This window comes from Theobroma cacao, chromosome 7, assembly GCF_000208745.1.
Source record: "Theobroma cacao cultivar B97-61/B2 chromosome 7, Criollo_cocoa_genome_V2, whole genome shotgun sequence".
Taxonomy (NCBI): Eukaryota; Viridiplantae; Streptophyta; class Magnoliopsida; order Malvales; family Malvaceae; genus Theobroma; species Theobroma cacao.
The window spans coordinates 5,471,711-5,543,799 of NC_030856.1; the positions used below are offsets into that span (position 1 = coordinate 5,471,711).

General features: G+C 34.4%; 3 protein-coding genes and 2 pseudogenes across 6 annotated transcripts; 2 read left to right on the top strand and 3 right to left on the bottom strand.

Moving 5' to 3' along the window:
* LOC108662732 lies at window positions 17,774-25,770 on the top strand (annotated as a pseudogene).
* Window positions 32,991-35,531, top strand: LOC18594020 (indole-3-acetic acid-amido synthetase GH3.17). The gene is made up of 4 exons (XM_018125271.1): window positions 32,991-33,354; window positions 33,457-33,558; window positions 33,669-34,519; window positions 34,629-35,531. Exons 1-4 carry the CDS (start codon window positions 33,065-33,067, stop codon window positions 35,183-35,185), a joined length of 1,800 nt encoding a protein of 599 aa, XP_017980760.1. The 5' UTR covers window positions 32,991-33,064; the 3' UTR covers window positions 35,186-35,531.
* LOC18594021 (protein DETOXIFICATION 19) lies at window positions 35,679-39,873 on the bottom strand. Its single transcript, XM_007021462.2, has 7 exons — window positions 39,241-39,873; window positions 37,362-37,906; window positions 36,927-37,013; window positions 36,788-36,844; window positions 36,465-36,703; window positions 36,237-36,355; window positions 35,679-36,114 (listed from the first exon to the last, which is right to left on the bottom strand). The coding sequence occupies exons 1-7, from the start codon at window positions 39,511-39,513 to the stop codon at window positions 35,983-35,985; spliced, it is 1,452 nt and encodes a 483-aa protein (XP_007021524.2). The 5' UTR covers window positions 39,514-39,873; the 3' UTR covers window positions 35,679-35,982.
* On the bottom strand, window positions 40,644-46,315 carry LOC18594022 (protein DETOXIFICATION 18). 4 transcript variants are annotated; one of them, XM_018125084.1, is made up of 7 exons: window positions 45,776-46,309; window positions 42,107-42,651; window positions 41,908-41,994; window positions 41,747-41,803; window positions 41,404-41,642; window positions 40,988-41,106; window positions 40,644-40,882 (listed from the first exon to the last, which is right to left on the bottom strand). In XM_018125084.1, exons 1-7 carry the CDS (start codon window positions 46,049-46,051, stop codon window positions 40,751-40,753), a joined length of 1,455 nt encoding a protein of 484 aa, XP_017980573.1. In that variant the 5' UTR covers window positions 46,052-46,309; the 3' UTR covers window positions 40,644-40,750. The 4 variants fall into 4 exon arrangements, 3 of the variants coding, with proteins under 3 accessions (XP_017980573.1, XP_017980575.1, XP_017980574.1); XM_018125086.1 differs by lacking the exon at window positions 45,776-46,309 and adding an exon at window positions 43,021-43,324; XM_018125085.1 differs by lacking the exon at window positions 45,776-46,309 and adding an exon at window positions 43,021-43,134 and having other exon boundaries at window positions 42,107-42,647.
* The window catches only part of LOC18594023, a 2,668-nt pseudogene continuing 125 nt past the window's right edge, over window positions 69,547-72,089 (bottom strand).

Genomic DNA, 72,089 nt, shown 5'->3' on the forward strand with positions numbered 1-72,089 from the left:
GGGTATAGAGAAGGAAGGACAATGGCATGGGGAAGAGGGGATGTTGCAGGTGACAGAGCTTGAGACAGCCTCCAATAGCAGAGAGTTGTCCCTAGCAAAAAGGAGAATGGGTGAAGGGGAGATGGACTATGAAAAAAAAAAGAAGATGAAAAGGAGATGGGTTGTGAAAAACATGGAGTTGGAAGGAAAGGCCTGCAACAAAAAGGGTCGAATAAAAATGAGAGAAATAAGAAAGTGGGTCAAGATGAAGAAGGACGGAGGCCTAAGAAAAGGGAATAAGCGAAAGGAGACTAACAAATAAAGGGCTAGAAGGAAAGAAACAGAGAGAAATAAAGGAGTCTGGACCGAGTGAAGAAACAAGTGAAAGGTAGGGAATTATAGCCCAATTGATAAAAATCATCATAAAAGAAAAGTAGTGTTGGATAAGGAATGTCGAGGAATGAGAGAAAGCAAAGCATGCATTAGGAGAGAGAGAACACAATAAGAAAGGGAGATCTGAAAAAGTAGAAACCATGGGTGAAATAGGAAGATTGGTAAAGGAGAGGTGTAGTGGTAGGGAAGAAAAAATGGGTAATTGGAAAAAGTTACCTTTTTCATGAAAATTGAAAAACAGGAAATCTAGGCTTATCAACGAAATTGAAAGTAAGTTGGGTGGTAGAAGGAAGAAAACAAACAAAGGGAAGAAGAAATAAACAAAAACTGACGATAAGAAGGGGGAATCATAAACAATTCCTTGTCTGACAATGATGTTTAAAATAGAAATAGAATTACAAGGAGGGAGATTATGGAGCTATGGGAGTTCTATAAGAATTTAGGTTTGAAAGCGATAGAAGATGAGGAAGAAGTATTAGAAAGAATGGGGGAAATGGGAGGAATTAAGTAGAGGTCAAGGATGCTCACCGAATTGATCATTCATACTGCATTGCTTCTTCTTCGAAGACTGCTAATTTTGTTTCTGAATTGAGTTTTTGATTTTTAGGTCTTGCTTAGGTTTATAGGATTTGGTTCATTTGATAATTTTTGTTTCAAGTATGTGTTGAGATGCATGTTTATTGGGGAGAGGGATAAGGGCGGAGATATAATGGTTATTTTTTTAACTCTAGGGTGTGTGAATCTATCATGCAGAGCTGATGGCAATTAAAGTGGCTTTTGAAATGTTTTACAACTCAGAGTGGGCAGGTGTGAAGCTTTTCTAGCAAATGAAAGGTTTCGATGGTGGAATCCGACTCGAGTGTGGCTGTGAGTTGTATGGCAATCCTTAAAACCGACCATGGAAATGGTGGAAGCTTTTCTAGCAAATGGTTGAGATGATTGAGCTGATTGGGTGTGTGCGCTTTGTCTATCCTTTACAAGGAAGCTTGCAGGTATGCTAGTACCCTTGTCAAACGAGGTGGGGAAAAAGACAACTTCTTAAAGGCGTGGAATCCGAGCAAAGTTGAATGGTAAAGGAACATAGGGGATAGCTGAATGATTCTATGGGCATAGGCTCTGGTTTGGATTTGTGTTTGATGAGGAAATGGTAGAATGCATTTCCGATTGATGATGTATGTTTTGGCATCAACTTTAGAATTAGTTAGTAATTGGATTAAGATTAGTGGTTTTTGATGAATGGGATTAGACTCTATTTGCTCACAGGCTCGATTTCCTCTTGATAATGCTTTTGTATTTTGAAGTTGTTAAGTTCTTTTGTACGTGTATTACTCTTTTTCTCTTCATAGTTTGACTTCTTATATCACTAAAAGTCTTTTATCTATAAAATTTAAGACTTGTAATGGCATGCAAGTTTTTGAAATTAATAAACTTTTTACTTTTAAAAAAAAAACATCACATTATTTTACGAGCTAAAAAACATATCTTCCTTTGCAAATTTACATGAAACAAACGTATTAGTATGAGATCTACGATAATAAGTGTTAGAACACAAGACTGAAAAATAAAAAAAATATTAAGAAATGGTTTTAACATTTGTATCAATGTTACTGCCTTTAAGGTTTTATTTGTTTTCACTGATAATGTGTAAAGAGAAATAGATGATTTATTATGACAAAATTATCAAATTCCTATAGAGGTTTTTTTTTTGCAACAAAATAATATAGCAATAATCTAAGAAGAATTTGAAAAAGGAGGAGATAGTAAATGCAATTTTTTTTTGTTATCCATATTTAGAAAATTAAAGTCTTATTTATAGATAAAGATATGATTTTCTGTTAAACACAACTATTTGAACAATCTTTTTTTTTTTGGAAAGTTGATATGTTATTCATGAAACAAAAAGTGCAGATATCAAAAAGGATACCAAACCTGCACAAAAAAATAAGACCAGGATAGGGCTTGATAGAGCAAGCCCCTGCCATAGCTAAGAGCAGAAATGAATCTATCGCAAGAAATCCCCTGTATCTCGCCAGTAGAAAATCCACATCCCCAGAATACGTACATAACAAAAGTGAAATCCATCCAAGGCACACAAAGATACCACACCTGGCAAGCAAAACATCAAAACAGCAACTAGCCCTCATTGCATAATCCCTTATCTCCCATATGAAAACCACTGATCTATGCATCCCCCTGCACATCACCAGCCAAAAAATTAAATCAACAATACCAAGCAGAACAAAACTGAAATCCAGCCAACACAGGAGCACACAAGGATATCGGATCAGGCAAACAAAGCACCAAACCAGCATCTAAGACTCATTTACATCATCATAAATCACCCAAATAAGGTCTTTTGATCTTTGCACCCTTGATTTGGCCAAGGAGTCATCAGTATCATTGGCTGATCTTGGAATTGTGACAATGTCCCATTCTTTAAGCCTTGATTTAAAGAAGTCATTTTGGATCACGATGGACCTTAATTTCTAGGGAGCAGCAGATGGATCCAACACCCATTTTACAACATTCTCAGAGTTGCTTTCAACAATAATCTTGTGAGAAGCCTATCTTGATGCAGCGAATATTTGCAGAGCTTTCCATATTGCTTTGGCTTCAGCTGTGTTCGTGTCAGTAACACCCGCAATCAAGGAGAACAAAATCGGTATACGACCATTCCCATCCTTTAAAATTTCCCCGATTCCAACCTTTTCTCGAGTGCTACTCGAAGCTTCGTCAAAATTGAATTAAGGGTCCCATTTGTGGGAACCTGTCAAGTAATTACCAACACAATTAGTTTTGTTTGTGAGACTGCTTTTTTGATAGTATTTATTTATTAGATAAATAAGTACTACATCAATTATTAATTTCATATATATTATATTTTAATAGATATTTTTTATTTATTTATGACATATATAATATAATCATAAATTATTTGATAACATTGTAGAAAAACTATACTAATAATTGATGAAGTATTAAACAGAGAGTTATAGTTCTTAAGTTCCTTGTTTGTCAAAATTGTTTTAGGTTAAATGTAACAAAATGTTAAAAGCCTACACTCATTATACTTTTATAAAAAAGATAGAATGTTTTAACTCCACCATTGTGGTAGTGACCTTATAGCAAACAAGTGAGTGTAGTGTATGATAAACATACAGTGAACATGATCTAAGTAAATAGCACCATATAATTTTATCACTGTTAATAATTAAAATGAGCTTTATTACAATTTATTGATTGTCTTTATACTTAAGAGGTCAATATAATTTATTTAGGCTTTAATGTTGTCAATAGCTGATGTTGAATTTAAAGGCTATACCTTCGTATGTTGGGTTATGTAAATGCTAAATAAATTATATTCGATGCTCAATAAAAGATTCACCATTCTCTATTAAGAAAAATATTCAACCGATTTTCATAAGATTGTTGGACTCAAGAAATCTAATTGGTGTGTTTTCTCAAAGGTGTTTTAGAATTCTATTATTCATATTAATATTATACATAAGTGTTTTTGTGGAAAAATATTTTTCCAAAATCCAACAAGAATGAAATCAGAAATTGGTATTACATGAGTTGAATGTGATAGTGAAAATTATTTATCTATAAAGCCCATAAGGAATATGGTATGGTGAAAGGACAAATTAGTAAAGATTATGATGAAAGGGACTACATTGATAATTCTTTTCCCTGCATAGGTTAATTGCAATGTGTTAATGGACATTATTGTAATTAATGGGTAAATAAGATTTCTTAACTAATTTAAGAAATTAAATACTAATGTTAGATTAAATGAAATTCTAAGTAATATATTAGTCATGAGATTACATGGACTTGGGCCCATGGTTATAGAGAAAGATCCTCAAGAATTTCGTGCATATTCTTTTTTTGGATTTTATATATAACTCCTATTAGATTATGGATTAGGTGTAGTGAATCAAAGTTCGTTAGTAGATCCATATAGGTAAAGATTACTACTTAATTGGTTGACCATAAGAATTAATTAGCAACAATTTTTTAAAAAAACAAAAAGCCTAAAAAAGAAGAAGGCTAAATATCTTTGGAGGCGAAGAACTTGTATTGTTTTCGACGTAACTGCATCTTGATTTATAAGTTTCTTGTGGTAGGTCTTTGGCTTTTAAATTAAGTAATAATTGTTGTTGTTGTATCAAAAATTAAAATTTCACATTTAACTTAGAGAAACTAACAACCACAACACCCAACTTTGGCTTGAATAGTCACTTAACTTAGTCACAGAAACAACTTAATAACCTTAAAGGTTTAAAATTAAATATTCAAATGAGGCATTTTTTATTAAAATTAAAAAAAAAAATTATTCTTCTAGCTTTTTGAGATGTAAACAACAGATAAGGTTCACGACTTTATGAAAATATGCACATAATAGATTTCTTGTGTATTCTTTGAAGGAAATTGAAGTTAAGAAAGGAGCAAAAGAGGAAACAAGAATTCGAAAGTGGATATTATAAATTAAAAAAAAATTCATTTTATATATAGGAGGGTAACACAAAAAAGCATGTGTGTGAAGAGTGGCTAGCTTTAGTAGTTTATTTGCCCAAAGGTGGTAAGTTACAAAGTTATGTTATATTCTCATTATCGTTTTTGTGACATGTTATGCATTCAGCCCACAGGTGTTTACATGATGATGTGCCTAGACCTTTTAGATATACTCATTTATGGTTTTGGAGTATTTTGATTAGCTTATTTACTATAGTTAAGTTGCATTGTTTAAATTTTTAAGACAACTCTGGAAATGATAAGAAAGCCTTTGAGGCATGGGAGATATCCAATAAATATTGTCTACTTGTTGTTAAGAGGTCGATCCTTGTACACCTATTAAGTGGATTTCCTAATATTACTAAAATAAAGAAGTTCTTAACTATAGTAGCATTGAGGTATAGGGTGTCATCAAATGTTGAAATTGGCACTTTTTTGGAAGGAAGGGTTTTATTCCATAAGTTATGATGGGATTGGAAGAGCAACGAAGTACATCATTAAGATGGTTACTAAATTTAATACTCCTAAAAGCTTCAAGATAAAAGAAAGAATTTGGTCAATTTGTCAGTGTAAGGAGTCTTAAAGTTGTCTTCAAGAAGGAACAAAAATATTTATTTTGCAAGAAAAAAGACTTAAGAAACAAGATTGTCTTTCATATAAGACTTGGTTAGAAAAGCATAAACTTAAAGAGATCCATAAGTAAGAGAAAGCCAAATAAGGATAAGTCTAGAGTCATGATTAAAAACAAAGTAAAGGTGGAAATAGTGTAAGTCCACACAAGGATTTTACTAGAAGATCTAACAATCTCCCACTTGGACTACATTACTTAAATTTAAATTAAAAAAAATTTCTTGAAATCGACTCATTGGCTAAGACAATCAAAAACTTTATGGGCCCAATTGTAAAAAAAAATTGGTCTTAAGACTACTTAAAGTACTGTTTTGTCCAATAAATTTTTGTGATATAGAAAAATAACAATAATTACGTCTACAAAGATATAGCACCAACTATAATCACATATACCACTTAATCTTATCGACATGAACTCAATGTGGCAGTGTAGCAATGAATAACAACACTTCTTTAATGATCTACATTCATGTGTTGTATTCTTTTGTTAGTCATTTTATTCTCTACTTTATGCAACTCATACTTGCAAGAGAAATACTTTTTGGTTTACTTAGTAAACTTGTATGTCTACCTTACTTATCTCGAGTTATACTTTATGTGTCAAAGACACAGTGCTGGCTCTTGGGTGAAGCCACCCAAGTAAGCGCTTTAGGCCTCCAATTTGGGGAGGCCTCAATTTTAGGAAAGATTTTTAATTTTATAATATAATTAATTATATTAAAAATATATAAAATTTAAAAAATATAAAGTAAAAAATAATTAATAAAATTATTTTTTCATTTTTTTAATTATGTGCCTAATAAATCTCAATTTTCTATTACTTTCTTATTTCTAGAATGCCATTAATTCTCAACTATATTCTCTTATTTTTAATCAACTAACAGTCATATGTATTTAATAATCTCTAACAGCTATTTTTTTCTCATTTATTTTTCTTATTTGCAATCAATGCATTTAATGATTTCCAACAGCTATTTTTTCCCCTATATATAAAACCAATTATCTTTTTCAATGTATAATATCTANTAAAAATAATGAATAAGAAATTATTAATAAATGTCCCTTAAACGAACAAGTTAATAATCTCAAAGAGTTAGATGATGATGAAATACTAGAACAAGAAGTTAACGAAAAGATTCAAAATGATCATAGAAATCATGAAGAGATTCAAAATGATCATAGAAATTATGATGAAGAGGATCAACCTATTAATTTAAATAATAGCTTTCTTGAAAATATTTATGATCCAAGTCAATGGACGAATATTGATACAAATTTAAGAGATTTATTAGCAAAGAAAGGTCCAATTAAATTTAATGATTTAGATTTTCCCAAAGATGAGTTTTCAAAACATTTTTCTGTTACATACTATATTCAAAAGTTGGCAAATGGGGAGACACATGAAAGAAGATGGCTAGTTTATTCGAAAGACTTAGATAGAGTATTTTGCTTTTGTTGTAAATTGTTTAATTTGGCTTCTAGTACAAGTAAATTAGCTAATGTTGGCACCAAAGATTGGAGAAACCTTAGTGCTAAGCTTAAGAGTCATGAAATGAGTAATGAGCATTTTACTAATATGAGTTCTTGGATTGATTTAGAAATGAGATTATTGAAAATAAAACAATTGATGAAAGTGTTCAAGAACAAATGAAAAGAGATGAAGAACATTGGAAAAAAGTATTAACAAGAATTCTTGCTATAATAAAAACTCTTGGTAAAAATAATTTAGCTTTTCGTGGGAAAAATGAAAAGATCTATCAAGAAAGTAATGGAAATTTTTTAAGTCTAATTGAAATGATTGCAGAATTTGATCCAGTGATGCAAGAACATATTCGACGCATTAAAGACAATAAAATTCATACTCATTACCTTGGACATAAAATACAAAATGAATTGATAAATTTGTTAACAAGTGAAATTAGAAATGAAATTATTAAAAACCTCATAGAAGCAAAATATTTTTCGATAATACTTGATTGCACTTTAGATGTAAGTCATCAAGAGCAAATGTCTTTTATATTATGATGTGTTAATATTTCATCAAGTCCAATTAAAGTTATGGAGTACTTTTTTGAATTCTTAAAAGTAGATGATACAACTGGAAAAGGTCTCTTTGATGCCATTGTGGATGAAATAAAAAATATTAGGCTTGATATTAATAATTTAAAAGGACAAGGATACGATAATGGATCTAATATGAAGGGCAAGCAACAAGGAGTGCAAAAAAGAATTTTAGACTTAAATCCTAGATCCTTTTATACACCATGTGGTTGTCATAATCTAAATTTAGTACTTTGTGACATGGCAAATTCTTGCACTAAAGCTATATCATTTTTTGGAGTGGTACAACGAATATATTCACTATTTTCTTCTTCTACCAAACGATGGAAAATTTTACAAGACAATATACTTAGTCTAACTCTTAAATCATTGTCACAAACATGTTGGGAAAGGCGTGTTGAAAGTATTAAAGCAATAAAATTCCAAGCTCCACAAATAAGAGATGCTTTATTAAAATTAGCAGAAGTTAGTGAAGATCCTAAAACTAAAAGTGAAGCTAATTGCTTAGCAACATATGAGCTTGAAAATTTTGAGTTTTTGTTGGGCATGACTATTTGGTATGATATATTGTTTGCTGTTAACTCTGTTAGCAAAAATTTGCAATCAAAAGATATGTGTATTGATGTTGCTATAGAACAATTAAAAGGTCTTCTTCTTTCTTTTTTGAAAAATATAGAGAAAATGGATTTGCATCTGTTATGATTTTTTTTAAAGAAATTGCATCTGAAATGAACATAGAACCTAAATTCCGTGATACACATATTATTCGTAGAAAAAAATAATTTGATGAGAATGTTGATAATGAAATAACTACATCTCTTGAAGAATCATTTAGAATTGATTACTTCTTGTATATATTAGATCAAGCAATTTTTTCACTTCAAAGTAGATTTGAACAATTTAAGATGTATGAAAATATTTTTAGTTTTTTATTTAGTGGTAAAAAGTTAAAGTCATTAGATGATAATAGTTTAAAAGAATATTGCCTTAATCTTGAATGTTCCTTAAAATATAACAACTATTCTAATATTGATGGTTTAGATTTATTTTCAGTATTAAAAATTTTAAAAGAAATTACACAGGAAAAAAACAGTCAAATTGACATACTTAATCATATAAAAAGACTCAATTCTTTTCCAAATGCATATATTGCTTTTAGAATAATATTAACAATTCCAATAAGTGTTGCTTCAGGAGAAAAAAGTTTTTCAAAACTAAAATTAATAAAATCTTATTTAAGATCAACAATGTTTCAAGAAAGATTAAATGGATTGGCTATATTATCAATTGAAAAAGAAATATTAGAAGAACTTGATTATAAAAGTTTAATTAAAAATTTTGCATCTCAAAAAGCTAGAAAAATAAAATTTTAATAATTTTTTTTAATTTCAATAAAAAAAAGCCTCATTTGAATATTTCGCTTTAAGCCTTTGAACTTATTGGGCCGTCCCTGCAAAGACATACATTTAAAGTTGTAAATTTATGTCTCAACTTATGCTTAAGACTGACACATGTCTTAAGTTTTCATATATGTAAATATAAATGTACATACGCAAAATCTTTATGATTGAATATAATTGAATAATCATTATTCATAATAAATCCATCTACATCATCAAGGATGTGTTCCAAACAATTGTGCACAAAGTATAAAACAATGTCAAATCCTCCCACTAACCAAGTACATTAATAGACTCTTTAATGCTTAGGTCAAAATATGTTTCTTAATATTGACAGGGTGCAATCCCTTGGTAAAAAGATCAACAATAATATCGTCAGTATAAATATACTTTATTGAAATATCACCCTTTTTGATAAATTCTATAACTATCAAATATTTTATCTCTATGTGCTTTGCCTTTGTGATGCTTTTATTATTGACAAAACCAATGCAGTGTTATAACAATATAACTATATGGGTCTAACAATAGAGTCAACCACCAATAATTTTTTAATGAGATTTCTTAACTAGAAAGCTTGTGAAGCATATGGGTAATATAAAGCAATATCTTGTTATGGGAGAAGTTTCATTATGCTAGTTAGGGCTATCAAAGGAGTACTAATATAGATGGTAGTGAGAAAGAGACAGAGCTAATTATGGAAAGGAGTATGGAAAAAGGAGAAGGGCTACAAGGCTCAAGACTTACAAAGGTGATGGAAGAGAGGCAATAGGGAAGAGATAGAACCACTTGGGAAAGAAAAAAAAAAGAGATTAGTGATAGAGGGAGAAAATAATGATGAGAAAAATGAAGGTTTAAGAAAAGAGAGCGATATAAGGAAAAGTATAGAACAAATGAAAGATAGGACAAGAATGGATAAAGAGGTTGTGGACAAAAGAAAGGAATGTGGAAGCTATGGGTCAGTTGGAGAGTTAAACTCTACCAATGTTGGGTAATCCAATTTCAACTCAAATCAAGCTTTATGGCTTCAATAACAATTTTAACTCATCAAGAAATAATAAACCCAAGGTAACTTAATAAATTACCTAAATCAAATTGTTCTTGGCTTAAAATTGTTAAAAACTCACAACCCTTGAAAAACCCAATTCATCAAATACAATTTCATTCAGTTACACAGATGTAATTCGATCAAACAGTTATATGGCGAATAATATATCATCAATTGAGCATGCACAAGATCTAATTGCATTATACAAAGATAATTATGTATTTTAATGATGTAATTACATAAATTCCAAGTACCACATAAGACCTTAACATGTAGTGATGATTTATGTAATAAATATATAATTTCTTAGGGTTTTAAATCCTAACCATGTTGGCTCTGATACTAATTGAAAAACTTTATGTATAAATAATTTATACTAATCCAAGTTCTAACATAGTAGGAATTTAGAACGTACTTGATTTCTAATCTTTAGTTTAACAATGGAAATAATATACTAACCAAATTAACTATTGGTACTCAATGCACTAGGATCTTTCGTTCTTTTTCTTTATAACTCTCCAATAGGTGAGATTTTATATCATTGTAAACAAAAAGGAGATGTAACCATACCTTTATATAGTGAATCCCTAGTCTCACCCATCATAAGATTTAGGGTTTCTCATACAAGCCTACACTTTTAGGCCCACATATAAGATTGGAGTTTAGTCCACTTTATTAGATCATATTATGGACTAAAATATTGTCACTTTATCAAGAGCAAATTATCTTAACCTAATTTTGATAAAATACAAAAAAAATAAAATAATGTAAGTCCAAATAAAGATTTTACTAAAAAATCTAACATCTTTTTGTTGGACTTGTGATTAATTTATTGTGCTTGCTAATTTTGTTAGTTCTTTAAATTAGATATGAACTTGTTTGTCTTTAATCTAGAAGAGTGTGAATTCTTTTCCAATTTAGTTTCTGGGTTTTTCTTTTGTAACGACCCCTCCCTGGTCGTTATCAGTGTCCGAGACCTTCGAGAAAGACCCGCCAAGTCCTGAACAAGCCTTTCTTGAAATGCCCATTAGTTCACTACATACCATCACCATTCCATATTGATAGTTAAAACAATACTTTTATATCGTAACTTGAACCATAAACATAATAATCGATTCAAGCTTAAAATCATTTAATCACAAGTTATACATTGAAATCCACAATCTCCAATTATTTACTTATAACAACATCAATATCCATTTACAACTTAATGAACAAAGAACTACGACTCGACCTCTAACAATGGAGCGATTCGGGATTAAATGCTATGAGATGCCTTTGCCTATCTGCGGTGGATCGCATGTATCAATGATTACAAGCTAGGCCAATCCCTGTCTGTAAATGGGGAAACAAAAGGGGTGTGAGTCTCACAAACTCAGTGATCATCGACCCCGTGAGCACGTAAGAAGGGGAAACAAATATGAAGATGGAATGTTTATAAATCTAAGAGTAAGCATAGAAAACACACTCCATTAAATTGAGAGATTTTGTTTTTATACCTTGCAAGTCTTAAAAATAATGAATTACAAGTAAACATATATGAAAATGGTTGTATTTAAGGTACTAGAAATCTTTCAACTTTGATATCCAGTCAACAGTAAATCCAATGGCAACTGTAAAATGAAGAGTCTCAAACATAAAAATGTGAAATAACTGATCACCAATGAATATGTAAATTTCACTTGCCATTCAATAGTAAAATTCAAGTGTTAATGCCATGGATTGTGTAAAAAAAATCCACAAAAGAGCATCATTCTCTGGTAGGTTTAATATAACCCTTAGGCTTACTCTCTCAGACATCATCACCTACTCGTGAGAACTGCCCAATCCACCATATATAAATCGAGGCTTCAGGTCCTCTTTTACCTATTCGTGGGAACTGCCCACGCCACTCAATATAAATCGAGGCTTCAAGTCCCTCTTCACCTACTCGTGGGAACTGCTCACGCCACCCAATATGAATCGGGGCTTCAGGTCCCCCTTTTTACAATCAAATATCGATAATCAACAAATACTACTTTGTGCACAAATACCACACTTAACCTGGTGTGGTAACAGGTTTTACCCAGAGTATCTCAATTACGTTAAAATGAAAATCATTGCAATTTAATGCATTTACAAAACCTGACAGATCAAAAGCAATATAATCATAAATTGAATGTTTTGCATAATTTATTTCAAAAGCATGGCATATCCATCAAATCAACATGCTTAGTGAAATCAATAGTATTTTTTTAAAAAAATATCATGAATCAAATAATGACCATTGACCCAAACATCCACAAGCTTGCAAGGTATGATTTTGAAGCAAAAAACCAGTCAAAGGTTTGTTTCCTCGTAATTAAAACCTTGTAGATATATACTTATATATAATATAAAAAAAAACGAATTTAAAACCCTTGATTGCAATCACAAACAACCTAAGGCTTTCTACCAACTTACGCTTTCCACAATTTCGTCAACCATCAAATGTATCATATATAATATATTTATCGGGATATGGTTTTTGAAATTTAGCACCTATTCAGCTCACAATAACGGGATGCTATGTCGTTATTTCTATTTACCGATCGCTCGTCACTTGCTCTCTTACACGCCGCTATAATGCACTATCTTTACTTTGGTACTTCCTATCAACAATCCAAACTTAATATATTTAGTGCATCAATTCCACTTCTATTTCTCATTTTATCATGAATCCATATTCGACTAACTCACATCTTAATACATTTTTACTAAAATCGCTTATATCCTTTGCTCACGTAACCCTTTAGATTATAATCACCGACAACTTATTTATGATATTAAGTGCCTACTTAAGCTTTAGAAGTAACTTCCGCCCAAATCCATCTTAATATTTTTATAATATTAACCATATTTACGGCAACCACAATCATTTTAAATCTACTCAATTATTTTCCAATTTCCATCCACATTATTCCCTTTTATTTCTTCCAATTAATATACCATGCAACTTAACACTTCCAACTAATTTATGTAAATAAATTCCTTCGACAATAATAATTCCTCACAATAAACAATTTCAAAATTTCTTAACTATATTTAAAACACTATTCATTCATCTCATATTTTCTTATTTGCTTTAATCCTATGAGATATCATAAAAGAATTTTTAAATATTGTATTAAAGTAACTTAATTTAATTCATATTACCAATAATCTAAATTTAGCTAAACAAGATGGGCTAGCCCTTCAAATAATTCAATTTCATAACAAGCCCATGAAACAAATAAAAAGGCAAGGAAATTTACCAAATTGGGCTAAGTTGGCCCAAATCTCCACATTTCTTCTCTTTCTCTTTTTCTTCTTCCTTCCTTGTTCCAGCCGACCTTCTCATGAACCAGCTTTTTCTTTCTTTTTTCGTCAGCCACCACCACCCAGCTTTCTCTCTCTTTTCCTTTCTTTCTTTTTTCTCTCGATTTTGGCTGATTTTTTTTCTTTCTTCCTTTCCCGTTTCTTTCTCTCTTTCTTCTGCTCCTTTTCTTTCTCTCTTCCTTCCTTGGCCAGCGGCTTCCCCTTTTTCTCTTTCTTTCTTTCTTTTTCAGCTTTCCTCTTTCTCTTTTTTTTTTTTGCTCTTCTTCTTTCTCTCTTTCTTCCTTGGGCGACGACTTTTCCCTTTTTCTCTTTCTTTCTTTCTTTCTTTTTTAGCTTTCCTCTTTCTTTCTTTCTTCTTCGGCTTTCCCCTTGCTCTCTCTCTCTCTTTTTTATGCTCGAAACCTTTCTTTTCTTTTTTTTCTCCCTTTTCTTTTCCTTTTNCTACTTACTTTCTTTTTTTTCTCCCTTTTCTTTTCCTTTTATTCAAGTGGCCGCCCCCCCATATTTTCTTGTTCTTTCTCCCTTGTATCATTAGGCCAACCCCACCATCATTTAACTTAGAAACATATTTTAACTCCTTATTCTACACGTGGGCGGCTACCCATGTGATCCTTTATAATAATTTTTTTATTATGATATTATTTTCTTTTTCACTTCATTATTATTTTTAGTATTTATTTATTTATTTTTTTCCCTTTAATTATTATTGTTTTATCAAATAAAATATCATTTTATTTCAAAATATTCTTCTCTCCCGTAACCGCTCTTCGACACTTAAATTTACATCAAGTGACCTTTCATCTTATCGATAGGGTCTTATTGACGACTAAATGAGGGTACGAGGTGTTACATCTTTATTGATTTACAAGTGTAAGTTCATCATTAATAACTTATTATTGATATTTCATTATTTTTTTCTTATATATTGATAAGCCTTCAATAAATATTCCATATTTGCATCGATAGCCAAGCGTCATGATGCATGGCCAAACAATAATGCATCATCATGTTATTTCAATTGTTCATGCGAGTTAAGTTTTATTTATTTATTAGCTATTTTGGTTTTAGTAAGATAAGTTTAACTTTTATGTATTTAGGAAACATTATGAAACACCACATAAATATAGTTCAAATTTGTTAGAATTCTTATTGAAAATAAGGATAGGCAGAATATGTATTGTGAGTTGTAAATTTCTCTTGCCATCAATTTTGCTAAAAGTTCCTTTTACTCTTTGACCACAACACACAACTATGGCTTGAATGGTTACCTAACTCAGCCGACCTAGGTTGAGTGAGGGAGGAGGTACACAAAGTATATATATAAAAGGTAACATAAAGGTTAAGCGTAGATGAATTGGTGTAGCCTTTTCATTTTTAAATTGATAGGCTTATGTGTCACGAATACATGTTTCCAACGAGTTTACCTTGATCTAGATATCTTTTGTGGGGATTCTACATCAATAAAGCTTTTAGTTTGCTTTGATACAACTCGTCATTGGTCCACGTTTTCAACCAAAAAACATACTTGATAAGTGGAGGAAGACCCTTATTTATAAACCCAAGATCTATTCCATCTCTTGTTGATGTGATATCTATCATATGTGTGAAGTTAAAAATTTTATATTGAGGTGGTTTCGAAAAAATTATATATTTTGAAGATAAATATAGAAAAATAGAGAAAAGGAATTTTAAAAAATTATAGTCAAATAAAATTTTGTGTATTTGTGAAAAGGTAATATAAATTTTAAGAAAACAATTGATCTTGGTTTCTATAAATCATTGAATTTAAAATTTAAAATATATGAAAAGGGTATTATTCTAAATTTTAACTTTCTTTAGGTTAAAAAGTTCATTTGCAAAATAAGATCCCGTGGTTAAGGTAAAACTTAGTGTCATGTGCTAAGCATCTCCTACGATTTAAACCCACGTGTCATGATATTGGCATGATCCAAGTAGATGGTTTGGAAGTTGGGACTATAAACCATCCATATAGTGTTGGTCTTAAAATTTTTTGAAATAGATCGATACGTGTTTTCATAAGATCGATCTTTTGTTGAACTTTACAGTTTGATGCGGTCCAAGATTAATATTAAATTTTATAATTTTTTAAAACAATAATATTTCATTATTATAAATACAAATTACATTCAAATAGTATATCAAATTCATGAATATCATATGAAAATTCATATATCCATGTTACTATTTATTTTATAACTTATTTATTGATTTATTGATATGTTTTGACAATTGTATGCATTGTCAATTAAAGCAAGTTTGCTGTGTTATACATAATTTACTGATCATCACCTAACTTTGCTAATTACTTATTATTTATTGCTGCTACTTTTAATTTCACTACAACAATATCCATTACCATTGAAAGAAAGAAATTTGAAAGAATGAAATAGAGTTTGATCTGTCATACATATTATATCAACCATTGCCTAATTTTAGTAATAGTCTCTGTTCACTTAATTAGTAGAGACCAATTGGTTACCATCAACATCAGTTCATATTTGGTTAACTTTATGTTTTGAATACTTTGTCTCTTAAGCTTTCTGGGTATCAAGACTTCCCACTAGCGTATCAATATTTTCAAGTTAGAATGCTTTCTAATTGAAATTTATCAATAGTTTTCTTCTAGGTTACGACAATGATGAGAAACAAGTGCAGAGATGGCAGCGAAAGGAACAGACTTAAAGGGAAAAACAAACATTGTTCTTGGTCAGATCCATTTAAAAATGAGATCTATAAATAGAAGAAGAATCTTTTTTTAGTTTATGTTCGGAATCTAAGCCCCAAGGTTGGATGGAGATTTCTCAAGGATGCTTTCCAAGACTATGGGATTGTTGTGGATGTGTATATCACCAATCGGAAGCTACCAAATAGAGGAAAACATTTGGATTTTGGTTTCGTCAGGTATAGATCTTAAGAAGAGATGGAACAAGCGATAAGATTAAGCCAAAGCAGATTCCTAGAAGGTGAAAGAGTTAATGTGAGGAAAGCGACCTAGATGTTCAAGAGTGTAACATTGTCTAAGGCAAACAAAACCCAATGAACAACACTAGGAACCACCTCAGCGGTCCAAAAATGTAACATCTCAACGAGCTCGTTTAAGGATGTCGTTTCACAAAACACAGATGAAGGTAAGAGGCCATGTTCAAGTGAAGGTAGAAGAGATGAGATTGGTAAGGTTGAAAAAGATGGTCCTAGAGTTGCCTAGGAAAATAAAACGGAGTGACCATTATCCATCCAAGTGGATATTGTAGCAAAGGAATGGGAATGGCTATGTAGGAGCGCTGTTGCATTGGTGACAAATGAAGTCCCAGTAGACAGTTTCAATCAAGCTTGCTTAAACAAGGTATTGTTGTTAGGATAAAGCAACTTTGCCCTTTCAGAGTAATGCTAACCTTCCTAAATGCAGGGGATATGAGAAAGGCAATTGAAAAGGAAATAAACAAATTAAGTGATTGGTTCATTTCTATTACCTTTTATGAAATGGTCTAAGAAAAGAGGGGGGAATTAAAATGGGTAAAAATTGGGAATTTGTCACCTAATCTCTAGTGCCTTAAGGTGATTAAATGGATTGGGAACATGTGGGGATCAATTATCAGAATGAGCGAAGCTACTTAAAAGTCTATGTGATGTGCTTATTAAGCAGGATATAGGAAATTTTATTCTATAATGGCAGAAAGTGATTTTGAATGGGAGCAAAGTGGTTTTGAAATTCACGTATGAGGCACCCCATGAAGGTGATAAGTCTGCAGCTAGCATGGAGGAAGAGATTGAAGAGACAACTGGAAAATAGGAAAGTGGTGAGACAAACGATGGTCGTTCCTAGTTGAAAATAGGAAGAGTACAGGTGTCTTTTTAAAAAGTTAATTTTAAATTCAAATTGAGGGAGTAGTTAGTTTCAAACACTGTGTAGATTTCTTTAGAAGGCTTTGAGAAAGTAGACGATAAGATCACATGAGTAGGAATGGGCCTAGGTTAAAGTCTCTAGTTCAAATAAATGAAGGAAGTGGGTCATCAAATGGACTTGACTACAGTATATATATGTTAGTTGGGAAGATAAATCGTATGGTTTAGGTGGACAATATGATGCGATTGGGCTACATGAGACAATTACTCATAATAAGTTAACTATTCATAATGAGATTAAGCTTGAGGATTATAGGACAAATGATGTAAATAGAGAGGTTGAGACAACCCATTATTTGAACCCTTTTACACTCAATGAAATAATGGGTGAGGATAATAACGTGAGATCCAAATTGAAAGAAAATCAAGAATAAGGGATCATGAGAAATGAGGGAATGAAGAATCGTAGGGAAAATTGTTTGAGGACTGATGACACAATGGAAGTGCATCAAGACCAAATGTGGATAGTGGAGATGATGAAATCCGAATGGAAGAGAATAAAGGGGGTGATAAACTACAAGTAGAAGCCATGGGACAAATTGGTGACATTGTGGTGACAAAGCAGATGGAGATGGATGAAAAGACTAAGGCATTGAGTAACTCAAAAGGTAAAGGTGTGGAGAGGGTAGCATTGGTTGTAAGGGTAAGTAGACCCTAGGCAACAAGAGGTAGGAAAGCAGCAAAAGGGAGAGAGAGAAAGAAAAATGCGTTGTGTAGTGGTAAGAAAAGGGCCAGAGTCAGCTCAAACGACTCACACATCTTTAATGTTATGTCTTCTTATAGTGATATTTCAAGAAGAAATAATAAGATTAGAAAAGAAGTAGAATGCACATTAGAGGTCGCAAAAAATTTAGGCATGGCATTTGAGATGAGAGATACCAAGATGATTGAGGTTTTCATTGTAATGGAAAGGGAGGATGTTGACATGGTATGAGAGTAGAGCATCAAATTAGGTACTAATTTTGGGTTATTTTATCTTGTTCTTATGATTAGAATTTCATGAAATATCAAATGACTATAGGAAAAATTGAAAAAGAAAACGGCGGTGAAGAAAATGATCTCTAAACACAGAACTGCTTCTGTTTTTTTACAAAAGACTAAACTAAGTGAGCTTAATGATAGAATGGTTAGTGGATTATGGAATAGTGGTTCATATAATTGGGTAGGAGCAAAGGCTGTAGAGGCAGCTGTTTGTTTGTTATCAAGTTGTAGTGAAGACCATCTGGTAATCAAATACAAAGATGTGAGCATGAGGTATATTTTGTTAATTAAGAAACTGAAAGGCAGCAACATAACTTATGGTTTGGCTAACGAGTATGCCCCTAATAATAAGGGGGAAAGAGTTATTAAAGGCTATCAGAGAATGGGATGTTGTTTGGTGTATTGGGGGGATTTTAATGCAGTAAAAGGTATTGAGGAGAGGCATGGTTGCAATTTGATAAATTGATCAATGGATGTTTTCAATAATTTCATTGAAGACTTGGGGCTGATGGATTTACTAATGGTTGGGGTAGAGAAAGGCAAAATGTTAAGGCTAGTAGGCTGGATCAGTTCTTGGTAGCAGTTGAGATAACTAAATCAATCCCCTACCTGGTACAAAATGTATTTTTCTCTATTTCGAATCATTCTTCTATTTAACTTTGTTTGACTAACTTAATTATGGGCCAAAACCTTTCTGTTTCTTCAATTTTTGGCTTGATGAATAAAGGTTTAGTGATATGTTTGGTGTGACCTGGAATGAAATTGGTCACTTAAGAAAATCAAGGGCTATTATGTGGAACCGCCTTAAGGCACTGAGGAGACTATTCAATAATGGTAGAAAGATAATGTGGTTAACATCAATGAGTAGTTTAATATTCTAGAGGAAGAAATTCAATAGATCATGTTGGAAATACAACAGGGAAGAAATGAAGTTGTCAACAAAGAGCAGTTATGGATAAAAAAAAACGACTATGGCAGCTCTATTGAAAAAAAGAAAGGGCATGACACCAAAAGTCTTGAGCTAAATGGTATTTAAAGGGTGATCGAAACACAAGATTCTTTGATAGCTTAGCATCAAGACGAATGAGAACTAATTTTATTGAAAGAATTTTCGTTCATGGAAATGAGTTAGAAGAACTAAGGGAAAAAAAAATGAGGTTACGAGACATTTTGAGGATTTATATGCTGTCAAGATGACTTACAGCCTGAAAGAATTAAACTGTAGTTTTAATAGATTGAAAGAACAGTCTATGTAACTGCTTGAAAAACCTTTTTCAGAGCAAGAGGTATGAACAATGATTGAGAGTTGTGACGGTGATAAGGCCTAAGGCTCGGATGGATTTAGTCTTGCATTTGCGAAGTCGCAATAAAGAGTCATGAAAAATGAAATCATGAAATTTATTAAGGATTTTTCCTATAAGGGAGGGATGCATAAAGAGGTATACACTTCCTTTGTTACCTTGGTACCTAAATATGACATCTCAAGTGGGCTTAACAACTTTCAACCCATTTGCTTGGTTGGGAACCTTTATCAAATGTTACTAAATTGCTGGCATGGAGACTGAGAGATGTTATAGAAAAAGTTGTCAATACAGATCAGTTCGGTTTTATCAAGGAAAGGCAGATTTTGGACTATTTTTACATTGCGAATGAGATGGTAGATCTCATGAAGAAAAATAGGGTGGGAGGATTATTATTTAAAGTGGACTTCAAAAATGCTTATGACAGTGTGGCATGAAGCTTAATGGATTAAGTGATGGGATTGATTAGGTTTAGAGGCAAGTGGAGGCAATGAGTTAAAGGTTGTTTAAGGTTTGCATCTGTGTCTATACTGGTTAATGGTACGTTTACGAGGTAATTTTTGATGGCAAGGGGATTAAGGCAAAGATGTCCATTATTACCATTGCTCTTCAATATTGTGTTTGAGGCGTTTAGTTTGATGATGCTTAGAGCTGTCCAATCTTAGATGGTTAAAGGGATAAGTGTGTGATCATCTGATGTCTTAGTCTTCCACCTCTAATACCTGAATGATACGGTAATTCTCACTCAACCATACTTTGATGATATTCTTAATATTAGACATATTTTGAGATAATTTCAAGTAGTTTTCGGTCTTAAAATAAACTTTAGGAAGAGCCAACTGTTTGGGGTGGGAATCGATCAAAGTTTGGTGGCTTAATGGGCTAATAATATCTATTGTAAAGTGGGAGTCCTCCTCATAATTTACCTTGAGATTCTGCTGAGGGTAAGTAATCCCTCAGTGAGCATGTGGCAGTTGGTTATTAAGAGGTTTGAGAGCAAATTGGTGACATAGAAAGCAAGATTGGTAATGTGTAGTTTACCTACTTTTTTTATGTCCCTCTTTAAAATGCTTGCAACTGTTAAACAAAATATTGAGCAAATTCAAATGAGGTTTTTATGGGGGGGAGGGGGGGGACCTAACTTAGTTAGAAACTTACATCATGTGAAATGGGAAAATGTGCGTAAATGTAAAAATATAAGGGGGTTTGGTATTTTAGAATTGGTACTTAAGAGTAGGATACTACTCAACAAATGGGTATGGTGATATGGAAATGAGTCGGAAGGGCTATAAAGGAATATCATTGCTGAAAAAGTGCCATTGGATAAAAATAAGTTGATTTTAGGGGTGAGAAATAGGCGATGGCTTCAGGGATGTGGAAAATATTGTTCAACTTTTGTCGAGGGTTGGTGAATATGGAAGTTTGGTCATTAATAGCATTGGACTTGCTGTTGGTAACGGGAAAAAAGTGAGCTTTGGGAGAAAGAATGGGTGGAAGGCTTTATTTTAAAAAGAGCTTTCCCACACATTTCTACTTTAGCAATTACGAAGAAAAATAGTATCAAAGAGTCTGGGGAATGGCATGAGGAGAATTAGGTGTGGCACATTGAGTTGAGAAGAAATGTTTTTGGGTGGGAAACGGAGCAATGAGAACAATTTAGGGTTGTTATTGAAGAACAAGAGCTTGGGAAGGAATTTGAAGATAACTTGGTGTGGAAAAGCACTCTTAGTGGACAATATACCCATAGTAGCTTCTGCAAATTGGTGGTGAGTGTTGGTTCCACTAAGGAAAGGGTATGAAGAGACTTTGGGCCAATCTTGGTTCCTTTAAGGTAGAGATCTTTTGCTAGCAGTTGTTAAAAGGTCATCTACCTGTTAAAGAAGCTTTAGCACGAAAAGGAATTTTAAGCGAAGTGGTAACTGTGTGTTTGCTCTGTCGATATGAAAAAGAAATGGTTTGAAAAAGAAACAATTAGTCACATTTTCTTCGTTTTCCAGAAAACTTGGTTGATTTAGGAAATGTGGTGTGAACTTTGGAATATTCAATGGGCTTGTCAACGTGAACCGTTTATTGTTTTTGAAAATTGGGTGGGCCTTAGCAGATATCTCAAAAACAGTATGGTGTGGAAAATGGTGTTCTATGCTATCATTTGGACCATATGGCTTGTAAGAAATAATGTGGCTTTTAGGGGTAAGGAATGGGATGAGGTCCAGATTTTTGAACTTGTCAAGGCTAGAATGGCCTGTTGGATTAATGCACAATGGCCTAACCTTAAGGTCTTAATCGGAGACTTAGTGAGATTCCTAATAGCTAGAAATAACTCCACTAAGAGTATAAAAAATAAAGTTGAAGTTCAATGGGCTAGATTGGAAGAGGGCTAACTAAAATTTAATTTGAACGGTGCTTCTAATATTACTTCAAGCTAGTTTTTCCAAAAAGAAAAACTATGTTTTGAATTCACTTCAAGCTAATTAGTTAGAGGTACTTAATCTTAAATACTTGACTCTTCATTCCAAAAAAAAAAATTACTTGACTCTTGGAAGATGAGTAGTACTCTTATGTAATAGTCTCAAGTCAACCAAAAGAGAGAATCCAACTACTGGCCTATAAATAGAGTTCTTGAGGGCATGCATGCCTTGCCAATTTTCTCTTCTAAGTATTCTTTCAGCTGATCAAGGACTCTCACATTTTTCCATTGCTGATTAGATGGAAAAAGCTTGGTTTGAATCTCTCTTGAGAAACAGAAATAGATTACCTAAACAAGTACCTTAATGGCCAAATTGACAAGCATCTCTTCAAAAAAAAAAGTTCCCGTTGTTACTTATGAAGATATCAAGGCTTATATCGACCGAATTGTTAATGGGAGCCTTCAAATATCCTAACGGTTGAACCTTTCATTGAGTTCATCCCAAGCTATAGTTGTTCTTTTTTTATTTTATTTTTTTCTCATTATTTAAAAGTTCCATAATAATTCTTGAAAGTGACAATTTTTGAGTGCAGCATTAGTACTTCTTGAGGGTAGCCAAAGTTGCTACTCTCACTGCTGAAAGCTTAGAGAAAAGAGTTTCTATCCTTATCTTGGTTGAGGCTATCATAAGAAAGTAAAAAACTTAAGTCATTTTTTTTCATGCTTGATAGTTTCATGTTTGGATTTGAAGTTCTTAAAAGGCAGTTTTCGATCCAAGGTAATATGTCCTCAAATGCTAAGTGTTGTAATTTTGTTGGATGTTTTCAATACATCATTACATTGATTAATGATGTTAATCTCCTATGCAAATTGGTGGACAAATATAAAGATCAAGTACTTTTTTATGAATTTTCAAGCACTTGAGCATTTTGCTTATTGATTGGTGCATGATCTTCTTGCTTAAAGAGTATGTTCAAATCCCCATTTCCTCAATTTCAAAAAAAAAAATTATGAATTTTCAAACTTTAAGTACCAAATCAAAAATTTATCTATATATAATTTCAAATACAAATATGTAACTAAACACTTACAAGGATGCAGTACACTAGGAACTAAATAGTTAAGCCTTTTTTTGTCTTATAATGTTACAAACATATAAATGGCTTAGACAATGCCAAAGGAATGTTCGTTCTATTTATAAAACTAGAGTGTGAAACTCCATGTGGTGTAAAGGCAAAAATGTACACAACAAGCCTCTTTTTAAGTAGTCACTTCCAAAACAGTATGGCTAGATTTTCCACAACACCTTTAAAGATGATCTTATGCGTAGACACCAAGCAAAGCACGTACTGCCAATTACTTTCTGGTTTACTCTAGCATGATGATGTTTTAGAGATTAGTACTGTCTTTGCATTTGCTTTTGCAAGGTGCATCAAGGTCTTACAAGATTATTAGAAGGAGATGTGCTCTAACATAGGAATAGGTCACCTCAGCTATTAGATCACTGAGCTCGCATGCGAAAATGGCATGTCAATGATCCTATCTAGGCTTAATCCTGAATTGGTTGATATATTTGAACACATATTTGAGAATAAATTATGGGAAAGGATAATCAAGAAACTTTGGCCTAAAACAAAGTGTGTTGATGTCATTGTTATAGGTGGTATGAGCCAATACATACCTTTACTTGATTTCTATTGTGGTGGATTGCCTTTACTTTTAACAAGCTACACCTCTTCTAAAGCATGCTTTAGGATCAATTTAAATCGTCTAAGCAAGCCTTTTTATGTTTATTACACATTTCTCCCGTATATGGCGTATTTAGAATTTCTCCCTGTGGATAAAGAAAGTAGAGAAAAGGCTCAAAAACTCCAATTTAAGGGTGCTTCTAATTAGGAATCTATTGAATGTGAGAATGGGAATGTTGAACCTATTGATCTTGTGTGTGAAGGTTGGTTAGTGTTACAAAGTTGTTGTCGCAACTTTGGCGGGTAAGATTCATTATTAGACTACAAACACACCTCATTTGATCCTTTTAATCAAAATGTTTTATTAAGAATTTGTCTTTTCGTTCTCCTTGTCTTTCCAAGTCCATATTGATATAGAATTGGAGATATTCTCTAGGTAACTAGTTTCCATAATAACTCTCCACAATTCCAATTTGTGGAACGACAAAATGTGGTTGAGTATTAATATGGATAAAACAAGTGAAGCCGACCTCACAAAGTGATCATGGATGTAAGGGTGGCTCAATAACTTAAAAGGTTTCAAGCAAAATATTTAAGTGAAGCCTTTTTTATTGAAATTAAGAAAAAAAATTTATTCTTCTAGCTTTTAAAGATGCAAAATTTCTACTTAACCTTTTATAATCAAGTTCTTTTAATATTTCTTTAATAATTTTTGATCCATTATTTTTATTACTTGTAAAAAATTATCAAGTGCTTTTTGAGATTGTATTAAACTTTCAATTTTTCTTTTTTAAGCTTTCAATAACTAGTTTCATATTTTTTATTTGACATATTCAAATATTTATTAGTAAGTACAAAACATATTTAGCTGTTATAATTAACTTATATTTTTTAAATGACTAATATAAAATCAACACTCAAAATTTCTAATTCAAATAAATCAACTATCACATAAAATAAAGATAATATAACAATATAATATAAATTCTAAATTAAAGTAAAAAAGTATGCAAAGATTAAAACAATAGTATCTAATTGTTAAATGTTTATTACAAACTGCAAATGAAGCTCACGGCTTTATAAAAATTATAGCATAACAAACTTCCTATGTATTTTTTGAAGGAAAATGAAGTTAAAGGAAAAAAGAGCAAATGAAGAAAGAAGAATTCAAAAGTGAATATTATAATTTGAAAAAAAATTGATTTTATATATAGGAAAAAAATAGCTGTTGGAAATATTAAACATATATTATGTTAGTTGATTGAAATAGGGAAATAGGTGGGGAAAAAATAGCTCTTGAAGATCATTAAATAGATATTATTGTTAATTGATTGAAAATAGGAGAAATAGTTGAGAATTAATAGCATTGTAGGAATTGTGAAGTGATAAAATTAGATATTTATTAGACACATAACTAAAGAAATGAGCGGATATGCCATTTTATTAATTATCTTTGACTTTTACATATTTTTAATAGAAAATAAAATAATTAATTAAGAATTAATAAAGATATGAAACTGAGAGAAAATAAATGTTTATAAGGCATGAGAGAATAGGTAAATATTTTATTAGTTATCTTAATTTATATATATTTTTAATATAACAAATTATATTACATTATAAAAATATAGGACCTCTCCAAATTTGAAGCCTAAAGCCCGTGCTTGGGTGGCCTTACCTATGGGCCGGCCATGGATGCAAAACTCCTCTTCGAACCACTCAGATTGCTTTTGATTGCATATACTTGCTACTCTTGACACTTCCTGTGCACCAGGTTGAAATGTATTATTTTGGGAGCTTAAGCTAAAAGAAAGTAATATTGATCTCCTCCAACTTGATCCCAAGATAATGGAACAATGTTGCGCTAGAGTAGAAGAGTCGCTAGATTTTACTTATGGATTCGTTAGAAAGATCAATTTAATTGCACCATTAAAGATCAGGGTGGAAAAACTTGGCACATTTGATGCATTCATGGATTTCTATGTATCACAGGGGTCTTCGATTATCCAATACATGGACACCTTGTTGCCTTAAATGTGAGGAAGCCATAGAAATATTGAATTCCAGGGTGGTAGGAAAGTCTTTCAGCCCCAAAACTTTTTCCTAAGGAGATCTTTTTAGTTCACTTTGTTCTGTGCAAGGAAAAGGCTAAAAATTGTGGAAGGTAGTTCGGCGAAGGTAAAAATAAATGTGGTCCTCTTTAATGTTTGTCAAAACATTGCTCTGTAACTTTGGAAAAATATGAAGATGGTTTTCAGTGAAGAACAGAAAACAGGAAGACGATCGAGCATGATGAGAGAGAAAGTATTTGCCACACAAAAACGATGGTTTGGCAATTGTTTCATTAACTTGAAAATTATATTCTATATAGACAGTTGGATGAGATAGAAATATAAAAACAATAACAAACCAGAAGAAAACATCTTGCATTCCAAAAACAAAGGAGTTTTGGGATTTGTGAAAAATTCCCTAGCACAAATATTAACAGACTCCCTAAATGGTGTAAGTTTTAGTTAAAATTAAAAACACACCCTACAGACTTTAGCATTAAATAATAAAAGTAACAACTTAAAAATGAAAAACATAACAAGAATTGAAAACAACATTGTGGACAACTCTATACGATAGCTTGACTTCTTCCTTTCAAAAACTATGCTTTTCACAAACCTCCATTAAAGACCTCCCTTTGATAGCTTGATTGTAGATTAAATACCACAGATATTCAACACACCTCCTTGGTGTTTGAGCTGCAAATCCCTAACTCAAATCTCAAGAACATGAATTGATCCTTGACCAAACTTTTTACGAAGATATCTGCAAGTTGTATATCAATACCATAGTGCTTGACTTTAATTTCTTCATCTTTAATAGCATCTCTAATGGCATGATATTTCACTTTGATATGTTTAGTCTTGCCATACTGAACAGGATTCTTAGGAATAGATATAGCTAACCTGTTATCAATAAAATGTGTAGTCCTCTTCACTTGTCTAAATCCCAAATCTTGTAAGACTTTCCTAAGCCAGATAAGATGGTTGACAACAGTAGCTGCTGCAATATACTCAGCTTTTGCTAAGGGCTAAGCAACAACTTCTTGTTTTTTAGAATTCTAGGAAAATATACCACTGCCAAATGAAAAACAGTAACCACCTGTACTTTTGGAATCATCAGTGTCCCCTGTCCAATCATTGTCACTCTAGCTAATCAAATCATGAGAATTCTTCTTAGTGAACTTCAAACCATATTCAACAGTTCCCTTAATATACCTTAACACTCGTTTGCCTCAATAGAAAGTGAGTTTGAGTAGGCTTCTGCATAAACTAGGAAAGTAGACTAACTGAAAACATGATATCAAGTCTTGAGGCAAATCAAATAAAGTAAACTTCCAACAATACTCCTTTATATTGAGCTTGAAGCATTTGAAGAACCATCTTCCTTTGTCAGTTTACAGTTTGCAGCTAATGGGGTTTCAACTAACTTACACCTTTCCATGTGGAATTTCTTCAGTATCTCATATGCATACTTACTTTGATGAATGTAAATATGATTAGGAGTTTGAACAAATTGCAGACCAAGAAAATACTGCATTTGTCCTAAGTCTGACATTTCAAACTCACTCATAAGCTCAGCTTTAAAATCCCTTAACAAAGATTCCCTTGAGTCGGTAATAAGCAGATCATCCACATATAAAGGAATTACAAGTATATGTGAAACATCAGAAGTGCCTACATACAAGGTTGGTTCATTCACACTCCTTAGAAACCCTTTTGATATCAGATAAGTGTCTATCTTTTCATACCAGGCTTTGAGTGCTTGTTTCAACCCATAGAGAGCTTTTACCAGTTTGCAGACCTTTCCTTCATTTCCAAATGAGACAAAGCCTTCAAGTTGTTGAACATAAATGTCTTCATTTAGATATCTATTTAGAAAAGCATATTTAACATCAAGATGCCATATACTTCAACCTTCTTTGGTAGCCAATGCTATGAGCAATTTGATTGTGTTGTGTCTTGCTACTGGGGTCAATGTTTCCCAGCAATCAACTTTGTGAATTTGAGTATAACCCTTCACCACAAGTTTGCCTTTGAATATGTTAACTGAACCATCTACATTTAACTTGATTTTATAAATCCACTTGACACCTATAATGTGTTGATTTTATAAATCCATTTGACACCTATAATGTGTTGATCAACAGGCTTTTCTACCAGAACCCAAGTTTCATTCTTAAAAAACATCTCTATTTCTTCATTCATTGCTTGTATCCATCTTTCATCTTTAGCAACTTCACTGTAAGTTGTTGGTTCACAAATGGCAACATTACATTTGGCATATATGTCTTGCAGTGATTTGGTACCTCTCATTGCATAAATTTCATCCTCAATATCAGTATCTCGATCATCTTCAACAATAGTAAAATCATCATCTAGAGTTAAAACTCTAGATTTTCAACAGCAAACTTATCTTAGTTTTAACTTGACCTTTCATACAATCTAATATCTTTGCTAACAAAGATTTTGTTTGAATCAACACTGAACATCCTATAACCTTTTGACTTTTCACTATAGCTAATGTTAATGGCTATCTAACTTTTTACATCTAGTTTTGTCCACTTTTCATCTGACATTTTCACATAAGCAATGCACCAAAAGACTTTCAGATGAACAATTGAAGGTTTGTAACCAAACCAGTATCAAATGGTGTTTTACCTTCAAGAACCTTGGTTTCTATCAGATTCAACAAATGATTAGCTGTACTCAGAACCTCAGCCCAAAAAGACTTAGAAAGTCCTTTCTAAAATAGAAAACATTTACCCATTTCCATGAGTGTCTTGTTTTTTCTCACAAATACTCCATTCTGTTGAAGGCAATATGTGACAGTCAATTGATGATTGATACCAAGCTGTGAGAGAAATTTCTCAAACTCTGCAAAAGTAAATTCCTTGCCATTATCACTTTTGAGAATCTTGATTATGGTATTGGCTTGGTTTTCTGCAGAACTTTTAAAATTCACAAAGTGCTTTAAGGCCTCTTACTTTAATTTCAAAATGAAAATCCAGCAATACCTGGTAACATCATCAATAAAGAAAAGATAGTAGTTGCTTCCTCCTAGTGACAGTGTCTTCATTGGTCTTCCCAAATCATTGTGGATTAGTTGTAACTTCTCATTTGCTTTCCACCTTTTGGTTTTTGGAAATGGAAGCTTAGTTTGTTTACCAAGTTGACAGAGTTTGCAGACCTGATTAGGTTTCACAATCTTAGGTAAATCATCAACAATGTTCTAAGAGAACATCTTCTGTAGTGATTCATAGTTGAAATGCCCATACGATTGTGCAACAACTCAGAGTCAATAACTGAACCATATAAAGCTTTATGTCTAGTGGTTTTCCAATCCATAGGGTAGCACTTGTTCTTCATCTTTATAGTTAAAACTTTTGCACCTCTAAGATTAAAGATAGTACAATAGGTATCCTTAAAAAGGAAGGCATAATGGTTCTCAGTAAGTTGACCTACACTAAGTAAGTTTGGTTGGCTTCTGGGACATAATAAACATTGGTGATGTACTTAGTGCCAGCTTGTGTTACAATAAAAATTGTTCCTATTCCAAGTATTTTTAGAAAAACTCCATTCCCAATCTCCACTCTTGCCTTGAAGCTCCTGTCAAGTGTGGTGAATTGAGCTTTATTTCCAGTCATATGGTTAGAGCAGCCACTATCTATAAGCTACATCCCTTTCTTTGTTGATCTCTCAGGCTATCAAGCCATGAACAACAGCTCATCTGTCTCTTCAATGTGTTCTGCTATTGTAGCTTTTCATTTGAATTCTTAGACTTAGTTTTACACACTCTCTCAACATGTCCTAATTGTTTACATGGCCTGCACTTTACATTTGGTCTGTACCAATAGAATTTAGCAGTATGTGTAGTCTTTTTACAATGAGTGCAAAGAGGATACTTGGTTTTTTGTTTTCTATCCTCATCATCCACTATTTTCTTCCCCTCGTCCTTCCTCTTAGAATCATTCTTCCTAGAACTATTTTAGCAAGCTTTAGATTCTCGGTTTTGGTTACCAATGAACTATCAACTAAACTTTTCTATCTAAATGCCCTTCTCTGTTCAAGACCTTCCAAAGCGTTTACTAACTCTTTCAAGGTGATTTGTCCAATGTCCTCAGAATCTTCTAATGAAGAAACTTTAGACCCATACTTTTTAGATAGACTTACTAGCATTTTGTGCACTAATCTCTCTTTTGTCATAACCTTCCCTAACAATCTCAACTAGTTTACCAAAGTCATCATATTTCCAGAAAACTCCTTAATGGATTCATCATCTTCCATTTTTAACATTTCAAACTATCTAAACAAATTCAAGGTTTGAATTTGCTTAGTTTTATCACTACCAAAAAACTCATCTTTCAAATGGTCCCATACATCCTTTAGATTATCTAAATGCATAATTCTAGCAAAAATTTCATTAGAAATAGTATATTGTAAGGAGGATAAAGCTTTACACCTCTTAGCTTTGTCTTGTTCAAACTACCAAATTTGTGTCAAAGTGGGGTTGGCATGCCTCCATACTGGCTCTTCTCCAGTCTCCACAATTTCTTAAAGATTAAAAACTTTGAGGTAGGACCTCATTTTCACAGACCAAGTTGCATAATTTCACCAGTAAATTCTGGTGGAGCTAAGGTATTGAACCTAGATGTAGCAATCAGTGAAGCTAACATAGAAAGATGAACAGATAGTGAGAGTTAAGAAAGGAACTAGAAAGGAAGCAATCCCTTAAGATCCGTCAGTGGCTCTGATACCATGTCAAAACATTGCTTTGTAACTCTAGAAAAATATGAAAATGGTTTTCAGTGAAGAACAAAGAAGAAGAAAGTTGAGCAAGATGAGAGAGAAAGTATTTGCCACACAAAAGTGATGGTCTGGCAACCGTTTCATTAACTTCAAAATTATATTCTATGCAGACAGTTGGATGAGAGAAAAATATAAAAACAATAACAAACCAGAAGAAAACATGTGGCATTCCAAAAACCAAAGAGTACTGGGATTTGTGAAAGATTCTCTAGCACAAATATTAACAAACTCCCTAAGCGGTGAAGTTTTAGTCAAGACTAAAAACACACCTTACATGCTTCAATAGTAAATAACAAAAGTAATAACTTAAAAATAAAAAACATAACAAGGATTGAAAACGACATTGTGAACAACTCTATACGACAACTTGACTTCTTCCTTTCAAAAACTATGTTTTCCACAAACCTCCATTAAAGACCTCCCTTTGATAGCTTGACTGCAGATTTAATACCACAGATATTCAACAATGTTTTATCAATTAAGTCTCTCACAAAGTTTTACAAGAAATAAGGACATTCAAGCATGCATATCTCATGAATTGATTAGGGAACCAGCTTCTCTTTCTTCTTTGGTACTACAGGATATATGCGGATTTGGTCCTTTGATTCATAAGATTATAGCTTGATTTCTCTAGAATATAAGTCTGTCAATCTGAGGACCACAGAATCCATATATCAGCTTATATTCTATCATTTCTGCAAGTTTAGTTTTTGAATTTTCCTTTGGTTTTCAGTGTCAACCTTGTATCAAACTTTCGTCATCAATGGATAATAGTGGATATTATACACTTTCTCTTTTGATCTACCCTTATAAGAATCGAATGAATATCGAAGGTGCATATGTCAACACCCTTGGTGGTTGGTTAATCTGATATTAATTTTATCCAAGTTCTTGGTAAATTAGTAAAAACTTTTTCTAATTTAAAATTTAATTTCTGTATATATAATTACAAAGTTCTATAATATATATATTAAACACTTATGGCAATATTTATTCCAGCACCAACCATAGTGCAATCTTTGAAGTTCAACATATCATACATTACTTGACACCTCAATTCAAACTTTGACCATAGGCTACAAGCATTGAAACATGAAATGGCATATTGGCATAAACCAATATGGCTAAATGACATAGAAGACCTTGTATTATTCCAAATTCATAAAACCCTGGCAAAAGTGTTGAAAAAACAGAGGAACAGGATAATGCCTTGATGAAAAAGAGATATACACTCAGTGTGTAGGATTTGATTGCACCAATTGGATTTCCAAACACCATGAACGCATAGAGAGGTCCAAACAAAAAGTTGTAACCAAAAAATATAATAGCATCCAAAAGAGGCATGATACAAGCTAGAATACTAACACCATGAACAATTTCCTCAAGGGAGAACTCCTTGAGGAAATAAGCCCAATTGCTTTCCAAGATTCCAAATCTCTTCAGCCTCACATGGTACTGATATAGCATTGACATGAAAAACGAAAAATTAATAGCACATAACAATATCATTATATCACATTAGCACGTCACATTATTATTAATTATGACATGTAAACATGTCACATTAGTGCTGTTTGAGATAAAATTAAAAGTAATATTTTGACTTAAAATAATTAATCAACCATTAGATATAAGAGCTTATTTGACTTAAAATAAAATTTTAAAAGTATAAGCATTTGATTGAAAACAATAATAGAACTTATTTGACTTTTTAAAAATATTCTAAGTGCTTTTTAGGTATTATGCCTAGTAATAATTATAATTCAAAAATTGTTATAAAGTGCCTTTATTATTATTGTTATTATTATTTTGAATATATATTCTCACTTTATTATTATAATTATGTTGAATATCTATCGTATTGATCTTATTAATGATCAATGGGTAGCTATTATTGTGATGAAATTAGTTGGTAATTTCTTATGGCTATAGAAAATGGGATTTAATTAACTAGATGGGGATGATTGTAGACTCACGATGCTTAGGAATTAGGATAAGAAAATTTTGGCATGGGGGGCAAGCGGGTTATTATTATAATTAATACCAGAACAATTAATATCGATTAAATGGAAAAAGGCACGAGTTTGGTTTGCTACCATATAGCACCAAACCCTCCATCAATTAACTTTGCCTAATTCTTTATGTTCAATTAACAAGTACATATTCAAGTTCAGTTCACAATACTATTTGTTTATTGTTTTTAATTTTTTTAACTTTGACTTTTTACTTTTGATTCATTTTTATAAAAAAATTAAGAAAATTTGTTCCACTTGGACGTTCATATGTTGCTTACATGACCATATTTAGCTTTTTTATATGTAGAGGAAAGCTATGTAAACTATGCATAGATAGAGCCGCCATAGTTAGCTTAGGCAGATAGGGAGATATAATCTATGGTTGGCAATTTTGAAGTCATCGAAAACACAATCCAATTCACTAATGTTGGTCTTTAAAAAGGAGCCATCGGAGTACGTACGCTATTCAACCTGCATACTGGGATTTTTCTCTTCTAGTTTTCTCTCGGCTCATCAAAGACTCTTTCTCATGGCTGGTCATATGGAAACAATGGAGTATGAAGATGGCTTGAAAATTTTGGAGGAACTGACCACCAACGCTCATCAAATACAAGAAAGAGTGTTAGAGGATATATTAAAACGAAATGCAGGAACAGAATATCTAAGGGGCTTCCTAAATGGCCAAGCTGACAAGCAACTCTTCAAAAGAAATGTTCCCATTGTGACTTATGAAGATCTCAAGCCTTACATCGATCGTATTGCCAATGGGGAGCCTTCAGATATCCTTTTAGCTGATCCCATCACCCAGTTCTTCCTGAGGTATAAAAGTTGCTCTGAGGTTTGATTTTCTCTTCTTTTTTTTCTTTTTTTCCCTTTAGAATTCCATATTTCTTTGAAGCAAACTCTTTATTTTTGATGCAGCACTGGTACTTCAGGAGGGCAACCAAAGTTGATACCTTCAACTGCAGAAAGTTTTGAGCAAAGGATGTTAGAACCTACCCTGGAGGACCTTGTGATGAAAAAGTAAGTTGTGTTATAAGTGTTGTTAAGGTGAAGTTCTTCAAAGTCGTCCCAACAACTACACTAGTTAAACTTAACATTTTCTTTTTTGTTTAATGATAATGATACTACAGACATTTTGATGGCTTAGACAAAGGGAAAACGATGTGCCTTTTCTTTGTCAAACCAGAGATTGAAACTCCATCTGGACTAATGGCAAAATTTTTTACAACAAGCTACTTTCAGAGCAATAGCTTCAAAAATGGTAGTGCTAAAATTTGCACAAGTCCTATTGACACGATCCTGTGCTTGGACAACAAGCAAAGCATGTATTGCCAATTACTTATAGGTTTATTACAGCGTGATGACGTTGTAAGGATTGAGTCGATCTTCGCATCTGTTTTTGCAAGGAGCATCAAGTTTTTGATAGACTACTGGAAGGACCTGTGCTCTAACATACGAACAGGTTGCCTTAGCGATTGGATTACTGACCCTGGTTGCAAAAATGCCGTGTCATTAATCCTCACTGGGCCTAATCCCGAATTGGCTGATTCAATAGAACATATATGTGATCATAAATCATGGGAAGGGATAATTAAGAAACTTTGGCCTAATGCAAAGCATATTAGTTCCATCATTACAGGTAGTATGAGCCAATATATTTCATTGCTTGAGTCTTATTGTGGTGGGATTCCTTTAGTTTCACCATTGTACGCTTCTTCTGAAGCTACTTTTGGGATCAATTTAAAACCCTTAAGCAAGCCCTTTGATGTCTCGTACACCTTTCTCTCGAATATGGCCTACTTCGAATTTCTTCCAGTGAATAAAGCCAGTAGAGAAAAGGCACAAGAACTTCAATTTAACAATACCGTTTCTGAAAAAGCTTCCATTGAGATGACAAAGGAGAATGGAAATGTTGAACCTGTTGATCTCACGAATGTGAAGATAGGTCAATGCTATGAAGTTGTTGTCACAACTATGGCAGGTATGATTTCCCTCTTTAGATTTTAATCATATTTTTACAAACAATATGAAGGAAAGTTTTAATCAGATTTTTTGGTTAAGATCACTTTGTGTATTAATTGTCTTTCCAGGCCTATATCGATACAAAGTTGGAGATATTCTCAAGGCAACTGGTTTCTACAATAATACACCTCAATTCCAATTTGTGGAACGCCAAAATGTTGTTTTGAGTATTGATTTGGACAAAACAAGTGAAGCAGACCTTTTGAAGGCGATCACAAATGCAAAACTATTCCTAGATCCACTTGGCTTTGTTTTGACCCTTTGCAGTAGCTACACCGACACTTCTTCGACACCAGGTCGATATGTATTATTTTGGGAACTTAGGATGAAGGAAAGTAATGATTTCCCAAAACTTGATCCCAGGATAATGGAACAATGCTGCTCTATAGTGGAAAAATCTTTCGATTTCACATATAAATCCCTTAGGAAGAGCAATATAATTGCTCCTTTACAGATACGGATGGTAAAACATGGAACCTTTGATGCACTCATGGATTTCTATGTATCCAAGGGAGCTTCCATTAACCAATACAAGACACCTTCTTGTATTGAATCTGAGGAAGCCATCAAGATATTGAATGCCGGCGTAATAGGAAAGTTTTTCAGCCCAAAAACTAGTTTTTAAGGTGCAACCTTTCCTATGTTGGTCTGCAATTTATTTGAAGAATCAGCTGTTGTGGAGGTAATTCTGCAAGGTGAAAATGGTTGTTGTCTTTAATCTTCATGATCTTAGTAGTTTACAAGAAATAAATAAGGAAATGGCAGGTGCATCTGCCATATTTATTTGAGAGCTAGCTATAGCTTCTCTTAGTTCCTTGCAGTAGCATTATTGACTAGTTATCTGCTTTAGCTTCCTTTGTTCATCAAGTCCAGCATTTGAATGTACCAGAGCTTCACTGTTAACAAATGGATGTCATTGTTCCTACTCTTTTTATTGTCTATTTGTGCAATGCCAAATGAATTCTTGTTGAGTCGTCTTAATCCTCACTGAACATATAACTAAGAATTTAATTATGTACACATATAAAGATAGGTTTATGGTATAGTAAAACATTTAAATGATTTAAATGTGGTTAACATCAAATTTCTTGGCATAACAGATAGATTTTTCAAGCAGCTAGGACGAATAAAAATATTATTCTGAGGGCGAAGTTCTAATTTTCCAATCTCAATCTTTTGTTGAATATTTGATATCATAAATTTTGAAACTGAAAATTTTGGGGACATTTTCGATTCCCCAATCAAACTTGATTGTAATTAAGCTTCATTAACCATCAAGACAACAATGAATGAAGCTTCTTCAAATAATTACAGCTTCTCAGACTCAAAGATTGCCTCTGCAAAAAATTTACGATCACCACTTGCCTTGTTGCCTATCCAAGTAACCTCTTGCTCTTGTTTCACCTTTCCAGGGAGATTTGTTTAAACAGAATCTAGAGTACCCTGTTCTCTTTCTGCTGAAAGATCAATCCTAGTCCATCTGGTGCGAAATGTAATTAACAGGAGGGTGGCAGCTTGGCTAGAGAGGCCACATATTAAGCCTATCCATAAACCCTGCACAAGATAACCAAGGAAAGGAATAAATCAAGAGAAGAAAGCAAAAAAGAATAAACAGAATTTCCTGATGTATCTTTCGTTTTTATAATTTTTTTTTCCTAGGATGATGTTTTCCTCACCTTAGCATAGAGCTTAAACTTAAATCCAAGAAGGACTGCAATCGGCATGCCAATGCCATAGAAAGTTACTAAGTTGGCAACTACAACCAAGTGCTGCCAACCACAACCTCTTGCCACCCCTGCAACATCAAAGCCACTGGTATCATGAATTTAGAACTTCTAAAGGACACAATTTGATAGTCAATGTACAAAAAGATTGCTAGAATTGAAACTTGGAAGGTTTCCAACCTGATAGAACACCTTGAAACGAATCTACTGATATTGAGATTACAAGCAATGGGGTCAATGAGGCAAAGTCTTTTATTATTAAAGAACTGTCACTGAAGAAACCCGCCCAAATATTATGACCAAAGACTAAAGCAAGGACGAGTACAAGAGCAAGAAGGACAACCAGCTTGAGAGATGCAGCCATAGCCTTTTTAGCTCGGCCAGGATTTTCTGCTCCCAACTCATTTGACACCCTTGTGCTGTCAAAACAGGTTTCATTTTTCTCAATTCCAATAGCTTTAGAGATTAATGAAAAATATTAGCAAAATTTTATACAAACTAACCTTGCTGCAGCACTAAGGCCATAAGTAAAATTGAACGCAATGGCTTCTGTATTCACGCTGGTCACAGCAGGAGAAAGACTCCACCATTAAAACTAAAATAATGTGAAAAAACCAAACAAAAAGAAAAATGGAATCCTACCACATTGCTATCACTGAAGTAGTTATAGCAGCATCTGGCATCAATCCTGCTATCAAGACGAGGATTTCGAAAGCCCAATACTCCAGACTGGCCAAACATAAAACAGAAAAAAAAGGTTAATAACATAAGGCTGTCTGGGTGTCCTGATTCCAATTCCAAGCTCCTTTATCTCCTTTAATAGTGGTCTGCTATAAATATTAATTACAAGGCAATGCTGACTGCTGATTGGGTAGTTGGTTTTCCTTAGCTTGTTTGCTCTGTCTTGGTATAGGACTAACACCAAGAATCCAAAAGATTTCAAAGTAGGATTCAAATTAGACTTTGTTAAATGCAAAAGAATTTAGTGTCTTTAGCAAAATGGGAAATGTTTCCATTACAAGAGCCGTATGTTTGTTATAGAGAAGAAAGAAAATTATCAAAATTTGGAAAACTCACCACACCATTGCTGCAGATGGTAGGGATAATCTCAAGTTTGTAACGATATGGCGAAATGATTCGGATGAAAAACCTCCCCATGTGTGCTCAAATTTCTTTGAACAAACTACATAGGTTGCCAAAAAGATAAATGATATCCATAAAGAGATCGAAGAAGCCAATGAAGCTCCTTTGAAACCAAGACTTGTCCAGTGAACCAAAGTGTACACAATGCCAAAATGAAGGGCCAATGGGAGCCCTGAGAACAGGACTAGGGGCATAAGAATGCTTTGTGTTTGAAGAAATCTCAAAACATTCTGTATAAAACCGAATGCAAACACAGCTGGAATGAGGTACTTAATGTACAGATCAGCTTTTTTTGCAATTTGAGGCTCTTGATGAAGCAAGATTAGTATTGGCTCTGTATAGAACCATATAATGGATATTATAATTGAGAAAAGGCAAGAAATTATGCAAGAAGCTTGTAGGTAAATCCCCAGCACTCTGTACGTTTTGGCACCGAATCCTTGACCACAAAGAGTCTCCAATGCTCCACTTAGTCCTATCTAAAAGCAGGAACAAAAATGAAAAGGACTGTTTAAACAGAAAATTAAGCCTTCCTAAATGCAAATCCAAATGACAGATTCTTGAAATTTATTTATTTTTTTGCCCGGGAATTAAACAGAATTGGGGTACTATACTAATTAATTAGAAACAAAGCCAATGACCATTAGGCTTCAATCCAGTACAAGTTTTTCAAGTTTAATACACAAAATAATATGCTTTCCACGTTAGTCAGATACAGGGAGATCTCAGAATTATTATTTCTACAAATATTTTGAGGTCAAATAAGTACTTTCTAGTCAGAACCAACCATACCACAGCAAGCTTATTCTATATATCCATACAGGAGCAAACAAAATTGTATAACTGAACCCTCAACTTATAAATACAAGCCATTCCCTATATGACCCAAATTTGTCCCTGTCTACGTCAGTAAGAAACGAAATCCATATCACCTGCAAGTCTATAATTATTTACACAAATTGCACCTAACTTTTCCTCACCAGCCTCTTTCACCTACCTCTCCTATCTCATCTCTCCTTCTTATCGTTGCTTTTTACCTTGGAAAAAGAAACCCATATGTTATAATGCCACACCTTCTCTTTTCTTTTCTGGGTATTTCTTTGCATCTTATCATTTCATTTTTTTTCTTCTTTTCCATTTTTAGGCCTCTAATTTGCAATGTAAGTAAGTCACCAACTTCATTCTGATTCAATAAATGATTGACCACTCTAGGTTACAGTAAAGGCGTGAGTGTCAGGATATTGCAACTTACCGACCGCATTAATTTTCCCAACAAATAGACAGTGATCTATGGAGTTTTGGAACTAGCAACTAAGAGATTATTTTGACACACAGTACAGTGGGGCACTGTTTAATAGTCTGAAAACTATAGTCCGAACTAGAAACCAATTATCGAAGTCAACACGGTAATAAATTTGAACTCGTATGTCATTTTCGGACAGCATCAAGGACTCCATAACTTTTTTGTTTGCCAATGATATCTAATCAAAGCAAGACACCCTTTATATACTACATAGATATGTATGACTCTGTTTTCTTTGTGCCAAATCTTTTTCATTTTTTATGGTTTTTGAACTTTCAATTATATCCAACCAATTTGAGGAATTCAAAACATTTTATCAGAAATATGGAATATGAAAGGAGAAGGGATACATACATATATATATATATATATATTTCTCCACCATATAGGGAAAGAGAAAATGAAAATATCACAGCTTTCACTATTTCATTGCTATCCCTTGTAATAAAAATGAGCAATCTAAAAGTCAAACTCAAGTTCATACTGTGTAAGGATGAGAGACAGAGTTACCATGAAGGCGAAGCCGCTGACAGTGGCCCAAGAATTGGCAAGTGTAGCACCAGCAAGCTCAAGCTCCCCAAGGTGACCAGCAAACATAACAGAGACCAAGGTAATGGCATAATAGAAGGCATTAGTAAGGACCATCGGCAGAGAAAACAAGACTTGTTTCTTCAACTCTTCTACATCTAAAACTTTTCCCCAAAAGCTTTTTTCTTTACTTTCCTCTTGTCTATGGGAAGCTTCTGGCAAGAGTGCAGTGTCCAGGCTTGAGCTTGATGCCATGTTAACTCTACCTCCTTCTTCTTGGGGAACTGTTGTTTGTTTTTCCTCTTCTTTAAGACCCTTTACAGCAGAACTAGTGGCTGGCAATTTGGGATACTCAATAGATTAGAAGAAGTTGGAATGGCAGGTAGGATTCTATTGACCCAGTCAATAGTTCCAACCATAATCTCAAAAAATGTGTTTTGAAACACAAAAAATAGAAGTGGAAAGTTTGTTATTTGGTTTTGCAAGCAACTTTGAGAAAAATTATGTGACGGAGAGGCTGATTGATTCCGTGCAAGAAGGTTATGGGCTTTGCCTCTCTCTCCCTGAGTGCTGCATTTATAGTTGAGCTTTAAATGAAGCTTACTTTACAAGAAACTTTTATCATTTGAAGCTGAATTAATGAAATTAAATGACGCAAAAGGTAAAATCGTGGAGGTATTATTTATTCGAGATAAACCTTGAATAAAATAATTTTATATATTCAAGACAAAAAAAGTAGTCAAGTAGTTGGAAGTTGGTCTGTTAAGCCTATAGGGATGTTTGTGGCTGTTATGTATCCTGTGAGGAACCTGTGGTTGCAGTCTTGCAGATATTTATACCATTGATGCTTACAGGATAATTGTGCTGCACACGGGGACACTGTCCTTCTAGGCGCTTGTAGGTTTTAGGTACTGGTTGGCAAGCCTCTTTTCGCTGGGTTGCTGGTTGTGTAATAAAAATCAGCAGACTGAGAAAAAATAGCAATTTCACGTTTTGCAGACAACTACTTACCATGGATATTGAAATGATGTACAATCTTTACTCAGAGGTCCAATCCTTTCCACCAAAGGACAAAAAAGAGTACTAAGCCTATTCTAACGATCAATTTGTTCACCTCTTTTCCAGAGGTCCTGTCTTTATGATACGTTATGTAGTTTTCATTCCTTGATTTGATGCTTCAATCGTACGAGATTTGTTAGATTATCAGTATGTCACCAAAATATTTTCCTACCTGTTTCTGATTTATCATCCGTTCAAATCAAATTGCCTTTGAATTAATGCATGAAAATTTTGGTCGAATGAGTATTCATGTTGCATTTTATGCATAGTTAATTTATATTAATTCAAAATTTATCATACTAAGATGTATCACGGTAGAAATTTGATAATAATTTAGAATATAATCTACTTATTTTGTATCAAGGAAGATTTGGGAGAAGAAAGTAAAAGGATTGCTGCTTGTTTTATTTTTCCTCTGCTTAAAAAACATAAGTTAAGCCGAAATTGGGATTTCCTTATTCCTGTCTGCTGGAAGATCAATCTTAGTCCATTTTCTGTGCAATGTAATCAACGTAAGGGTGCCTGCTTGACAGGATAGACCACATATTAAACCTATCCATAATCCCTGAACAAATCAATAAAAGGGATAATTAGTGAGATAGAACACAGACAAAAAAAAAACAAACAGAACTTGCAGATATTATATTGACTAGGATCCTACTATCCTCACCTTAACATATAGCTTAAACTTAAAACCAAGAACACCTGCAATTGGCATTCCAATGAGGTAGAAAGTCCCCAAGTTAGCCCAGACAGCCAAATGTTGCCAACCACATCCTCTGGCAACCCCTGCAACATCAAATTCACTAATCTGTAAGTATTGTACTCCTATATATTCACCAAATTGTTATCACAATTTCAAGTGGTAAATGGGGCAGGTTTTAGAATCTTTCAGGTTCGAGGTAATTTTAGACTATTTTAAATTTTATGTAAAATGTAATCATTTTATCTTAATTTTTGAGATCAAGTATTTGACTTTTTAATTAATTCGATTAAGTTTTAACTTTTTCGGACGGATTTCAAGTTTGGGTTGATTTTGCCACCTCGGACGCAACCAAAAAAAATATATATCCTGATGGTTTGAACCTGACAAGATGCCTTGTATCGCATCAATTGCTATTGAGACTGCAAGCAGGGGTGTCATTTCTGCAAATTTCTTGATTATGGAACGGCTATCACTGAAGAAACCAGCCCAAACATCATGACCAAAGGCTAAAGTCAAGACAACTGCAAGAGCAAGAAGGACAGAGAGCTTGAGAGTCACCTCCATGGCATGCTTAGCCCTGTTTGGATTGCCGGCTCCCAATTCATTTGATACTCTTGTGCTGTCAAAAAAAAAAAGGTTGTTTTTTGCCTTATCTCAATATTTTATAACAGTGTTAGAAGAAAAGGAAATTAAGAGATTAATACACCATACAAGAAAACTAACCTCGCTGCAGCACTAAGGCCATATGTGATCATGTAGGCAATGTTCTCTGTATTCACGCTGTAGATTTTAAGGGAAAAAACAATCCACCATGATCAAGCTTAGTAACATGTTCAGGAAAATTTACGATGAAAGAAGAAAGAAAACAAAAGAGAGTAGGCTACCATATTGCAATCAGTGAAGTAGTTATTTCTGAATTTGGCATCAATCCAGCTAAGAACACAAGAATCTCAAAAGCCCAGAACTCCAAGCTAGCAGGACATTTTGAACATGAGAAAAGAAGATAAGCCTTGCTGTTCAAGTTATAGGAATTCATTGAACATATGGAACAGATAATTAAAGAACAAAATTTGGAAAACTCACCAAACCATTGCTGCAGAAGGAAGGGCTAATTTCAAGTTTCTGAGGATGTAGTGAAATGATTCAGAAGACAATCCTTTCCATGTGTTTTCAAATTTCTTGGCGAAAACGACATACATTGCTAGCAAAAGAAAAGATATCCATATTGAAATTGAAGCTGCCAAGGGAGCTCCTTTGAAACCAAGGCTTGTCCGATTTACCAAGGAGTACACAATCCCAAAATGAATGCCCAATGGAATGAAAGAGAACAAGACCAGGGGTATAACAATGCTTTGTGTCTGAAGAAACCTCAAAATGTTTTGTACAAAGCCATAAGCAAATAAACCTGGAATGAGATACTTCATGTAAAGGGCAGCAGTTCTGGAAATTTCAGGATCTTGATGAAGCAAGACAAGTATCGGTTCGGTGTAGAACCATAAGATTGATATGATAACAGAGAAAAGGAAAGAAATGATGCAGGATGCTTGGAGATAAATCCCCAACATTCTGTACATTTTTGCACCAAATCCTTGACCACAAAGGGTCTCTAGTGCTCCACTTAGTCCTGTCTAAAACAAGAACAGAGAAGAAAGATTACAAATTCAGATGGCAAAATCTTGCCAGAAAGAAAATAAGAATCAATCCAGGAAAGATGAATTAGTGAAACAGAATAAGGTACTAAAGACAAAAACAAGGAACATTTAAGAATCAAAGCAAATTTGTTTAAGTTACACACAAAACTGGAGCTCCTGACACAAATTAGATAAATGAAGATTTCAACAACCGTTTACAAGTAAAAGACAAGCATCAACAATGTTTTGGAGAATACAAAATCACCTGACTAGAAGTTATTATAAATGCCTTAGATGTTTCTTAGATTAATTAGTAACATAAAAGTGAGAAAGCAATCAATGAAGAAAAAGAGATACGAGAGTTACCATGAAAGCAAAACCAGTGACAGTGGCCCATGAATTGGCAAGGGTTGAACCAGCAAGCTCAAGCTCACCAAGGTGGCCAGCAAACATGACAGACACCATAGTAATGGAGAAGTAGAAAAGATTAGATAAGACCATTGGTACTGCAAAAAATACTTGTTTCTTAGCTTCTCCAAAATCCAAAACTCTTTTCCACCACCTTCCCTTGGTTCTTCCTTCTCTACAACCATCACCAACCTCTACATTCAAATTACTTCCCATTATTCTGGTTTGCAAATCCTTATACTCTTTCCTTCTGGTTATGGATGGTTGTTAATAACATATATATATATATATATATCTACAGACACACACATCAAACATTATATTGTTATTGGGTCCCTTTAGAATAAAATATTTCATTATATTACATTGAAATTGTATTATATATATTTTATACTGCACCATAATCTAATCATGTTAAGAGAATCTTAGCCTTGCATAATTAAGTTTATCTTCACTAGCTTTTTTTAAAAAGAAAAGAAAAATTGACAACTCGTTCAAATCTTTGGCATCTTGCTTCTTCAAACCTCCCCAAAAGAATTGGAATATTTACTTGTTATAAGCAACTAGAACTAAGTTTGGCATTGTAGTTGGATTAAAGCGTATGATTTGAAGAACTATGATTAATAGAATTTGTGGATCGAGAAGTTAGGATGAAAGGCAACTATGTTCTAATCTCTTCAAAACTCAAGCTTTTTTTACATTAAAAAAAGTCTTGAATCAATATAATTTTACCATCAAGGAACAAGATATAAAATTTTGCACATGTTATCACTTATGCAAAGTGAAGAATCATGCTATTAGCATGCTGCCAAATGAAAAAAGCAATCCATGCATCTTGAACTCAACAATTTAATTAGTTAGCTAATCATTCAATTTCTAACCAATAAAGTTATATATGATTTCCGGTAAAATGATTGGGAGACCTGCACCCAATTTAAGGGTATTGTTCACTTTCAACCAAAGAGATTTCAGTTTAGTTTACAAAAAGCTTCTTGTAAATATAAATTTAAATCTTAACATATATCACATAATGAATTCTCACGAATTCTTAATATAAGATTTCGGACGTCACATAATATTCGAAGCAACCAAAAGACCAAACATTTTTAACTTCAGCATACATGAATGAGGGTGTAATAACTTCAAATTTGCAAACTCATGAAGGTTTTCTCTTATAAAGAAGTGTAAGAAGAAAGGATCGAATCTATTGCTTCTCAAAAAAATAGCAACCACTTCTAGTAAAAAGCTTATCTTCACAACCTAACCATAATACTAAAGCAGTCAATAACTTCAAATTAAGCGTCAGCTTTCTCTTAGCAATTATCAAGTTCTTGGGGTTTTCTTTTTTAAAATTTATTATTGATTGAGGTAATATATGGTGGCTTAAAATTGCATTATCTCTAGCTGGCTCTTGGACCAATTTGCCGCGTCTCAATTTGACTATTATATGGACGTGACTTCAATTATTATAAAATTGAGAAATCAAAGAGAATGGATCTGGAAAGCCGCCTTTGTGGCAAGGTAATCACTGATTATTTTTTCACTAAACAAATTAGGTACAAATAGCTTACTCCAACCCCATATTAAAATATGCACGTTCTCTTCGCATAGTCCATGCTACTAAATTGAGTTAAGTTGCCCTGAATGATTTGTCCAGGGAACCAAAATGACTAACCCAAATGCACATTGCTTTATTAAAATGAAGTTCAATGGGCCAATTGGGTCCAAACTCAATCAAATACTCAGCAACCTAAAAGACTAATATGGGCAACCAGTTTCTGACACAAGTGTTTTGAATGTATTTGTGGAGTGCAGGACTTTGTCTCTTGACTTGAACAAAAGCATGCTTATGTGTAGTTGCTTCATTCATTTGAACCGTGACTTGTTTTGGAAAACATTGCACTTGGAAACACACTCAAAGCAGAATACCAAATTGAAGACTTCATCAAAATTTGATGCATACTGCTGAAATTAAACAGTCAAATTGTGAGGGCTTCAAATCCAAATTCAATGAACCTTATTGCTAGCTTCCTACATAGATATCATATGACTAGGCAAAAAGCCCGTGTATGCATGCATGCATGGCTTTCCACTTCCCTTTTTGATTTTACAAAAATTGTTTGGATTTTATGAACCTTTCCTTAAAAAATAATAATGATTAAAAAATTGGACCACATGATCCCATACTTTGTTGCATATGGTTTTGTATGAATTCTTTTAACAAGCAAGGACCCTTTATGTGGTCTCTTAATATTTCAATGATACATAGGTAAAGACTCTCAAAAAGATCATATTTAAAAATATTTATTGTCAACTAGTTAATCATTTCTTCACATGGTGAAAATGATTTCAATAGAAAGAGAATGAGATTCTAACCTTGAATGGATAAAGCACAGAACACTATTAATAATCAGGTTCTGCTAATAAATAATTATATTCTCTATCTCTTTATCGCTTCTCTTAATAATTATAGCTGTTCATACTAATAACTAGACTGTCAAGTACTGTTTCATTACACTTTTTCTAGCTACCCTAGAAAGTACCCGTGATCCCAAGCCTAATTAACTGGGTAAGTACAAAGGTCTAAGTCAAAGCGAAACAAAACAAAAGGCAAGAAGACGAGAACGACACGTCTCCTTTAAAAGAACAAATTGAAACCAAATTGGATGTAGACAATTAATAATAGCCACAAAAATAGGAGGGAAAAAGTTACCATGAGAGCGAAGCCGGTGACGGTAGCCCACGAATTTGCAAGGGTGGCGCCGGCGAGCTCGAGGTCTCCAAGGTGACCAGCAAACATGACAGATACCAAAGTGATGGAGTAATAAAAAACACTAGTTATGATCATAGGAAGCGAAAAGTAAATTTGATTCTTGGCTTCTTCAAGGTCCAAAGCTTTTCTCCAACAACTTCCTTCATTAATTTCTTCTTCTCCATGGCTAGCCTCTGACAAGAGTGGAAGAGTGTCTAACCTTGTTTCTCTTGACATCGCTGTCTTCTTCTTATGGTATAGTTGTCTTTTTTTCTTTTCTCTAGGTAGATACCCTTCGATCCCTCCCGAAAATTAAGATAGAATTTGACCATAAAACAATGGTTGGCAAGAATAAAATCACCCTGGCGTCTTCTACCATGGATTTTTATAGATCCGCAGGAAGTTGAACTAGTGGAGAGGGATACACTTACACATCAAAAGAGGTGAAGTTTTTATTGCAGATGTCAAAAGAGAATGGAGTTAAAAAAACTTTATATGCTTGTGTCCATTTAACTATAAATGGCACAATCTTAGTATTATTATATCAGTTAACATAATGATAAATTAAATAAAACATTCAATTAACATATAAACATACAATGAAATTTTTCAAATTTATTTATCGTGTATGGAATAATCTATTAAACTAATGAGTAATTAAGTTATGCCAATTGCAAGCCTTCTTGGGTTTTACATTGAAGCTATATGCTAAGCTGAGGCTTAATCTTTCTCTAATGTTTATAATCTTTTCTTCTGCATTTACTATTAATGATTTGTTGTATATCTATATTTTTAATTAAAATGTGCATAATTTGCTGTAAATTTGTTGGCTGTGATTATCGTTTACAAGACAGGGTTTCAGGTGACGTCCTCTCTTGGATCATGGACCCCTCACTTGTACCGGAAAAGATGCATTTAAGTGTGGAGGTCTATACTCAACTTGTGAGTTATTGTTTATTTGGATTTAAAAGATTTCATAGTTTTGTGCACAAATAACGTCTTTCAAGTGTAAGTTCGAGTCTCTACATTATATATCATAACATATTCTTATAAATTTTCGTTGTAAAATCGGAAGTGTTTACATTTTAAATTCAAATGTAATAATGGAATTAACTGAAAGGAAAAAATTTATATGACACAGGAAAATTACATATAAATGTATGGATTAATTTAGAAAAAAAAACTCTGAAATATATTATGTTAATTAAGACAATACTATTAATATAGGAGTATATTATTAAATTATTATTATCTAAGTCACATATAAGAATTATAGGATAAAATAATAGTTTTAGTTTATTTGTAATCCTGCATGGGAAATAAGAAGACTCACTTCCTTATAAATAGTTATATAAAGCCCTAGTGGATAAGTGTTAGGCATTAAGTTAAGAATAAATAAATAATATTTTTTTAAATGAGCAGTACTTATTCCTCTATACTCTTTTCAAAAGAGCAAGAGTTTTTAGTATCTTGATTTGGCCATTTTTCACCTCAGTGGGTTTTTAACCTCGTTAGGTGCTAGGTGTCACAGTCATAGAAGGGAACCATGTGAATCCTATGTCGAAGAGAATATATGTTTAATATGCTATTAGCAAGTAGAGCCGGGAATATATAAAGTCGGGACATTATAAAGACACTTTCGTGTTGTGAAAGACACCAATCGTGGCAAGGTTGAAAACTCCATTAAAGTGAAAATAGCCAAAATCTCACTTTGGTTGGCTAGGTCAAAGATACTAAAAATCTCTTACTTTTTAACAAGAGTCTAGAGAAATAAGCACTCTTACGTAAGAAAATATTATTCATTAACTCCCAATTTCAATGTCTCACAACTAAATTAAGGGTCCTATTTATAGTGTTATAGGCCCATGTTCTAATAAAACTCTACTTCTAGTTATCTAATGCAATTAGAATAGTTAACAAGAGATTTAAATAAATATAACATGACTAGCCTAATCAAACAATAATCCTTAAAAATATTAAAATCCTAATAAAAATAAGAAAAGAATCTTAATCTAAATAGAATAAAGAAAATAAATCCTAAATCAACTAAATTAGAAAAAATAAATTAAATAAAATCCAATCCTAGACGCTCTTACGTCATTTTCCTCAAGTTAGAAGAAAACTCGACTCCGACGAGTAAGCCTTGACATACTTCTCGTAGATGTCTGGATCCACATACTATCATGGTCCACACCAACCATTCAAATAATCCATCTGGTGTTTTAAAGGTTGTTTTCCATTCATCTCCAAGTTGTATTCGAATTTGGTGATAACCACTACGCAGATTGATCTTGGAGAAAATAACAACACCATGCAATTGATCCAACAAATCATCAAGTCTAGGAATGAGAAAATGATACTTGATGGTGATTTTATTCACAGCACGACTTTTAATGCACATACACCATGTTCCATTTTTTTTTGGAATTAATAAAGCAGGAACAGTATAGGAGCTAACACTTTCTCTTGCCAAGCCTTTCTCCAAAAGTTGTTTAACTTGATGTTGTAACTCTTTATGCTCTTACGAACTCATGTGATAACCAGGCTTGTTTGGAATTATAGAACCAGGGATGAAAATCAATAGCATGTTGAATATTTCACATTGGTGGCAGTCCATAAGGTATCTCATCAGGTACAACATCACAGAACTCCTCAATTATGGGTTTGACATCTTTAGATAAGGGTGAAGATACTTCATTCTCCTCATAAACTAATAAGAGGTATAAGAGGCTTGACTCACGATAAGCTTTATTTAAGCCAAACAAAGTGATGAGTGTTTTAAATTCCTCTTGTCTCTTTGGTTGGTCTTTTAGCTTTAATGGAGTCAACATAATTTTTACTCCATCCTTGATGAAGGAATAAGTATTCTTGTATCCATCATGGTGAGCTTGACGATCATATTTTTATGGACGTCCCAACAATAGGTGACATGCATTTATTGGGATAACATCACACCAGATTTCATCTTGATACTTATTTTCAATAGAGAATTGGACACAACAATGCTTCATTACCTTAACTTCGTTTCCTTTTCTCAGCCATTGTAGCTTGTAAGGATGGGGATGCACTTTAGTTGGAAGTTTTAACTTTTCCACAATGTAGTTAGCAACAACATTCTCACAGTTTCCACTATCAATAATGACATTGCAAACCTTTCCTTAAGATGTGCACCTTGTATATAATATGTTGTGACGAAACCAACTTTCATCTTCAGTCATCATAGTAGTATTGAGATTACGATGAACAACAAGAACTTTTTCACGGTTAGCAGAAACTTCTTTTATCTCTTCGCTGTTGAATATTTCTAGCTCATCATCTATTTCTTCCATGCTAGGTTCTTCCATAACTTCTTATTCAATGAAGGAGATAATTCTTTGATTTGGACAATCAGAAGCAATATGCCAAAATCCTTGGCATTTGAAGCACTTTTTGTTGACATTAAAAGCACGAGTAGAAGTAGTCTCTTTATTATTGTTGTTTGAAGTTTGGAAGAGTTTACCTTTAGAGGCGGAATGGTTGCCGAACTTTGTCTCCTGTGGTTTGAGGTGAAATATTTTTGTCTAAATGAACTCACTGACCTTTTTCGTAATTATTGTTTCTCAATCTTTAATGCTAATATGATGATATCATTTAAGTTCTAATATGGTTGTAATTGAACAACATCTGCAATTTCAACATTGAGACCCCTAAGATAACAAGCTATAGTTTGTTCTTCAAGTTCATAGACATCGCTCTTCATGTGAAGTTGTTCGAACTCCATTGTATATTCTTCCACCGACATTGTTTTTTGCCTCAAGTTATGAAATTTGATAAAACTTTCTTGTTAATAGTGCTTAGGAAAGAACTTACGCTTGAGTTCTCGACACATCTTATTCCATGTTTTGATCTTATTGCAGCCTTCTCTTTCTCATTGCCTTTTAAGATTTTCCCATCAAATAAAAATGTGCTTCTTCAATTTAATTGCCACAAGCTTCACACGTTTTTTATCAAGAATATCTTTGAGCTCGAAGACTTTTTCTACTATGTAGAGCTAGACAAGGAAGTCATCAGGGTGAAGTCTTCCTTCAAACTCAAAAATGTCGACTTTAATTCCTAAATCTCTGGTAATAGCAGTTCTCAGGCGACGAATAGGTACTTCTTCATCAGAGGACGAATTTTGATGAAACGGGTTGGTGTCATTCTCTTGATCACTAGAGCTACTATTGTTCATTTAAACATCACGTCTTGCGAGTTGCTCTTGTAATTCTTGAATTTGGTGACGTAATTCTGAAATCTTGATCTTGTGATCATCTCTTTGACGATTTTGGCATCTTGGTGGCATTTTATTATATGGTGATGACAATGTGATGATGTAGAAAAAGATGATCATATAACTATAAAATAATTAAAAAAATAGAATTACCTGAACAATAAGTGTCAAAACTCGACAGCGAACTTGAACTATACAGTGAACAATGATCCTCTCGCTTTGATACCAAACTAACGTTGGGATGTTGTAAAGACACTTGGGTGTTGTGAAAAACACCAATCGTGGAGGAGGTTGAAAACCCCACTAAGGTGAATCACCAATCTTGGTAAGGTTGAAAACCTCACTAAGGTGAAAATAGCCAAAATCCCACTGTGGTTGGCTAGTCCAAAGATACTAAAAACCTCTTACTCTTTAAAAAGAACCTACAAAAATAAGCACTCCTACTTAAGAAAATATTATTTATTAACTTTTAATTTCAATGTTCATAATTAAACCTATGGATTCTATTTATAGTGTTATAGGCCCATGTTCTAATAAAACTCTATTTCTAATTGCCTAATACAATTAGAATAGTTAACAAGGGATTTAAATAAATACAACATGACTAGCCTAATCGAATAATAATCCTTAAAAGTATTAAAATCCTAATAAAAAATAAGAAAAGAACCCTAATCTAAATAGAATAAAGAAAATAAATCCTAAATCAACTAAATTAGAAAAACTAAATTAAATAAAATTCAATCCTAGATGCTCCTGTGTCAATATATGCTCTATATGCTCTTAGCAAGTAAAGCCATAAAAGAGCCTTGTGAATCTCATATCAGAGAGAATATATACTCTCAGCAAGTAAAGCCATAAGGGGGCTAAGGGAAGATGTCATGGTCTTAAAAGAGAATCATGTGAATCCCACATCAAAAAGAATATATGCTTTCAGCGAGTAGAGCCAAGAAAGGATGTCATAGTCTTAAAGAAGAGTTACGATTGTGTAGTAGAGTGATATTGGGCATTTAAGGGTTTACATCACCTTTAAGTTACCTACAACTGTGAACCCAACAAGCCAAAGTGAACAATACCACCTTAACTTGTAAGGCATTTTTTGGGGGTCAACAGATCAAAATGGGTAACACTTGGGTTAGTGTGGATCGTGACATCAGACGTCAACAATATAATAATTGTAGTGACATTTGGTTACATTTGCAATTTGATTTTATTCATACATTACATTTCATTGGGCACAAATTCATAGAAATGTCTACTCCAATATTTGTTATACAACCCAACCATACATATATTGAACTAAAGGACAACATTCAAGGAACAAGGAATGAAATTGCTTCAATAACTAAAGCAAAAGTTATAATACTAGAACATTATTAATAATCAAGTTGTGTAATTTTCAACAAAAAAAAAATCAAGTTGTGCTAAATTTTCCAAAGTTGAAAAAGGAGAGACAACATTATAATGATGGCTTATGCACATAATATAAACTTTTTAAAAGGATAAATTTTAGGTCTTTTATCCCTACTATAGATAGTTGATTTTTGCTACTATTTTTTTTTTTTGAGAAATGTTTTACAACTTCGTGCTATGTCGTAAATAATGAGAACAACTAGAACAAGTGAAGCACTACTTCACGCATAACAACTAGAATAAATGAAGTACTACTTCACGTAGAACAAGTAAAACAAGTGAAGTATTGCATCATGTGAAACAACTGGATCAACTAGAGCACTACTTCATGCGAAACAATTAATACAAGTGGAACAAGTATTTTGCACAGAATAACTACTTCACACGGATAGTAGTGAAAACAACTCAAAATAAATAGTAGGGTTCATGAGTTATTTTCATTTTGAGATGTTTCGGAGAGTTTGGTTCGGTGGCTCAGATATGGAGATGGTTAAAAGATTTTCCTCTTAACATTTTCTTGAAGTACAAGTGTTTCCTTCTATTACCTTGTTCTCTTGTACCTGTTCATGTATATCATTTTCTCTTAACTTGTTCTCGTATATCTTTTCCCATATACATCTTTTTTGTTATCTTCTACTTAAGAACAAGTTTTATTACATCCAATTATTTCAACGGTCATATAATGGGTTTCAAACCGTTACTCGACATTAAAGCTTAGTAATGGTTACGTAACATTAAAATTCTTCTTAATAATGACATTCATTACGTGTGTTGAAGTTTTTTCTTAAGTAATTGTCACTTCTAACATAATATGCAAAACCTTCAAAATTCATTAGAGGGACCTTTACTTTTCTAAAGAGCTATTGCATTCTCACTCAAAGCTTCTCTCTTTAACTTTCTTCTACTCTCTAATTCTCTACTTATTCTCTTCCTCCTCTCACAACATTACATACTTCTAAAACTACTTCGATTTTTCCCTCCGTCACCTTTAGTACATCTTTTACTTATTTGCAATACTCCCTCTTTCTATCACAAAAATCCTCTTTTAACACCTTAGACACATATTACTCAAACAATTATATTCGTCACTCACTTTATCACTTCCCTTAATAGTTATAATTGTTCACCTAATTGTTAAGTACCCTAGGAGCACGCTTTTTCTAGCCTAACTAGGTAAGTACAAAGATAAAATAAAAAGAAACAAAACAAAAGGCAAGAAAACTAGAACGACACGTCTCATTGAAAAAGAACACATTGAAACTAGAAATAACACTAGATTGGATGTAGACAATTAGTAATAGCCACATATATAAGACGAAAAAAGTTACCATGAAAGCGAACTAGTGAAGGTGACCCAAGAATTTGCAAGGGTGGCGCTGAAGAGCTTTGAGGTCTCCAAGGTAACCTGCAAAAATGACAGATACCAAAGTGATGGAGTAATAAAAAACACTAGTTATGATCATAGGAAGCGAAAAGTAAATTTGATTCTTGGCTTTTTCAAGGTCCAAAGCTTTACTCCAACAACTTGTTTCATTAATTTCTTCTCCTTTCTTCTGCATGGCTAGCCTCTGCCAAGAGTGGAACACTGTCTAATCTAGTCTCTCTTGACATCCTTGTCTTTTTCTTATGGTATAATTGTCTATCTTTTTTTCTCTAGCTAGATACCCTTCTGTCCTTCTCGTAATTAAGATAAACTTTTATATCAAAACTAGTGAAGCTTTAATCGCAGATGTCAAAAGAGAATGAAAGGATTATTATTCTTTACGTTAATAATGGCGTTAAGAAAAACTTTATATGCTTGTGTCTATTAAACTATATATGGCACAATATTAGTACTATTATAAGTTAAGATAACAATAAATTAAATCAAACATGAAATTAAAATATAACAAACAGTGAAATTTTTCAAATTTACTTATTGTGTATAGAATAATCTATTAAACTAGTGAGTAATTAAGTTATGCCAATTGCAAGCTTTCTTGGGTTTATGCTAAGTTGAAGCTTAATCTTTTTCTAATGTTTATTATCTTTTCTTCCGCATTTTTCTTGTAATGATCAATGTAGTGGATGTATATTCATATTTTTAACTAAAGTGTGCATAATTTTGCTGTAAATTTATGAGAAAATTGTGGAAAATGACCTTCATAGTAAGGTGACTTTAAAAATGACCATTTGTATAATTTTAACTATTTTTAGCCAATTTTTGGCATGACTTGACAAGAATACCCTTTAATCCACTTAATCCAAATGAAGGTGCGTCTCAGTTTCTTTTTTTCTACTCTCTCGCCATTCAACTTAAAATTTCAAAATTAAATTTCGATTTAGATTTAGCTATCCCTCCGTTCAGCTCTCCAACACCATCGAGGTCTATATCGGCAGCCAACTTTTTCATGATCCCGAAGTGCAGAGATGACAATAAAGTATTTGTTATGGGTTCTTACGTTTATTTAGGGTTATTGATAGAACGAAAAAGTTGATGGGTAAATTATATGAGTTTGGAAACTTAAATCTGGCTGAGGGTAGCGAAATCAATCAATTTATAGGTGATGCGTGAATATTTGTTAGGCATTGAGTCGCTGGATATTAGGGTGTGTGACTGGATATTAGGAATCGTTACCTGTTTATTTGACATTAGGTGCCTGAATATTTGTTGAGCATTGCGTGAGTTCTTTATAGGCATTACGTGAGTGAATATTTGTTGAGCATTGCGTGACAGGTATTACGTGACTGAATATTACTTGACTGAATATTTGTTGAGTATTGCTTGAGTTCTTTATAGGCATTATGTGACTGAATATTTGTTGAGCATTGCGTGACCTGTTTGTAGGCATTGCGTGACTTTAGCTACCTAATGCTGAAGGTGATTATCTACTGATTCAGCCCTCTTAATAACAAATTGTGTAAAATTATAAGAGAAATAGACTAAAGCTATTTGGCAAACTGTTTAACAAAATAAATTATATAAGCTGTAATTTCGATTAAAATTACAATAAAAGGATATTGAGTGTCATCTTTAATAACCTAATAAGCTCTAATGTAATTCTTGAAGTTTATATATAATTTCAGACTTGTATAGTAGCAATAGTATTAGATTTTGGTTGGTCTACCATGATGCTTAAATTAAAAAAAAAACAAAAGAGAAAAGAGGAAACGATAACGAATTTCTTGGAAAAGAGAAAAAAGGTAACATTAAAATCCTTTTTGATTAGTGAAAAAGAGAGAAAACCTTTAAGCTGCTTTTTATTAAGAATTTCTTGGAAAATGATGTTTGGCCTGGCTTTTACTTTTAAGAGGTAGATAAGATGAAAGGGCAGGTTGAACAGGTACTTAACAACCAATTCAGCCCTCCTTCATTGCACTGATATGGGTGTAGAAAATGAAGAGTCATCATTCATGCCTATAAATAAAGGGAACCATTAACCATTTGAATCAAATTCAATTATCTTAATCAATCTCAGATAATTGAAAAATGAAGTCCAGAGATCCAAGAGTCGAGAAAGGGAAAGAGGCAACCTCCGAAGAGAAGGAAGTGCCTTTGAGTTTGAAGGACTAGTTGCACATATTCCAGCAGGAGATGCAAGTCCTCATCGACAACTTGATGCAAAGGACTTTTGACCTAGAAGCTGCCATCTTGAGCAACGAAAAGATTCTCACTGAGATAGAGTTCAAAGTATATGAACTTATAAAGAAATGAACTGCAGTTAATTTTTTTTTTGTATCATCTCCTTATATTTTGAGGGGGTCTTTTTAATAAAATTGGAATAAAATTTATAACAATTTTTATTTTCATTGAGCACATATTTTCTTGAGTTATTTTCTTCGTTTAAGTTATATTATGCTGAATAACTTCATGAGTGGATGTTAGGCATTGGGGGACCTATTATTAGGTATTGGGAGAGTGGGTTATACGCGGTGTGTGAATTGTGCAATGCATATATTCTGTTGAGACATTACGTGAGTGGTTTGTATGTGTATGGAATAGAGTACCTATGGTGACTTGTTGTTATGTATTACGTGATGTTGGGCCAGTATGTGACTGTTTAAGTTGGCATAACGTGAGCGGATATTAGGCATCGATTGACTTATTATTAGGTATTGCGAGACTGGTGGTGCGTGACTTGTGCAATTCACCTCTTGTTTTAAAGCTTATTATTCATTAAGTGACTTATTCTTAGGTGTTGCGAGCCTGACGGTGCGTGACTGACTTGTGCAATTCATGTGTTATTTTAAGGCTTCTGTTTAATAGTTTTTTAGGCAGTGCGCGACTGGTTTTTATATATTGCGTTATCTATTGTAGTGAGAGTGGTGGCGCGTGACTTGTGCAATTCATGTGTTGTTTTGAGACTTTTGTTCAGTAGTTTTGTAAGCTTGCATGACTGATTTTTATTTATTGCGTGACCTGTTGTTATGTATTGCGAGAGTGGTGGCACGTGACTTGTGTAATTCTTGTGTTGTCTTGAGGCTTTTGTTTAATAGTTTTTTAGCCCTACGTGACTAGTTTTTATATATTGCATGACATGTTGTTATGTATTGCGAGAGTGGTGGCACGTGACTTTTGCATTTCATGTGTTGTTTTGAAGCTTTTGTTTAGTAGTTTTTTAGGCTTGCGTGACTGGTTTTTATATATTACGTGACCTATTGTTATATATTGTGAGAGCGATGGCACGTGACTTGTGTAATTCACCTCTTGTTTAGGGGTGTTTGTTCACTAGTTATTAGGCATTGCGTCAATGTGTATTAGACATTGCGACACTTAATTTCTGTTAAATTTTTGCGGCCGGCCAAATGTTACTTAGGCATTGCGTAAGTGGTTTCTATGCATTGAGGGGCTATTTTTGATAAATTGACTGATTGTGATACTTATTTTCTGTTAAATTTTAGCAGCCTGCCAAATGTGAAGCTTATGATTATATACGTTGGTCATTGGGTCAATGACACTTACAAGGGTAGTGAGACACGAATAAGGGGTGATGGGAGTGATTTGTCATTTTCAGGACTAGTGAAGCTGGTTGAAGAGGTTGTTGAGGTCAACTCACATAATAATGAAATCGAGCTACATGCATCGCTCAGCCATGCCGTAGGGGTTTCACACGCAGTTATTAAGGATGATGAAGATGTAGCAAGTATTCTGCGAGATAAGAGCGTAGTTGTTGTGTTTGTGACAATTAAGGCAAGAAATGCAAACGATATTCCACATGAGCACGGTATCCACATAGCAATCACCAAGAACAGAATGTTAATTATTCTAACATACCACATCATGCATTTCCTAACAAACAACCATGGCAATCACGTTTGATGTATCCTTATGAGTTTCAACAGCCCGACGCACACATGAGGTGTCTGCAAATGATGTCTGCACAATTCTGATCGGAATGTGCATCGAACGAAATTCTTGGTACTTTGCAACAAAAACAACTGTCGCTCGAAAATACATTGGGTCCATTGTCATTAGCAAACGACACTGTGATGGTTGTGAGTGATGAGGATGCATCTGATCAGATTGAAGATGATGTTGAAAAGGACGACACGACGGATCGAAACGATGAGTTGCATGACGACTGTGAAGATGATTACGTTGGCAGACATGAAGACCGTTCAGAGGACGACAAGGTTGAGCAGACTGACATTCTTGATTACAATCATGCAGATGGCGGTATAGGTCATACCATAACTGTTGCATTAAAAGAGGTTGAGTTGGATGGCCATGGCAGAACCGTTGAATTAGAAGATGTTGAGGGTGTGGACCTTATTTACGAGAACGTCATCGCACTTGAGAACAGCATTCGTTCGCCTGATGACAGTGATCAAGAGAGGGTAAATACAGGGGTATGTCGTCAATGGATTATTCCGAGCTAGATATGATATCCTTCCAAATAGTTAAGAGTGAGGAATCCAGATCATGGACGACCATTTATATCGCGAAAAAGTGTTTCCATCAAAGGCTGAATTGAAACGAGCTTTGAGCATGTTGGCATTAAAAGAGCATTTTGAGTTTAGAGTTAAAAAGTCATGTCACACTCGTTTTGAGGTTGGTTGTAAGGATAAGGCATGCAAGTTTGCTTCGCGAGCAACGAAGTTGCTTGAAGGAGAATATTGGCAAGTTCGGACGTTGCAGAAGGTACACACGTGTACTATCGATGGTTTGCAATGTGGGTACTGAACTGCGAGCACGAGGGTAATTGGTGAACTTATCTCCAGTAGGGTGCAAGGAAATTATGTAACCCCATTGAGACCAAAAGAAATAATGGAAGAGATGAATCGCAAGTGGGGATTGCAATGCCTATATGGTAAGGCCTGGCAAGCGAAGGAGTATGCAGAGAGTCTTGTGTTCTGTCTGCCAAAAGAGTCATTCCAACTCCTCCCCTCGTATTTTCATATGTTGGAACGTGAAAATCCCGATATTGTCACGTGTGTCGCTACTGATGGAGAACAACGATTCAAATATTATTTATGGGTGTTCGGGTCATGTATTCGGGGGTTTAGTGCTATAATGCGACCTGTAGTCGCTATCGATGCCACACATCTGAAAGGCAGATTCAAGGGTATTCTGTTTGTAGCGATATGCAAAGATGCGAATGAGTAGATATATCCACTTGCATTTGGCATTGGCCACATCGAAGACGAAGAGTCTTGGTCGTGGTTTCTTAACCAATTGCGTCGTGCGATTGGTTGTCTTGAAAATGCAATGTTCATTTCTGATCAGCATCTTGGTATTAAGAATGTAGTTGACAAAGTGTACAAGGATGCTCATCATGGTTTATGCAATTACCACTTAGGGAAAAATGTTAAAAACAGGTTCAAGCATGAAGATGTTGCAGCGATTTTCACCATGGTCGCCAACTGCTATAGGGTCGTCGATTTTGACAAACATATGAATCAACTGAAACAGCTTTGCAAACCTGCTTATGACAGCTTTATGAGATTAGGCCCTAAGAGATGGGCACGTGCACGGTCACCAGTAAGGCGATACAAGCTAATGACATCCAACACTGCGGAGTGTATTAACTCATGCCTAAGGCATGCAAGAAAAATGCCAATAACGGTGTTGATCGAGCGCATCAGAGGCATGTTTCAACGTGGGTTCCGTGACTGGCACAATGAGGCATTGAATTTGACCACACCCTTCAGCCCTTGGGCTACTGATCTGTTGAACAGACGGTTCAATGAAGCATGTCACTTTTCCATACAAGCAATCGATCGGGTGGAGTTTCAAGTTATAGGCGAGAGTAAAGACAGAGTCGTGAACCTTTCCACCAAGGAGTGTTCATGCGGTGAGTTCCAGTCTGATCTACTCCCCTGCACGCATGCCATGGAGGCAATAAGGTATGAGTAATCATGTTTTATTATATTGTGCATGATGAATTGAATTTTGACATTGTTCGCCAACTGTGATTTCATTGCCTTGGCAGTAAGTGCAAACGTGCAGCCATTGAATTCTGCTCGGACTATTACAAGACTCGATCTTGGGCTGAGGGATATGTGGTTCCCATTAGCCCAGTTGGGCATTCCAGTGAGTGGGACATCCCCGATGACGTTCAACAAATTATCGTTTTGCCACCAAGTTGGCGAGGTTAAGTGGGAAGACCTAGGAGGAAAAGGATTCCATTAGTTGGGGAAGGCAGCGAACGACGTAGATGTTCACAATGCAAGAGCTATGGTCATAATGGACAAAATTATCGGACTTCATTTGCATCTCTACCGACAAACGGGTAAACATCATCTGCTCAATCGATGGCTCGACGACGTTGGCCCAAGGCATGTGCAATTTACAGACAACCCACACGAAATTGCTATCCAATGCGAATTACAAACTCTAATAACGTTATAGGTGTCATACTTGAAGATAGTGGCCTTTCAGACATTAGTTGTTAGGGATTGTTTCGAATTGGCCATTGATATTTGCATTGAATAATACTATTTCAACTTGAGTTTGACAGAGTTTGAATGAAAAGTAAGATACACAAGATGTCCATATGGAAGAGAAAAACCTTATGCTAGTGATGCACTGCCACGGTCTGGTTGGGGAACAAAAAATGTCATTCCTACGAAAACTTTGGACGATTCATCCAAATCTACTGGCTGGGAACAACAAAAGTCACCAGAATGTTATGAAGGTTGGGGCTCTCTTGATGAGTCAAATCAACCAGCAAGTTCAAATGGTTGGGATACACTAAATGGTTTGGGTAGCACTCAAAGTGAAAAACAGCATCAGTCATGAAAATTGAAGTTACTTTGAGAAAGTTATGGAGGTTTCAAGGGATGGCTTCCATGCAATATGGAAAACGTTTATTAAGGAAGAAGGATGGGAAGAAGAAGAAAAGTTGCTGGAAGTGAGGAAAAAGTGCTAGAAAAAATTAGATATTTATCCTATAGTTGACTACAGTTCCCCTTATTTACGAAAATACCATTACATAGTTGGATCATCAAATTCCAATTACAGTACTTAGCCCATTTGTTGGATAATCAAATTCATTGTACTCCTTAATAATTTGTATTTCTTTGTAAACCATTAAATAAAGCATAAAATATTTAATTTAATAATATTTACGTGATTCTAAATTGGCATCATGTTTCATATTTTTACCCAGAAAATGATGTATAATAATAGTAATAGTTGTTCTTAATGTCGACTGTTGTAATCAAAAAACATAAAGGGCATAAGATAGCTTCCAACCGTTTCTTTCATCTTCCAGTCTTCCCAATATCTATCGATAGCTGTCGTTTTATCTTCCAACCGTTTCAAACTTAATTTAAGGGTGAAGGGAAGTTGAACCACTAAAGCTGAACCGTCTTGCATTGTCTTAAGCAATGGTCGCATATTCGAGCAGACCCAATGTCCATGACAATGGTGACCAAAGTATGGGTGATGATGAATACTCTAGCCTACGATCAAGGAAGAAATGAAAACTAGATCTTCAACTGCTTATCGCATCAATTGGTTTTTCAATTGAATAAGGTAATGATCTGTGCTTTCCTTTACAGTTCAGGGACATATCACATGGTGGTAGGTATTGGTAATAGAGAATACCATGATATCGTGTGGGAAAGTGGTAGATTAGGAAAACTTAAAGGAAAACATATACCTTGAGGGTGACATATCTTCGTTTTTCGACATGTGTAAACTTGAGGGTCTAAGTACCTTTCCATATTTTGATTATAGCCCAACTCTTGTTAGGGAATTTTACTCTAGCATTCGCTGGAGTGAAAATGAATTTGAAAATCTTAGAGATTTTGACCCATTTGTTTTGAACGTATTTTTGGGAGGAATAGAGTTTATAGTGACTCCCTTTGATATTAGGAAGCTCCTGAAAATAGAGTATAGACACAGATAATACAAACCTCCCCCATCATATGACTCGTTCCACATGTGGGCCCAAGTGACAGGCAGAACAAAACCATACACCACAGAGTCACGTTCTGCTCGTCATTTGAATTTTGCACCAGATAGGTTGGTACATAATTTTCTAGCGTCCACATTACTTGGAAGGATCAGTCATTTAAGACATGTTAGCACTGAGGATCTGAGGATGATGGAAACAATTGGAAGCCAGTTTGGCTTGAATATTGCAAAATATATGATCATGAGAATGAGACAAGTTGCCATGTGGGAAGAGACGACTCTTCCATATGAGAACATCATATCGGCTCTAGTTAAGAAGAAAGGGATATGGAGCAATATGTATCTAGCTGATTGGACCAATCGCAGGCCTCGTAATCTCTTGTTTCGATGGCTCGTGAAAAAGGGATATGACTTGAGTCTTGATGAACCATTGAACTCTGTCGAAGGTAGCCCAATTCATCCGACCCATGATACTCCATCCAAACAACCGTCTAGAGTTCCTGTTTCCAATGATGCGATGTATAATATGCTTTTGAGGATTGATGAGAAACTCAGTAATCAAACTGCTATAATACAGGCATTGGAATTGAGAATACAAAATGTTGAGAATCTTCTAATGCAAAGAACAGATACAGCTATTCGAGCAGCAGAAGCGCGGCAGAATTGACTGTCCTCAGATGAGTTTCTCCGACATTAACCTTAGAGAAAAATGAAGTCAGTTGTCATTGGTTCTGGCTGAGTCAACCATACCAGATGAACATTCATATTTGAGAGTTGTGGGTTAACTGGATTATGGATACTGTAGTTTGTATTTCATAATTCACTTGTGCTATTTTGTTTTCTTTAACTCGATATTTTGTTATCATAGTGCTTGGGGTTGAATTATGGTTTGATATTGTCCATGGTAATTGGCTTACCCTTATTCGAAGAACATGACACAAAATAGATGAGTCACACGATGCAAGATCAACTAGTCACACGATCCCATATCATCTAGTCACGCGATTCAATAAGAATTCGTAACGTCGTTCTATATACACTACTCACGCGACTCCATATCAACTAGTAATGCAATTCCATAATAGTTAGTCACGTGACTCCATTTTTCTACTCATGCGATTTTAGAATAAATACTCACGCCATTCCATAATAACTAGTAACGCCACTCCATATATATTACTCACGCGAGTCAATATCAACTAGTCACACGATTCTACAAAAAAGTCATGTCACCCGCTTCTATATTAACTACTAACGCCACTCTATATTTACTACTAACGGGAGTCAATATCAAATACTCACGCGATTCTAAATCTTAATGGTTCACGCAATCCATATTTACTACTAACGGGAGTCAATATCAAATACTCATGTAATTCTAAATCTTAATAGTTCACGCGATCCATATTTGCTACTCACACGATTCCAAGTGAATTAGTGACTCGATTCCATATTAACTACTGATGTGATTCAAAATTTAGTACTCGGTAACTCCATAACAAATACTCCCTCGAATCAATATCAACTGGTGACGCGATTCCATCCATACCATTCACGCAATTCAATAGCAACTGCTTACAACCCTATGTCACGCAATGCAATTCAACATGTCATATAGGCTATAAAGTAAAGAAGCAAAAGGGGGTTAGCACATGCAAACGAATGATGTTTGGCTTGGCTTTTACTTTTAAGAGGTAGATAAGATGAAAAGGCAGGTCGAACAAGTACTTAATAACCAATTAAGCCTCCCTTCATTGCACTGATATGGGTGTAGAAAACGAAGAGTCAGTATTCATGCCTATAAATAAAGGGAACCATTAGCCATTTGAATCAAATTCAATTATCTTAATCAATCTCAAATAATTGAAAAATGACGTCCAGAGATCCAAAAGTCGAGAAGGGAAAGAGGTAGCCTCCGAAAAGGAAGAGGTGCCTTTAAGGGACCAGTTCTAAATATTTCAGCAAAAGATGTACGTCCTCATCGATAACCTGATGCAATGGACTTTTGACCTAGAGGCATCGGACTTTTCACGGTCTGGTTGGGGAACAAAAGATGTCATTCCTACGAAAACCTTGGATGATTCATCCAAATCTACTAGTTGGGAACAATAAAAGTCACTAGAATGTTATGAAGGTTGGGGCTCTCTTGATTAGCCAAATCAACCAACAAGTTTAATTGGTTGGGATACACCAAATGGTTTGGGTAGCACTCAAAGTGAAAAACAGCATCAGTCACGTGATAGTGTAGTGGCTCACGTCGTTGGGCTTTAGATGCTGATAAGAAGAATCGTCCTCTGAAGTCAACTGGACTCATGAATGATGATTCTAGTATGGTTGCAATGTACACTGGTACAACACAAAGATTAGACATGTTTACTTCTGAGCAAGAAGATATTCTCTCACATTATAAGGCGTTTTGAAGTCACCTTACTAAGAAGGATGGGAAGAAGAAGAATAAGCTACTGGAAGTGAGGAGAAAGTGCTAGAAAAAATTAGATATCTATCCTATAATTGACTACAGTTTCCCTTATTTACAAAAATGCCATTGCATAGTTGGATCATCAAATTCCAATTACAGTACTTATCCTATTTGTTAGATCATCAAATTCTTTGTACTCTTTAATAATTTGTATTTCTTTGTAAACCATTAAATAAAGCACAAAATATTTAATTTAATAATATTTGCGTGAATGATTTTGGCATCCTGCTTCATATTTTTGCCTAGAAAATGATGTATAATAATAGTAATAGTTGTTCTTAATGTCGACCGTTGTAATCAAAAAACATAAAGGGCATAAAATAGCTTCCAACCGTTTTGTTCATATTCCAGTCTTCACAATATCTATTGATAGTTACCGTTTCATCTTTCAACCGTTCCAAACTTAGTTTAAGAGTGAAGGGAAGTTGAACCACTAAAGCTGAACCGTCCAGCACTGTCTTAAGCAATGGTCGCATCTTCTTTAAATTCCCTCAACATGTGCTTTAACTTTCATTTGGTTGAGGGTTTAGGGTGTTCAACTCAATATTTTGTTATGATGGTGCTTGGGGTTGAGTTATGGTTTGATATTGTCGATGATAATTGGCTTACCCTTATTCGAAGAACAAGACACAGAATAGGTGAGTCACACGATACAAGCGCAACTAGTCACGCGATTTAATAAGAATTCGTAACGTCACTCCATATATACTTTTCACCCGACTCCATATCAAATAGTAACGCAATTCCATAATAGCCAGTCTTGCGACTCCATTTCTCTACTCACGCGATTTTAGAATAAATACTCATGCCATTCCATAATAACTAGTAATGCCACTCCACAACAAATATTCCCTCGAATCAATATCTACTAGTGACGCGATTCCATCCACACCATTCACGCAATTCAATAGCAACTGCTTACAACCTTATGTCACGCAATGCAATTCAACATGTCATATAGGCTATAAAGTAAAGAAGCAAAGGGGGGTTGGCATATGCAAACGAATGAACGCTGTCATGTAAATTGTGTAATATACTAACAGACTTTACGATATGAATAAGAAAAAAACAATGTCGTTCTTATTGGACCCGTATGCTTATCACATGAATGAATATACAGAATAATATATAAATGATACAACAAAGAATAATATGGAAATGATACAGAATAATGTTAATGTTATTTACAGATTGAAAAAGAATAAACAAATTAAAAAATTTAACAACTTGAGCTATTGGCAAAAATCTCAAGGGCAAACTTTGTTCGAATGACCTTTATGGCATTTGCCTTCAGTGTCTGATCCTCCGAGCCGATCAACCACTGCAACGAGGCTATAACCCAATCCTTGTAACTGTGCGAATCTTGTTGTATCGGGGTCTTCTCATTTAACCTATATTTCATCCGCGTCAAACCTCGCTTTTGACAGTGTGAGCTGACAAAGTACCCCATCTGGTGGCATATAATGGGAAACAATGATGTTAGTGGACTCATTTACTTATCACGCAAGCTGAAATTCAGTGCTTCTTTCTAACCGTACAATGAGTCCACTAACATCATAGTCCATTTCAGCAAGTTAACGTGCACTACCACCTAGTGGCCATTGAAAAAGCACGATACGAGAATTGCGTCAACCTCATGCCATGGCAAACCCCACGGAGGTGTCCCACCCCTTGCATACTCAAGCAGAACGTCTAGCATAATCGCCTCACTCGGCTTGAATGTCTTCTTTGTGGGGGAAGGCTGCATTTCTTCGCTCAGTTGGAGCAAAATAAGCTGTCAATTACGTTATGCACAATAGTTAGATGCAATTAAGTAACCCTAAACCCTATACATTTGAATAATTACAACTTAGCAAAATATAATATACTTACATAGAATGTGGTGTCAACGATCAATATTCTCTCTTTGTAGTGTTATGGATGGTGCTCGCGCGCCCGCTTACACAACACATTGATGCATGCATCAATCTATTAGGTGTCCATCAACTCTGTCAGCATCTCCAATCGTCGAACAAAATCAAGGCCCTCTTGCCTTTCAATGCCCAGAATGTTAACCCTGCAAATTTAAAATAGAGTTAAATTAAAATTATAATGTTACTGATTGTTTAATAAATATCCTAGAATCGTTAACCTTGATATGGTCTACTTTTTTCATTTTACATGGCTTGGTCATTTTTCAGGAAGGATTCATATTTGTCCTTCAAATCGTCATTCGCTTTGCACTGGACTAATAACAGGTTAACGTACAAGCTACAAAGGTATTTGCTAGCCAAGATCACACGTGCATCTTCGAGCTCAAGTGGAGGTGGAGCCTCACCAAAAGGTGTGATCTCACCATGCGGGGGGGCCTCTGCTGGAGTTGGGACAAGAGCAGGACGTGCGCAAGTTATAGTTTCACTACTCGCAGGATGAGGTACCTCTTCAACCTCAAACGGAGGAGGTGGAGCCTCGGGAGAAGGTGTGGGTTGAGAATGCTGGGCTGCCTCTATCGGAGATGGGATAGGCACAAGATGATGTTCAATCGGGCTACCGGGAGGTGAGCTTCGACCCAAAATGATCAAAAAAATCAAACACATTAGAATAGTGTATACATCATACATGTTATAACTCACGCGATGAATAACATAAAACCTCATATCTCAAAACGGTCGATCAATCGATCGACAATTCGATCCTCCAGCTCCTACAGTGAGTGCTGGATATGCTCATGCAGTGACTTCGTCTGCATCTGCATCGACCGTTGAATCTCCAACTGCATTGATTGTTGGATCTCCAACTGCATTGACTGCATCTGCATCTGCATCGTCCGCTGGATCTCCAACTGCATTGACTACTGGAACTCTAATTTCATTGATTGTATCTGCATTTGCATATTCGTTTGTAGTGATTGGAGGTCTTTCTTCCACTATGTTCGCATCTTTTGCAACCATCCTTTAATGCTCGTAGTCATTTAAGGACGCAGCGCCCGATTGCGTGACTCTGCATGAGGGGCAGCACTTGAAGCAAGAGGAGGGGCAACAATAGAAGCAGGAGAAGGAGCAGCAAGAGTAGCAGCATGATGAGCAGCAGGAGATGCACCATGAAGAGTTGTAGGAAGAGAATGAGGTGCCTCAGCAACACCGAACTCAAAATGGACCTCCTCATCCTTGGTGCGACTCCACTTAACGGCTCTTCGTACTGGACTTTTCCCTTTGCTGTCCATTATTTTCCTCATTTGCTGGGGATCGAATTCTGGGCAACCCTCCAACTTTCATAAGGGAATGTATTGCTGCCCCTCAGAGATATTGATCTCAATGTTCACCTAGTATGTGGTCAACATCTCTTCTTCCGTTGGCTCTAATGTCCTCAATGCCCACAATTGCACCAAAACATACATTGCCATTAGGTATAACCCTTGCTACCCTATGACAATAAAAATAAAATTTAATAAAATAAAAAATATATAGTTTCTTTACTCACCTTGCCCTCTCTCTCCAAACTTGCAATATTGGCGTGGAAGCCTGAAGGCCTCTCGTCACATTGCCATTTAAACATTCTTAGCCAAACCTGTTTGAACTACTGCTACCTTCCGAACAAGCTTCTGATTTCAAGTATTGCTTCCAACGCCCAAAACTGCACATCAATTGTGTAACATTTTTACTCACCTCATAAATTCTTATGTGAAAAGAATAATGATAATGATAAACATTAGGCTATGGCAGACCACCTAAAATGCCCATATGAATCCGTAAAGGTGATAGCGTTTCTTCTCTGCTTCGCCCGCAGTAGGAGGTTTGAAACCGCTCAGCAAGTAATCCACGGTCAAACTCCACACATATGTGCCCCATGGGAATACATTCCACTTGTCAATGTTCTCGACCAATGACAACAATCATGGAACCACAGATCGTCTGTAGTCTTGATCAAATAAAACATTGGTCGCGATTAAGACGAGGGTCATCTTGCTCGCGTCTCCCTCCTACTGAAACTGCCCTCCTTTGAACGTATCTAAAACCTGTTAGATCTTCACCTCCTTCCTCGGTCCCCAATATCTTAATTGAATTCCTCTAGGGAAGGCCTTGAACTGATTGATAATGAGGGCCGGTAGTGGACCAAACTTCAATCCTGTCACCAAACAAAACTTCCTCTTAGAAAAGCGAGCCTTCATTTTCCCTATTGCGAACCATAACTCTGCCTCCGTGGCGTCAGGTTCGTTGATTCTGCGCAGCATTGATTGTGCACTAGATTGGCACAGAATAAACTCTTGTTTGCTTCGACATCCATCGTGTGCCCAAAGCATATTCTCTTAAAGTTTTCCAGCTCGTTCACTTGACACAGCATCTCACGTATCACGTGCAGATGCGACCACTTACAGTGGATGTTAATGCCAGCATTGAACCCCCACCAGTGTCTCGACATACAAAGCAAAGACTCCATGTTTTTCTGCTCTGTTCCTGTGCTGGCCATCTGCAACATAAAACAGATAACATTCCCATTTTAGTCATGTCAATACCATCATTGTAGATTAACAAAAAAACTAGAGGAATTTCTGAGAAATAGCCCTCCTCATAAGCTCACTCAAAAAATAACTCTAACAGTATTTTTAATTGTTTTTAGACATCCCTAAAACAGAATAATTAAATCCAAGTGTTGAACATGGATTATTAAGTAAATCAACATATACACATTAAAGCATTACAGTTGACCCAAAATAATACAGAATGAACCCATGCAGATAAATTTCATGCAGTTATGACACTCGTGCAATTTCCTACAACAATAGTCACGCAATGCCTAATCAATTAGTAACGCAATTACTAACATTAAATCACGCAATGATTTATAAACAAGTCATGCAATTCTAAGAACAACTAATCGAATCACGCACACACTAACTGATGCCATGCCTGAACAATATTCATGCAATAACCTAGAAATCAGTCACGCAATGACCTATAAATTAGTCACACTAAGTTAAACCCTTTTGCAATCACGCAACCCCAACGTGACCCCATGCCAAAATCCACTCACGCAAAAGGTGCCAACCACCTAAGCACGCCCTCACTCACGCAATATCTAAACCCTCAACCGAATTCCTAACACATACATATCAACCAGTCACACATGGTCGGTCACCTTTCCACTCTAACAACACCAACAATACCACCTTCATGTTTATATTCAAAACCTTCAAATAACAAAAATATCAATATGAACGTGCAATATGTATAGGTTTATGCTCAAAAACCTTAACCCTAAACATGAATTATAACCATTCTGTCAAAAACCTCCACATGGTTCAAAATAAAATAAAAAATGAGAAAAAAAATATTATACCTTTCTCAACGTAATGTCAACTTCCTCACACTACTCAATATGTGAACTACCTTTGTACGAATAATAACCACTCCAAAAGGCTCCTACCACTACCAAAATGCTCGAAAGTTGAACTGTCGAGGAATGCTTTTACAGACTTACTTCTGAGGATATGTACGGTCTCTCGATGAAAATCGAAAAGTTGTGGTCCACATAAAGGACATACTTGACCCGTTAATAGGTTTCGAGTTGAGGCGCGGAGCCTAGCGAATGGGTTGGTTTCATTAAGGACAATTTTGTCCAATTTTTTTTCTCTTGACTAAAAACAGTTAAAATTATAGGGAAGATCATTATCAAAAATGCCTTATGCTTGAAGCCCATTTATAAAAAGTACTCTAAATTTATTGGCTGTGATTATCGTTTACAAGACAGGGTTTCAAGTGACCTCGTCTCTTTGGTCATAATCTCCTCACTTGTATTGAAAAAGATGCATTTAAGTGAAAGTCCATACTCAACTTATGAGAAGTTGAGGTACTGTTCATTTTGACTTAAAAGATTTCGAAATTTTATACACAAAAGACGTCTCCTTAGTATAAGTTCAAGTCGTCACTATATATATATATATATCATAACAAATTCTTACGAATTCTCCTTGTAAAATTGGAGTTGTTACATTTTAAATTGAAACGCAATGATGGAATTAATTCAGAGGAAAAAATCATGACATAGGAAAATTACCTATAAATGTATGGATTAATTTGAGAAAAAAATCTGAAATGTTTTTGGTTAATTAATACAACACCATATAATTATATTTGTGGTGAGATTTTGTTACATTAACGATTTCATTTTATAGATACTTTGCATTTCTTTGAGCACAAAGACAGTGTAAATTCATCTGTTTTTTACTCTTAAAACTTCTGCTCCACTAATATGTTCGACAACATTGTTTATATTGTAAATTAAATCACAAAATGTTCCTTCATGAATATTGCATATTTAAAGATAGATTTGCACAGCTAATTGAAGTCTGCCACATTGTTACACAGCCAAAACCATAGATACATTGAACTAAGGGATAACATTCAAGAAACAAGGAATGAAATTGCTTCAATAACTTTAGATTCTTCAGACTCAAGCTCTATAAATTTAGTCTGTTTTATTTTAGGTTTTCCTAAGAAAGTTTAGTCAAACAAAAACCAAGGCTTCCTCACCCTCTTTCTATTAAATGATCAATCCTAGTCCATTTTCTAAACAATGTAATTGATAGGAGAGCACTGGCTTGGCAAGAGAGGCCGCATATTAGGCCTATCCACAAACCCTGAAGCAACCAAAGGAAAAAATCATGGAAAGAAATAAAATGGGGAAAAAAAGATAAGAAACATTGGAATGAATTTAGCTGAAAAAGATTATATATGTTTCACCTTATCATATAGCTTAAGCATAAATCCAAGCAGGCATGCAATTGGCATGCCAATAAAATAGAAAGTCCCCAAATTAGCCCACACAGCTAAGTGCTGCCAACCACATCCTCTGGCCACCCCTGCAACACCAAATTCACTCATTGGCCTTCTGAAATTAAATTTCAACTACTATTTGTAAGATGAATATAAGCTCAAATTGGGTGGTTCAAACTTTAGATTAACCTGATAAAATGCCTTGAAAGGAATCGAATGTTATTGAGATTACTAGTAGGGGTATCATTGAGGCAAATTTCTTTATTATCAAGGAGCTGTCACTAAAGAAACCTGCCCAAACATTATGACCAAGGGCTAAGGCAAGCACAACTACAAGAGTAAGAATGATGGAGAGCTTGAGTATCACAACCATGGCATTCTTAGCTTTGTTAGGATTCCCAGCTCCCAATTCATTAGAAACTCTCGTGCTGTATCAGATAAGTTTCATTGTCTCAAATCTCGATAATCTATAACTTAACAGATTTAAACACAATTTGGAGAATACTTTCTACAAACTCACCTTGCTGCAGCACTAAGGCCACGAGTAATCATGAAGGCAATAGCTTCTGTATTCACACTACAGTTACAGTAGAAAAAAAAGACTATCATTGTCAAGCTTAATACAAAAGTTTAAGACAACCAAAATAAGGAGTGGTAACAAAAAAACAATAGGAGATAAACCTACCACATTGCGATCAACGAAATAGTTATTTTTTAATTTGGCATCAATCCTGCTAAGAACAGGAGAAGCTCACAAGCCCATTCCTCCAAACTAGGAAAAATTAAAAAATATATATTATTTTCCACTAATAATTTTAATTTTGTACCAAATGGGATTTGCTATTGATGTTAAAAAATTCAAACATGCAGGTTTGATCGATATTTTTGCGATTTTTTCTTTGTTTTTATGTTTTACGTTTTTTTTCTTTTTATTCATTACTTATAAAAAAATTCAATCAAACAAAATTTTAAAAATCAAATTTCAATATCTCACCAAACCATTGCTGCAGAAGGGAGGGCTACTTTCAGGTTTTTGAGAATGTATCGAAATGATTCAGACGACAATCCTTCCCATGTTTGCTTCAATCTCTTAGCAAAAATAACATAGGTTGCCAAGGAAAGGAATGATATCCATAAAGAAATCGAAGCTGCCAATGAAGCTCCCTGGAAACCAAGACTTGTCCGATTGACCAAAGTGTACACAACGACGAAATGAATTGCCATGGGGAGAACTGAAAACCAGACCAAGGGCAGGAGGATGCTTTGTGTCCGAAGAAACGTCAAAATGTTTTGCACAAAGCCGTACGCAAATAAACCTGGAATGAGATACTTAATGTAGAGGGCAGCTGTTTTTGAAATTTGAGGATCTTGGTGAAGCAACCGAAAAATTGGCTCAGTATAGATCCATAAGATGGATATGGTGATGGAGAAAAAGAAAGAAATGATGGAGGATGCTTGTAGATAAAGTCCCAGCGTTCTATATAATTGTGCACCAAATCCTTGACCACAAAGTGTCTCTAGTGCTCCACTCAATCCTATCTACAGCAAGAAGAGAGAAAAGGTCAAAAACTCAAATAGCAAAATTCGAAGTAAGTGAATTGGAAACCAAATTAAACCAGTAATAGTTTACATTACGCTACATAACAATATTCATTTTTAAGTGACTTGTGCTTGATAGTTGAAACCATGCATTACACTTCAATTTTACATTAGTTATGATTAAACTAAGAAGTCTAATCTTATTAATTGATCCCTTTCTTCTACCAAAAAAACCTCTTAATTATTCCTTTTTACTGTCTCTTCAAATTACTCATATAAAATGAGCTACTTGCTAGCTTGTTAAGAATCTTGTAGTTCCACTGAAAGACATACCATGAAAGCGAAACCGGTGACGCTGGCCCAAGAATTGGCAAGGGTGGCACCAGCAAACTCAAGCTCACCCAGGCGGCCGGCAAACATGACAGAGACCAAAGTGATAGAGAAATAAGAAACTTCGCAAAGAATCATTGGTAATGACAAGAAAACTTGATTGTTGGCCTCTT

Bases quoted from the DNA above. Each gene is read 5' to 3' on its own strand.
- LOC18594020 (XM_018125271.1), top strand. From the start codon at position 33,065: ATGGCTGGTCATATGGAAACAATGGAGTATGAAGATGGCTTGAAAATT. The intron at 33,355-33,456 runs GTATAAAAGTTG...TTTTTGATGCAG, and splicing joins ATCACCCAGTTCTTCCTGAG to CACTGGTACTTCAGGAGGGC. The intron at 34,520-34,628 runs GTATGATTTCCC...TTGTCTTTCCAG, and splicing joins TGTTGTCACAACTATGGCAG to GCCTATATCGATACAAAGTT.
- LOC18594021 (XM_007021462.2), bottom strand. From the start codon at position 39,513: ATGGCATCAAGCTCAAGCCTGGACACTGCACTCTTGCCAGAAGCTTCC. The intron at 37,014-37,361 runs GTGAGTTTTCCA...ATGTTTGGCCAG, and splicing joins CCATCTGCAGCAATGGTGTG to TCTGGAGTATTGGGCTTTCG. The intron at 36,115-36,236 runs GTGAGGAAAACA...TATCTTGTGCAG, and splicing joins AGTTTAAGCTCTATGCTAAG to GGTTTATGGATAGGCTTAAT.
- LOC18594022 (XM_018125084.1), bottom strand. From the start codon at position 46,051: ATGTCAAGAGAAACAAGGTTAGACACTCTTCCACTCTTGTCAGAGGCT. The intron at 42,652-45,775 runs GTAACTTTTTCC...TTCTTGTTTTAG, and splicing joins TCACCGGCTTCGCTCTCATG to ACAGGACTAAGTGGAGCACT. The intron at 41,995-42,106 runs GTGAGTTTTCCA...ATGTCCTGCTAG, and splicing joins CCTTCTGCAGCAATGGTTTG to CTTGGAGTTCTGGGCTTTTG.